Here is a 69,100-nt window from a genome sequence, read left to right as displayed (position 1 = left end):
ACACATATACTAGGAAGTAAGGAGGAAACGCGACAAAACAGAAGAAACTGTGGGAGGACAAGGGTCGAATAGGAAAAGACATAGATGGCCTGCAATCCCAGGAGGTAGCGTAGGTAGAGCGGTGTAGATATGCTAGAACAGCAGTAGGAGAGCGGGGCGAAGGTGGTGTGACAGAGTGGTTAGGGAACCCGTGGCAGGAGTGAAACAAGGCGTGCGAAAAAGGTATGGACGGGGGTGGTGGCTGAGAGTGCGAGGGAGGTGGGGAACGGGGGGGGGGGGGGGACACAACAAGGCAAGCGGACGGTGTGGTTCAGGTCGTGAATCAACGTAAAGATTGAGGTTTATTCTGCCGTTGGGACAACTCATGATACGGGGAAATGTTATTTGATGCAGCCAGTTCTCTTAAAACCATGACTCCCGTCCCCCGATGCCCTGAAAGCGAGACCAGTCTCAGAGGAACTAACCTGCATACAATGAAGCGATGTAGCACTACAAACACTCAGTGGGAATACAGTTGGCGGCAGCGGCGGCTTTTCGAGCTCAGTAATTGGACAGATAGCTCGGAGCCTGTAAAGCTTACTTCACTGCGTTTGTGTTGTGGTTACTAAGCTAATTAACAGTGAACAGCAGCTAACCACCCGATTCTGATTCTCATGTGTTTTGTGGCTTACCAAACAAACTGATTTTCCAACAGTAATCACGCATCGAATACTGTCGAGAGCAAGACTCCCTTCTCGCCTCTTCATTGTAGTGATCTGAGCCCTTAAGTGCTGGTGCGGTCTTGGTTATTGGGAACAGAAATGTTAGGTCAACGGCTGAACAGTGTAGGAGCCTTCCCTTCTGTGGGTCGGCTTTATGTGAAAGGAATCCACCGATGTTAAGACCACTTAGGGTTTCTAATTATCTCTCGCTACAAATGGCTTGAAGTCAGTGCTGTCACACTGAGTGTGATATGAGAGCAGCCTCTCTTTCTCCTGTCACGGTGTTTTGAAAGGATTAACCCTGCCAGTGCCGCAGGTCCTGTGCTAAGAAGTGACGGTTCAAGTACTAATGACCCTAATTAAAAAGGCTGTGAAAATGGCCATCGGAGTATAATTAACTGATCGCTTTCAGCAAAACACACTTCTGGATTATGATTATTCGGGTTTCCTACAAAACTTCATATCAACTTCAAAGGTTCAACCATGCACTGGCCAAGGAGTCATTCACCTGCATACAGAGACACTTCACTTTCACTTCAAGTGAAACTGCAGGACTTTACGCTGACACTTTACTTATTTATCTTATCTACTTACTCCTGAACTGACATTTCAGCTGCTTTCACTTGTACTAAATGACAGTAAAGCTGCGTGTTACACTTAAACTGACACCTCGAATCCTTTCAGGACTTCACTTTTGAACAAGCAAAAAGAACTTGTTGGGTCTTAATCCAAAACTTCTGCTGTTCATATATAATTACATCACTTCAACAACTCCAAAGTCAAATGCAGCCGACACAACTGACACCAGTTTCTTTCCACTTCAAACACTTCCACATCAGTTTATCACTCAGTCATTCAGCTTACTAACAAATCAGTCACTCACTTCAGTCACCACTTCAACCTGAATTTAGTCTTCAAATTCTTAAACTCTACACAGAAAATAATTTATTATGACTACATTTCCTAATCTGAGATTACTACCTAAAAGTTATCAATTAGGTAACAGGTAAGACATGGGCAACAGAAATAATCCTACGTCTGACATCATTGACAAAGACACAGTTCCAGTTTCTGCTCAGTAGGTACAAACGATATTAACACATTAAATCAGCTTGCCTGCATGCTGCTTTATACCTCCATCGCTGCCTTTATTTTCATTGTGTAAAAAGACACTAAATTTAGTTTTTAAAGTGCTACATAAGTCGGATTATAGTATTTTTGCTAGATCCCCCTTCATAAAACCTTGAAAGGAAAGCACAAGGCCCAGTCGGAATCACGGTCACTTCATCTGCCAAGAATAGGAAACACAGCATTGCCTCAGGGGTGAGGTGCAGATATTTTGACAAACCTGCAGTTTCATAGACGACTGACATACGTGAGTACAAGGGAGAAATTCTCTAATAAGGCAGCAAGAGCTACTGCACATGCCTACGGGCAACAATGACTTGGGTCTTGACTTGACATCTTGTAAAGCTCTACCTCAAATAGAAAACATTATGGAAAAACAGCTAAAAATAGCTCCAATTTCCTTCCACAGGAAGTGTTTTATCAAGATGCACAACTGAGATCAGGACACGCAGATGGCTTAATGAACGCCCTCTTATCTTTGACCATGAAGGCCCGGATAGAGAACATTTAGATATATTAAATTAACTGAAAGGTACTGAGAAACCATGAAATCCAGTGATACAACCTTGAAAGCTGCTGGATCTGTACCTGCCCCCTCTCATACAGTTGAGCCCAGTTCCAGAAATATCCAACCCAAGGTAAGCCTGCCCACTCTCCTAGACAAAAAAAAGGATTTTATTTTCCTTGTTTTTCTCCCCCATCAAAATAAACATTTGTATTTCCATCTGCAGAAAGGTCAGGGGATTTATTGTGGTCCCCGTTTGTGTCGGTGGCCTATAATGCTACAGTGCACTCCCCTCAACCTGAAATGAAAGCATGCTCTTTATGTAGCCAGCAATGTTAACTGCCATCACACTGAGAGGAGACCACATTCACGTTTTTGCATAGAGCATCTTTAAAAGGCATTTCCAGATATTAAAAACAGTGATGTTGATAGTGTTACTAAAAATGGGGCTCAGGCCTCACCTGTGTGGCAAAGGGTAGTTCTGGAGTTCTTCGGTGGACAAGTTTGCAAGCTACTATAACTCCTTACAATAGCAGAATAATAAACATTCTTCAGAGTATTTGGTGATACTTAAACACAAAAAGCAAAGACCTCCAGCAGAGTACTCTGAATCCATTTCACCTTTTTCTCTGAGTCTAGAGAATAATCCTTCTGTCAAGTATTTGGCCTCACATTTCCTATTATTCAGCCATCTCACACTCAGGTGTGGTGTTACATCGGAGAAACTTTCAGTGGTAATCTGTGATGAGTTGTAAATCCTGTCAGGTAACAGCAGGATTTCAAAGACCATCAAAACTAAGCTTTTATTGAGGAAACTCAGACCTACAGTTCATCCTGTACTACCTTTGGTTAGGCTAATCGTGGGCCAAGCTCCGGAAAAATTAATCCAGTGGTTCTTAACCTGGGTTCGATCGAACCCTAGGGGTTCGGTGAGTCGGTCTCAGGGGTTCGGTGGAGCCTCCGCCCTGGAATTTTCTAAACCATTGTTACACAATTATCTTTGTGGCAATCGTTGAGGATGCTGGACATAAAACTAAGAAAAGGAACAGACTTTGCTGTGAAAATGACATGAGACTGGCACTTGCCAAGGTGAAGCCACGCATATCGGAACTGGTCTCTCAAAGGCAAAAGCAGAAGTCACACTGAGGTAAGTTTTGTGGAGTTCATGCACTGTGTTGGTTTTGTTATTTGAACAAGGTGATGTATGAACGGTGTTCATTGTGCACCAGTAAAAAAATATACATATTTTATTTTTTACTAAGAAGGGGGGTTCGTGGAATGAGCATATGAAACTGGTGGGGTTCGGTACCTCCAACAAGGTTAAGAACCACTGAATTAATCTGATGAAGAGCACGACTGAGTGGAGAACCTACTCCATCACATCTGTTTCTCCACCTTGAGGACACAAAGGAAAGGGGAAAGATTTCCTGAATGAGATTTGTTAATGTGGCAAATCCATTGTGGACAGCAAAGCACAGCAACTGGTCTGAGCTAAAGACCAGAGCTTTCATTTATTCCGGCAACTCAGAATCCATCAGAACTCTCCAAGCATCCCTACTCCATTTCCTACTCCGCCGAGCTAGAGGCTAACAGTAAGGAACAATCATTTCAGAAAGCAAACAGACTGACAGCGTCCACACCACTCAGATGACTCAACAGCCAGTTTCCATTGCTTCAGGCTCTGCTGAGGCTTGCGCAACCACCAATGTTTCATAGGAACTCTGCAAACACAAGTGATGAATGTTATCAAGTGCACTTAAAGCGGAGAGCGCTCGCCAATCGACGCTGAGCTACTGTGGAACAACAGAGGAAGTCATTACAGAGGCTTTTTAAGAGTAAAGCGTGAAGAATAAATACAAATGACATTTAAAGTAATTACGCCAGCAGACAAGACAACAGGACACTGTCTTCATTTTTACATTCGACGTGCGCTCAACTTGAGCTGAAGTGCGTCACCTCCAACAGTGACTCATAATTTTCACAGGTTTATGAAAAAAAAAAAGCTGGAGTCTATATTCGTATAATTTGAAAAGAAAAGAAAGAAAAGGCTCTGGCTACAACAATGAGTCAGAAACGCTCACATGATGGCTCTTTATTCTCCCAATATCCATCATCCCTTTAGCTTTGGAGTGGACTGTAGGAAAAAAATGTATAGTAATATCAAAACTAGTGAATTTATAGTATTTCGGAAGAAGGGGTTAAACATTACTAAATTCAATCGAGGTTCAAGGCTGAAAGGAAATTAAGGTTAGATCATAAATAGGTAGTCCTCACTGGTTTGAGCCAATAACCTCTGAAAAATATCGAATTAAAAAAGATAAAACATAATTCTATATAGTTTACTTTGAGGTGCAAACATACAAACTATAAATATGTACACTACAATATGTTGAATCCTTTTATCTGTGCCCTACAAAGAGAGAAAGCGGCACAAAAGCAAAGTAGATGAAAGTTTGAAAAACTGCACAGGTTTAAATCCTGTGGCGTCGCGTGACGCAGAAACATTCACCTGAGCTGGATTTAAAAAAATATAAAATAAATAAAATTCATCTTAATTACATAATTCACCAAAATTAGATGCGCGTTTTGCCTGAAATTATTAGTAATTAACTCACAAATTGATATATTTAAACTAAAGCTTGTTGAACTGGCTCAAACCAGATGAGACGTCACAGTGCGTTCACGCCCTCACCTTTAATTAACTTTCTCCGCGTGCTTCTTTCGTCTTTCTGTCGTTGGAAGTTAGAAAATATTTTTCTTTACTGACTTTTGTTAACATTTTAACAATATTCAGAGTTTTAAGTGATGTTTTAAGTGATGTTTTAAGTGATGTTTTAAGTGATGTTTGTCGTGAGTTCGTCGTCGACGCCACTTCGCGGGAAGAAACGTAGACCTGCCGCAGGCCAAACAGGACCCCGCCCACCTGTGCCTATTTATTACCTGAGAGTCTAACGTGACCCGTCACCCTACACGTGACTTCCCCCTAGTGACGTGGCGTACTAACACACCAGCACAAGTTTAGCTTCTGTCTCATTTAGTTATGTGGAATTATGAATTGAATAACAAAGATGCAACTTATAAAAAATATATTTCGATGATAGCTATAGAAAAATAAGTGACGTCGTATGACTTCTAGATGCTATACGCTCACCTGTGACAGCGTCCACTCCCACGTTCAAACACGCAGGTTTTGATGCAGCTAGAGTTTAGCTCAGTTGGTAAAGCATCCGCCCCATGTACGAAGCCAGCAGCGGCTGAGGGTTCGAATCCCACCTGCGGCCCTTTGCTGCACGTCATACCCCATTTCTCTCCCCACATTCATGTAATTCTTCAGCAGTATAAAACCTGCAAAAAGGCCAAAAAAATATATCTTAAAAAACAAGGGTGCTGCAGTGAGTTCAAATCACCACTTATGGTCCTGTATGCGTTTCTGTCTCTATTAACCCAAAAGCCAAATAAATTAATCTAAAAGATGTATTGCACGGATTTAGTGCTTTTGTTTGAGCTGGCCAGTAAATCTTCCATATACTTTCACAAAATTATTTTATATGGTACCAAAAAGATTGTATTCTGGTCCTAACTCAGTTTTTTTTTTTACTGTGTTCATATATATCATATTATTGGAACATATTCAATCATTCTGAACATGTACAAGCCATGTGTCATTGAAATAGGACAGCTCAGTCCTTGCTGCAGGGTTCAAATCCAACCTGTGGCCATTTGCTGCACGTTGTGTCCCCTGATATTTCCCATCCTCCTTCAGCTGTCACTATACAATAAAGTTTCAAGAGCAATCCATGTAGTCTAGCACCGTCAATTCGTAAAAAATAATAAAGTTAATTGATTTATCTCCTTTAGGTGAGTAATATACTATGACATTTTACTTTAAATGAATTTAATATGAAACTGACAACTGTGTGTATTTGATATGATAATAAGCCGTTGTCTCTAGCGTACTTGGCGCCTTTTGTAAACCTGAAGATCTTTAGAAGATATATAGATATAGATACTCCATATGTTGGATCATCTTATGACATTTATTTTAATATACACTACTCTGATGTGTGCTGTTACAGTAGAATTATACTTTTCTGATACTATACTTACTATCATTGAACTTTTAGACTGTAATGCACTATTGGTTTAAGTTTATGTATACTGGCTTCTCTTGAGTATTTTTATTCTTATTAACCATTTATTTCATATTGGGTTCTCATTGTCTGTCCTTGTGCTGCTTGAACACCATTCGCTCCTGAGGTGGTGGGCGTCTATAAAGGCTTAGCTCTGTCTTCTTGGTATAACCCAAGGGTATTGTCAGAAAATTATCAAACGTTGTGTTTATTTATTCACAGCATATCAACAATCGCAGTATTCAAAGTTCTTCATTTACTCCAAACTCATCTCATATCTGCAACTGGAGCCTTGAAGAAACCTTTTAAAGGAGTGAATTTTATGTTTGAGATGTCCACTGAACGCCTTCGCAGCTGTGATTTTCAGGCGGTGGCACTAACTGCACGACCACAAAAGTTCAGTTCACCTGTTGTTGCCTCTCTGATCTGCTTCCACCTGAAAGGACATCTCACAGACGACATCTCCGCGTCGTGCCGGCTCAGTTGTTCCTCACACTTGACAGAAGTGGGCCACCGGCAAAATGTAGATAGGCCTTTCAGTGATTCTGCACTGCAAACGGTTGACCTTACCGACATCGCCGCAGCCATTACACCTCGCTGTCATCAAAGACGAGACAAAGAGCAGACATTTGCACGACCCTCAGCTGAAGCTGATTATTCTCAGCAAAGTTGTTTATGGTGGGTAAACAGCTGACATGACATTATACCTGAGGAGATGTCATGTCATACACAATCTTACATTTGAATACACTGCCTCACTCCTTTTCTCTCTTTTGGGGAGGATACAAACATGAATCAAGCTCAACGAATGAATGCATTCCCTCTCAAAGGCCTCAAGAGTTAGTGCTTTATGCACGAGGCTAAACAAATCTTTCATGCCTCAGGTCCTGAATCCATTCAAAGCTCTACTTGAAGCCATTCCAAATACAGGCTACGCCAAAGACTTTGTTCGAAGTCGGAACCAAATTTATTTCAGCTTTTTTGAGAAAAGTTTGCCGGTCAAAGAATTTCAGGGAGAATGTGGTATCTCTGAGGAGCCATTACTCTGGAGACCAAAACGCCACACAGTTTCTCACCAAGAAAGTTTGAGAGAGCCATTCACAGAGAGGTGAGAAGTGAAAAGCCACTGCGAGGACGAGAGGATGGAGGACAGAATAAAAGCATGTTGTTAAAAGTTGCAATCACGTCTGTTGCTTTCAGGTTATTCTCAGGTTTGTCCCCGGAGTTGTAAATGGTGGCCGATGGAGTTCAGAGGCAGATTCTGTCTCACAAATGACCTCTTGTTTTTCTCCCTCCTATATTTTTTTTAAAGATGCAATATGCCAAGCAAGAGGAGGCTATTTTCTTGCCATGGGGTGACCCACAGATTGGGCAAGCTGAAGGAAAAGTGTTCCTGTTTTCACTGTCGTATCTGGAGAGGTTTCACCTCATTCTTCAGCGAGGATGGAGGAAGTGCTACAGCACATTCATTCGATGAAATGGTGGATATGTTTTGCCGGGAACGGTAGATGCTGGAGGAATTACACAAAGGGACTGTAACTAGAGTGTGCTACTGTACTGTATCTCCTCATTGTCACACACACACACACACATTTCTGTTACTATTATTACGCTGCCCATTACTTATTAAATGTATATCACCGCCGTGGTTTTAATTAAACATGTGGCTGCTTCCCTCCAAGCATATATTCCAGCTTTCAACCTGTGCAAATATATAATTACATAAAGGTTAATCATACAAGATGTGTCTTTTTAACTGCACTGTCCTTCAAAACCCCTCCTCTGTCAACTCACTGTATTCTGATGATTAAGTACGATGTCTATATCTGGGTCCAACTCCAAAAGTCGACTGCTTTTAGAGAACGGTGTGTGCAAGGAAGTCTAAATGAGCACTGTCCTTTCACTGTGTTTTTCTGAAGCACCCTGCTATTAAGTGTACACACTCACTCAGTGAAGGACAAATGTGTAAATCTAATTGTAAAACTCAGAGTCAGAGCTCCCTCTAGAGGTGAGAGCAGAGGCATATTATACTGGACTCCCAGTCGAGTTCACAGCATATCAGCTCTTTTGAAAATTAAATTCTGACCTAAGCAGCTTTCGTTTTTTTACAGCCCTGTAAACGTGGAATTGTAAATGTATCCACTAAATGTACAGCTAATACCAAGTCCCTGGATGGTTACACAGATTACAAGTTAAACACTAAACAATGCAAAGTGTTGACACAGATCAGAATGTCCGACGATGGAAAGCTCTTCTAAAATGATCAACCATTGTCACCAAAGATCAAGTCTGACACCATTGTTTGCAACATTAGTTTTATTTATAATAAATGTGTGTTACTGACTGACGTCACAGTCCCATTTTGCCTCCAAGACATCAGAAACTACAGCGTAAGAATGCAGAATTATCATTTTTTACCGAATGCAGTCAGGAATGTTGTTTCTGTAGCCGTTATGTGTGGATCTGTGTGTGTGGGTGGAGGGATAACGAATATCCAGGCTTTGTAAGTGCACAGGAGGGGAGCTTACTGGTAATTTTGAGTGGGTGGGAGGGGAGGGAGGCTTACCGGTGAGCGAGCGAGAAAGTAACCGGGTTTTTATTTGGCAGAAGTGGAAGGGCAGACAATGTAGAGTAGGACGGGTATGCGGTTTATTTGTAGTCCTGCGATTGTGTTAATGTGAAAAGTGCCTATTTGGAGGGTTTCGTGTGTTTCTGGAAGTGTGTGTGCGTGTGTGTGTGTGGCCTATTCATAGTCTTCTTCTGGTGAGTTGATCTCAGACCTGTAGCTCGCCTCCATCTGAAGCTCCTTCTGCTGCCTGTGACAGAACAATGAAACATTGCGGATGGAAGTAGTGAGGAATTCGGCCTCTGATTAGTAAAGCAGAGCCCTGATTCAGCAAACTCCATCCAAAACCACATTCAAGTTAAGCTCTACTAAGCAATAACGTTGATTTTTTAGTATTTACTAGAGAATTAAAATCATTCTTTACATTTCAGTTTCAAATTAAAAGGCGTGAAAGCATAAAAATGTAATCAAGATGAGATAAAAAGACATTAAAATGCAGAGTCACATCTCCAGAAATTCATAATTTCTTTTGCTCACTGCTGTTTCACATAAAGTAATCTCTGCGGCAACAGACGTCTGTCGCAAAGGGTTAAAAACATTTTTTAAAATATATAATAAAGTCCCACATATACTAAAAATCACAAAGTAGCTGATGCAGTATACAGCAGTGGAACAGCAACATACATGTCCGTGATGAATTATACATATGTGATTAAAAAACATGATAAGAATGCATATTAGCTTACATAAAAGGGGAATAAACTGAGGTCATATACAGTGCATCCTCACTTATGAGTCTCTTATGCGAGGATGAAACCTCGACCGACAGCACATTCCCTGATTCATGTTCAAAAGATAACAATGTTTCATTGCCATGAAAATGAAGCATAATGCAGCGTGTCCCTCCTCCAGGAAGCCTCTGTTGGAAGGAAGTCCAGGTACACCAATTTGCACATAACTTCATGTTTGGTTTATGCTGAGGACTTCCCCTCTTAAAACTAGTAAGTACAACATGTTTATAACCCAGCCTAAGAAGCACTATCTATCATGTGTGTGTATACTTGAACATTCAGCCCATTTATTGCATGGGAAGAGCTTCCTTTGTGTAAATAAGCATCCACTGTGCCTAAAAAACTCCCAAGCATTTCTGCTTTCTTCTGTCATAATAACACACATCATGCCAGTGGCTTTACCTGGCTGTCGCCCCTCTGCTGAGGTTGCTATTGGAGACCAGAGCATCCCCCGACAAGAACTGTGCTCTTATCATCTCTGGTGTCAGCTGGACTCCAGAGCTTTCACACCTGCACACAAACACACACACAGCAGAGCATGAAAGCAACCCATCTTACATGAAAGCCGATAGAAAAAAAAAAGAAGCTTCCAACAAGATAATCAATAAATGTCAATGTTGAATGTGCCTACAGTTTTTCCATTAGTGGTGCCAGATCATCAGGAGGGCCGCCGAGAGGAGGAGGTGCTGTGAGTGGAAGTGTGTCTGTGCTGTAGTCCACGGACCTATAAAAGGACACACACACAAAGACAGTGCTTTTTTCCCCCCGGAGGAGACAGACCACACATTACAGAATCGAGATAATGGTCAGATATCTACTCCATCTTACTTAGATGAAAAGACTGCTTCGGGTTGTTTGGTATCTCAGTTTGAACAGGAATGATAAAAGCACTCCTGAGTGAAAATTGATACCACTTAGGGGGAAGATAAAATTAAAACACTCACAGGACACACGTTTGTTTTTTGGAGGCCCCCCTACTCGAGACTCTAATGGCAGTGGCTTGGTAACCAGCTACGTATACAACAAGGACAAGCAGCCACCACTGTGCAAATGAAGCTGTCATAATCTGGACAGGGTTGCTGTAAATGTAAATTTCATTTATTTCTGCATCTACCTTAGATTTAGTTGCAACAGACCCTTTTTTCACAGCAGCCATTTTGATATGTATGGTGAACACAGGTGTTACCAATGATACTAATTAATGGAACCTTAATTAGTATCACTGGAAGCACCTGAGCTGTGCCAAGGGGAAAATATCGATATAAGCTATCCTAACCGCTAAATGCTATTTAGCTCGTCAAGTAGCTTAACGTTTTTCCACAGTTTTAACATAACTGCTGGTAATTTGAGTCGTATTGTATGAAATTATTTTGAAAAATGGAATTTGAAACATGTTTTTTTTTTTTTTTAAGATTATTTTTTTGGCTTTTTAGGCCTTTATTGATAGGACAGCTGAAGATAGACAGGAAGCAGGAGGCAGAGAGAGGGGGAGTGACACGCAGTAAATTAGCCGTCCGATGCGGGGTTCGAACCGGAGCCAGCTGCAGCGAGGACTATAGCCTCCACACACGGGGCGGCCGCTTAACCCACTACGCTACCAACCACCCCGGAATTTGAAACATTTAAGAACATTTCTGGTCCTTCATGCCACCTATTTCACTCCTCAGTCTTACTGTTAGTATGCTAGCTAGCATTAGATTTATGAGTTAACTAGCTCTGTTAGTTACAAATGTAGGTTTGACTTTGTTTAATTTATATCCGCACAGATAGAAATTCAGGGTTTGTAGTTGCAGTTTAGTATGAGTGGCAAATATCCAATCATCATTCATAACACCTCTTATGTGACCACAATCTAAAATGGAGCAGATATAAGCAAGTTAGCTAACAAACTTTTATCACCTAACTAGCTCTTAGTTACTAAACCTACACCTGGCAGTTACCTGCTGCAATATTTTTTGACCACTTTGGATCAGTGGAAACAAACTGTGTGAACACTACTTTGATATATCATCCCCTTTAAGTTTCTAGTTTTCGCATCCAGCAGTTAAAGAACAGCTTTTTCATCCATTTGTTTCCGACCACCTGGTGAATGCAAGTCTAATAATCACACTTTCAGCCCCTTTTTTTCGGTTTCCACCAAGTTGGAACTATTTGGCTTTTTAATCTGCTCGTGTGAAGCGGCTAAACGGCTGCCTCCTGTTGCTGAAAATGACACCAGGTGCAACAGGAACCTTTTTTTAAATCGTTCGCAAACATATTCTCTCGCTGTCAAGCTCATTCTTATCTTCGACTATGACCACCTGACGTAAATCATATTGATTACATTTGTTAGATAACCAGAGTCATTGTGAATGTAACCGGTGAGGCGGTGAGCAGGGAGGCTGGAGGGGGATCATTTCTTGCATGACAAAATAAGAATATATCTACAGTTCTCCTGCAAATCAGTGCTGACAAGCATAAAGAGAATACTTTGCCGAGCCAGGCATCTGATTATGTAACGGAGGGAAGGTGAGGAGAAACAGGAAGTAGACAGAAAGGTGAGGAGAGAGAGAGAAATATTCAAAACCACGCATTCACAAGTACATCATGTGAACAGTGTTTGCCCAGATTACCGAGGCGTCTTGTCAAATAAGGACTTGAAACTGTTTCAGATCGCTCGGGGAAACGTTGCTTCATTAACTCTTACCTTCACTTTCTATCAGGCAGGACAGATTACAGCGTACACCAGCTTATTCTCTTAAAAGGGTCAGAAAGAGTGTTGTGCACACCTGAGGAGGATCTATTGTGACAGGGTGTATAGAGAAGCATACAGTGCACCGCATGGGGCAGTCCCATGCTGTGTTCTCTAATACACTACATCAAAATATCATAATTTATTCACTGTCCATTTAGGATGAATAAATCATTATTTCACAGTGTCAGTGACGCCTCTTTGCCTCCATGTGACCTAGATTCTGCACACTCAAACTGTTCCACTTGAGATGTACAGTAATACTAAAGGAAATGATGATTTTATGAGAATAAGTGGCCATCTATTCACAAACAAACTAAAGCAGGAGTATCAAAGCATAATACATCGGTCCAAACCTACTGAAATGTGGTCATTTGCACTGCAATCAAGTGTAAATGTGTATTTTTGTCCGTGTTTTGATGAAATCAGACCTGAGGGAGGAAACTAATTTCACCGCTCAGGATTGATTTTAGAAATGCAACATTAGAGACTGTTTGACAAAAGCAGAAGTGATGAACACACACACAGAGCGTGCGGCTCTTAGATCTATCAGATCCTAACAGGAAACAAACGAAAGCAGTTTATTTCACAAGAACTAAATGAAATCAGAACAAATACTCAAAGAAATACTGTAGGGAGAACCAAGTAGATAAACTGACATCCTGCAACCTGGCAGGTACTGGAAGTTGTGTGGACATACACGCACATTTATTTTAGAGAGCCGCGTCGTGTTCCTGTGATTTGAGACGATGTAAGACATCTGAATCCATTAAATATTCACACTGCGTTTGGGCAATCTGACAGCAGTACAGTATAAATATCTCCTCCAAGTGACCAGCTGTTAAACTAGTAACAAGAAGAACCTGTCAGGAAGTGATTATCATTTGTTTATGTGACTCACACTCTTCACTTGTCATTCTGTAGATATTTACTGGCGATGTAGTGTCTGAAAACGCAGCTTCTGGCTGAGACGTTATAATAAAGTGGTTAGGCGTCTTGCCATCGAAGGGTCAAGTTCAAATTCTTCAAATTCACTTCTGACTTACCTGCGCATGGCACAGTCACTGGTAATAGCAGGTTGGCTGGCCCAACACTTGGAGGTAATGAAATTCTTCCATGTCATGACCCCTGTGATCACCTCCTATGGTTGGCAAAGTAAACAGAAGCCACATTTGCATCAGTCCAATCAGATATAAAACAGAAGGGGGGGTGCTCACATTTCAAAAATGCCTCAAACAAATTACCGTGTGGCTGAGGCACTTCTTCTCAGTGTGTGTCGTCGTGGCACACATGCTGCTGTCAGGGATTGTATACCTGCATAGGAGTATATATGAGTATCAGGTATCAGCTGGGCAGTATATTAACAGATATTCATTTACTAATATGTCGTTACCTGGGCAGAGGGCAGAGGTGGAGCTCCAGGTCAGTCTCCAGGTATTTAGGGGTCGGTTTGTAGGCATGCAGGTCAGGAGCTGGGTTCTAAAAATCACATGATGACAAACACAAGTAGAAAAGTACTTTACATATACAGTCATACTGATATGTGTCTGTATTATGCGCAGACAAGCAGCCTTACAAAGATTCTGAGTGGGTTTGCTGGAAAAGGTTTGAGGAGAGCTTCAGGCGCTCTGAAGGTGAGTCTGGCTGCCTCCTCTTCACTTCTGTGCTGCTGTTCCTCCAACGCTTTAAGCTCCACTCTTGTGGGAGAACGGGCTCCGACCTCGCTGGGCACCAGCTCGTCCTGAAGACACAGTGAGAAATATTTACATCGTATATTATAAATGAATAAATAAATGTTTCTCCAACATTTGTATTTCTTAGTCCAGTGGCTGCACAGTTACCGGAGCTCCAGGACGAAGTGGTCTGGCCAAAGTAGGTGGGATATAAGAGTTAGCTGCCTCCCAGGCTGACACAGGCAGGTAACCCATCAGCTTATCGTGCTGAGGAACCTAAAGTGACATAAAATAACAAATAATGTTCCAACAGCAACAGTGAAACAACTTATATACATACAAATTGTAATATCTCTCATAGATCCACATCTACGTGTAACAGGCTGAGGGAAACTCAGTACGAGATACTTCACAGGTTACATATTACCCCTAGGCCTTTCCTCTACGGACTTACTCTCCCTGCATCCCATTTTGACTTCTCAGAAAACTCTTTCCAGTGGATTTTACAAAACTGGATGAAAACTTCTCCACCAAGTGTTCCCCTTTGGTATATTTTTTCATATCCTCCCACATGAAAGGTTATGAGTCGCAGTGAGGGGTAGGCATGAGCTATTTTTGAAGGTTCTGGACCTTTCTGGACTACATACCTGCAAAACCTGAAAAATGTGTTACGAATGTGGAGGCAGCTTTCTGAGTGCAAGAAGACCTGCATTCACTTCATACAGACATTTAGATACAAAGTCATAAGGTTAATGTATGAAATGTATATTCAATAAGCAGAATGTCATATACCGAACACATTTCTATTAATTATGTTCAGTACCAGTGGTGGGTACTGAACATAATGGAGTACTTAGATCATTTACAGAAGTCAAAGTATTATTACAAGTACTGAATTACAAGTAAACGTCTTGAAGAAGCTAAATTACCTGAAATTATTGAAAGTAAAACTATTTTTTGGACCATAAGGACGACTATATCATTACATATGACATTATTAGTGTGTTCATACTGATGCAACAATGTGTAAGCAGCAATATAATACTCTAGTTGATTAAGATTTAACTACTTTAGGTTGTAGACTTCAGTAGTTCATGTTATTCTTCTAATCTTTGATTTTTTTAAATATATTTTACTTATATTTTGAACCTTCTGAAAAGTTCAGAGAGGAAATGTGTCTTCAGTTGGAACTACTAAAAATTTAAAGACTTAAAGAAATGTCACAGCAGGCCAACTTCATACCTCTGTATGGGGTCACAAGGTTTTCAGCCATTAGTTTAAACTTTAAAAACGTATTTATATTTTTGTATATTACAGCTGCAGGTGCTACAGTGAATACATACTTGAAGCTTGAAGGAAGGAATACGTGTTGTCACAGTCACGGTCACCTCATCACAGGAAGCCTAGAAAAATATCAATCATACAGGTGGTATTATTTGTTCAATTGTACAGCCTGGCCTCCTCTCTGCAGGGCATCAGGAAAATGAAAGATTTAATCAAGGTGCAGGAAACGGAGCTTCCTATTTGATTCCGCGGTTAGATCAAAGACATCTTTCAAGGGAAATAATGAATGAAAATTGTTCCATGGGCAGGACAATAGCTGGCACTCGTTTTTCACCGGCTTCTCATCTTCCATGTGTCAGCCTCCATTTAGGTAGTTTTCATTTCAATAGGGTTAAACAAGACAAACTGATTTGAAAAGATGTGGTTCAAGTTGTTGACAAGCTGCTGATTGCGTCAAGTTCAGTAAGGCTGTAATCTTTACACTTAGTTGTTCTTATGTAATGCACTCACCGGCGGGGCCTCTTGATCGCAGGACACGGGGAAAGCAAAAGGAAAGACTCTGTCTGGATGGATCTTCAGATCGCAAGGCGTCTCCTCTTTCGCTGAAAAAAGTGAGAAAATGAATGCATGAAAAAGTTCCTTTTTACACATCATTTATTATGTGTTAGGGTCAGTGAGAAACGTATGACTAAATGCACACAGCACCATAAATAACCCTGTGCCTGAGGTGTACATGTATGTTCTAAGAAGCTCATAATAACCTGCGGGGATTTGATTTAAATTTCCCCCTCAAGGAATGAATTCAATTAAGCACGCTTTACTGACATGGCATAATGAGATTACTTCTGACTGAGGAGATCATAGGAACCATCCGAACCTCTCTTTGCCGAGGGCGGGTTCTTCATACTGTCTGCCAGGTTCTTCAAACAGGTCAGTCTCCGGTTCATGCGACATCGGATCACTACCTGAAGGGGAGAGTACAGAGTGGATTCAGAGATACATATAATTTAAAATCTTGCCTAATCATCAAAACCAAGACAAACTAATACGCAATGAATCTTGTCTCTCTACGTAACCGCAGCCATATCTGTGCTTCCGTCTACTTTTCAGGAGTTTTTCATGCAACATTTGGATTTGGTCGCACTCTAACCTCGCTTCCATACAGGAGGATTGGTACAGATTTATAGGAAGTGGCTCTGGGTATCTGGATGTCTACAGATAATCAGTCTGCAGATTATCACAGAAAAAAATTGCTCTACTTGCTTGATCGACTTGTTTTCTTGTAATTACTTTCTCAAAACAGCCACTATAATTAAATTTCCTGCCTAAATGCTCTTCCTGACGACTTCTTGTTATGACAAAACAAGTTTCCTTTTTCAATCTGTAGAAGAGATTGATCCTGCTAGAGCTGCAACAGTTAGTTCAGACTTCATACTTTGCATAAAAACAAAATTGTAACACGCCATCACCCCACTAAAAACTATGCACAACACAAACTGAGGAAGCACCATCTCCTCATTTTGCAGTGAGGAAAGACAGAAGAAAATAGATTCAAATCATTTAAAAAGACTAAAAACTCCAACTCCAAATTCTGATTTCAGCATCTTAAATGAATATTTTCTGGTTTCTTTCAGCCTCTGTGACTCTAAACTGAAAATCTTGGGCAAAACTAGACATTTGAGGATGCCATCTTGGACTTTGAGGAACAGTGATCAACATTTTATGGACCAAACTACTAATTGATTAATCGAGAAAGTGAAAATCATGGCTTGCAGCCCCATTTCCCACAACAGCAACGAAAAAAAAAAACGAGTTGCTGCCCAGAAAAGTGAAGTTTGCACGTGTGCCTTTAAGTGGTCATGTCAGATTACTCAGCTTTTACTGGAAAGCACTGTACCCAGGAAAACAGACCACACTGTAAAGAATATTATACATTTATTATGAGGATTTTCCACATGGCTGCACTAACAGGACGGGGCCACAGGGACACTAGCTCTCTCCTGAGGGAAGAGGAGACTGTGTGTGATGCATGTATGCATTTGTGCACCTAAGAAAATGCTCATGCATGTGCCCTCGTACCTCTGTGACTTTACAGTACTCAGATGTGTGTACCTTGCGTGCTGCCTGCTGGAACAGTGTGAGGGCTCTTTGTCTCAGCTCCCAATGAAAACTGGAGTGAAACTGGAAGGATGGGGCTTCCTCGCAGGCCTAGATGAGGTTAGAGAGACATTTATAGCCGACTTTCATATGCTCATTTGGCATCGTTACAACGAGTGAATATGAAAAGGACTATAAAGTGAAATTTCATGAGGTCTCAGCTTGGAGGATTTAACTGTAAAAAGATAGGACAGTTAAAGTGAATGTTAGAGTGCATTAAATTGAGGTTATTAGCAACAGATTGATTTAATCTAAGAGCACTTAGAGGCATGTTTTTAGTGGAGCCCCTCATCTACAGTGAATAAAACAAAATGTACCATGCAGATGTGTTATGACTTAGTCATTTACCAAGACTAAATATGGATCTATTAAACATTAACTGGACATCGTGTGCACTGTAGTTTGCATCCAAGGAATAATACGAGGTGGTGAAATATTGAGCGTGACATATAATGAAAGAAGGGTTGATTTAGCAACCACATCACATCAGGACGAATCTGTTCAACTTAAAATCCAATTAAGGCAACGATGAAGAACATTACTCCTCCTTTTGTCAAAAAGCAACTACTACTGTTTGAAACTACTGTAACTTGATCATGTGTAGCAAAGGAGGATCGGTTGGAGCGGGTTGCCCACTAATTGGTGGCAAGATACTGAACCCCAAACTGCTCGCGAAAGCTGTGCCATCAGTGTGTGAATGTGACTTTATGATGAGCAGCTGGCACCTTGCATTGCAATGGGTGAATGAGATATGAGCTGTAAAATCATCTTGAGTGGTTGGAATACTAGAAAAGGGTAGATTTGGGGGGGGGGGTTAGTTTTATCAGAAAATGTCACGGTTCTGAGTCCAACTGGGACACGAGTAAACACACCACAGTCGGGGATTTACCTGTCCTGCTTCACAAAGCATTCGTCTGGAGGAAAGTTTGGGTTGTCCAGCAGCAAAGTCTTGATGCTGCCTTACATCTCCCCATTTTACCTACAACAAAAATGAGTTAGCAATGCTGATTAATGTCTACAAAGCACACAGAGCAATCACCTGTAGAAGAGACTGATTAACAGTCTACAGCCATGCTAGGAGCTCTGTGAGGCTACACTAAATGCTAATATCAGCATGCTAACATGCCTTAGCATGTTCACCATCTTAATTAATGTGTTGCATGCTAACACTTACTAGTTAGCATTTTTTATTCGGTCATTGGTATTTGATGTATGGAGATATTTTACTCAAGACCAAAGTGGTGGACGGACTAACCAGCATTGACATTGGAAGCATGGCTACAGATTCTTTTAAAAAAAAATCTGTCACATGAAAAGAAGAAGTAACACCTTATCATATAAGAGGTACCCTTGCCATTACAGCCCTATTGTCACGTTGCTTCCTTTTCATCATATAGGCTGTTTTGAATTTACATTTCTTCCGCAAGCGCAGCATTTTACAGTGTGTGCCATTGTTAGAATTGGCAAGGAAGCTGCTAAAAAATGCCAGAGCAGAGAGGGAGATTGGTATATGGCATAAAAGCAAAAGCAGATGCTGTTCTTTCTATTTCTGCTAAACCCTTCAGAGTTCTGGCAAATGACAGATGGTGCAAGTCCAATGGAAAAAAAATATTCCAACGTGTTTATCCTCTATAGTAAGGACGCTTTGAAATCCTTTGGCTGAGGAGACAACTTTCTCTTTGTCACAGGAAGAAATAAGCTGATGGGGTCTTAGTTTAGTGAAACAATAGCAAGCGTGACTACTAATCCTGTCGTGCAAGGTCTCATTTGTTTATAGGAATGATATTTCAAGGTACCACTAAATAATTTCACAATGACATTATTGTTTTAACAAATAAAGTCCCAATTCTTTTCCCAGCAGCTGTATCATGTTTGACCAACAGTCTGGGTGACGAAAAGACGTCACAAAGCTGTAAACCATCACTGTGAAGATTCATCTGTTGAGGCTCTGGCCTACAATAAAGATTTTAAAGAGGATCTATAGAATAAGATATCATAAAAACATAAAATAACAAAGTGTGGACATATGAGGCTGTAAACCAAGAGTGTGTGAAGGAGGAGGATTTGTGTGTGTGTCTTATAAACAGTGCAGGTGAGAGGAGATGGGGAGGAAGCGCTGTTAAGTGTCTGTGAGAGTTCTCAAGTGTTCAAATAACTTTTCCTCACACACACACCAAAGGTGATGCTACTTTGCCTGAGTTTGCACATTTCCACGGTGAGTCTCAATAAAATCAATCACACAGGCAGCAAAAAAAGGATAAAAATCACAGAGTGGATTTAACAACGCTACAGCTGAATCAGGTTATCACATTGGTATGCATAGCTTGTCGAGCAGAAGGGATTAGCTACCAACACATTCAGTAAATGCCATGTTGAATGAATGAAAACAAACTCAAGGGCACATATGAAAACATCTGTTCTACTATACGAAATAGTTAGGATAGAGTATTTGTTGTGGTTGTGGCTCTTCAGGGTCAATGTCCTTGTTGCAGAACAGGAGTCAATCACAGGGGAACAGTTAGTTATGTAAGGCAGTGGCAAATTCATACTTTAGATCAGGTTCTCTGTGTGAACTTCCTGATTTGGCCCACTCACCGACGCGGTCAGCGGTTAGAGCTGCAGCACAGGCTGTGACACATAGCTCATGAAAGCAATTAGGGCACTTAAAAACCCTCAGCGCCCGATTGCCGCAATTTGCATCGATAATGACACTCATTCTGAGTCATAGCTCAGGCAAATCCGAACACACGGACATGATATGCATATTTTTAGATTCGATTAGATTAACTGATGTCCGTCGCTAATTAATGGCCGTAAACCCAAATCAGACAAAAACGTGCTCCCTGTGACTCAAGAACCTGCCTGGAAATTATTATGTTTTTAAGGTTTCTTCACAATCAAAATAATGATGGGGCTTTGAAAATCACTGCTCTGCATTAAACCGATCTGTAAAACAACTCTACAAGAATATCAATTCTTACCGTGTATTCATGTAGTGCAATCTCCCTCTCCTCTGCTACCTGCCTCCTGGTGCGCTCTGACACGGGGTCCTTACCCAGATGAACTTGCCTGTATGAAATTCTTTGTTTTGATTAAGTTGTTATGATAAAACACACAATATAGTAAAAAAGACAACATATGAGACAAGAAAAGAAATGCAAGCTCAAAGATGATGTTTTATGAAGACATACATAATAAACACAACCTCTCATGTATCTGTATGTTCCCTCTGCACTGAGAAGTCATTTGCTCCATCCTATTTTACTTTCCAGTGCACTGATTTATTTTCAGAGCAGAAAACGTCTTTCTACCAAGTCATACAACCTCCAAGAATATATCAAATTCACATCCTCGCCAATATTGTGCCACTGCTAAAACATATTTTGCTCGTTTGACTGGTGTTGTGACAGCAAATCTGGATTTTACATGTGAATTCTTTCCAGAAACTGGATGTAGTAACCAAATCTTCCCATGTTATTACTTTGTGCATCATCTTGTCCCCGTTCTTTCATTTTTAATTTGACATTTAACATTAGTTTGTGAAAATTCAATATTCACTGAGATTTACCACTTGACGTGGTTGCCTTGCTCCTCCTTGACATTTTGTTGAACCTTTTTCATGAAGAGGGCCTCCTTCATCTGCCTGTTTCGCAGACCAACCATGCTGCCACATGACAATGCTAAAGTGAAGAGGATAACGAGACAAGTTAACGTCATGGCAACAAGTTGGAAAAGAAAGTATGCATAGTTCATTTATAAAATACAGCAACAGGTTTGATGAGGTCACTGGGATCTACCTTCCCTCAGGTCTTTAGAGCACAGTTTATTGGCGTCTTTCATCAACAACTTGGCCACCCCTGCTGGGGTACAGACATCTACAGGAGGCTTCAGTCCAGACTGAACAGCAGCCTGATCTCTCAATGTCTGGGGGACAGGTGAAGAAATACAGAAATGAAGGAGAACACATACACTGCAAGAACTTATCAGCGTTACAAATTAAAGCTCTAAAAGTACAGATATGTACTGTAGAGAACGGATGATTCAGACATGAGTTGTTAAAAGAAAATGAGGTTCTTTCTTTTGCCTCCTTAATGAAAAAGTGAATTAATTGAGGTAACAGACTAATAAGCACCTCTAACAGTGGACTTGTACATTTTTCATGAAGCAGCGAGAGAGCTTCTCCAGACTATTTTCAGCATCAGAATGAATTCATTAACCCCTTTATGAAGCATCATTTCAATTTACATACAAGTACATATGAGAATAATCTAAAGCACATGCACCACCTTGGATTTGTCAGCCTCCTTGGTTGACCTGTATTTGGCCTTGCTTCGCGGAGGCGTGTGGGTTGCAGGTGAAGGTTTTCTTTGTGCTGTAGGCGCTGCTTCTCCATGACCCGGCTTTCCTCCAGGCTGACTACCATGCAGAAAATTAAGTACATAAATACATAAAAGCGCCCCGAGAAAAACTGGTTTTAAATTACTGAGCTCTGCATTGGTAAGGGCCAAAATAGATTCATTAGTTTAACCCTTAAGAGTCATTCTTAGAAATGTACATATAAAATATTTATTCTATTTTTGGGGGGGGTTAACCCTTTAAAGGCCAGTATGTTTACATAAGTTGTTTTTTTAATAGAAAAAAAAAACTAAAATAATGTCCTTAAAATACATTTCTACACATTATCAGGGCCTGAGATGAATCAATGATGTTTACATAGCTCCACTGTTTTTTCACTGTCTTTTATTATTAAAAAAAAGATAAATAAATAATTTCCATAAGACACATTTCAAGGAGTATTTGACACACACACTTTGTTTTCATTTGGACATTTGTCGTTGTTAGGAACAAATATGTTAACAGCCAAAATGGCTTGAAAATGAAAAAACAAAAACAACTTAATTGGAACAAAATGTCCCTAGGATCTCAAAGGGTTAACATTTTAAATTTTTCCAGCTAATAGGACGTTGCAAAGTCGTGACTAGTAGAAAGAGCAATGCTCACAATTAAATGACTCAAAACCTTTCTGACACCGTGTCAACAAGACCTTCGCATTGCGAGCGTCACAGAGATTTACAAGATGTATTTAAGGATTTATTAAAAGGCCTGTCCTACGAGATCGCATAAGATTGATGGAAAATGCAACACAGATATGAAGATATAAAAATGACCATCATCTGACAGCAACAGGTTGGTGTTAGCTGGCATTAGTTCAAGCTGGGAAAACATTGGTTCAAGCATATAGTTCTTAATCTTTCAGTTGCACATATCTCATCTTTTATTTGGTTCCACTGTGGGGAACAACAAACAGAGGGAGAATGTTTTATATGCTAAACATCCATCGAGAGGCATATCCATCTTGATATCACTGCACCAGCTACCAAGCTATTTTCATGAATTATTAACTTTTGGCCGAGATAACACCGAGACAGTGCGGTGGATGGAGCTACTGCTGTGTGATGGATGGCACCCTCTTTCTCATGGGAACAGAATTAAACATTAGGTTTCAGACTGGCTGAAGAAAAAAAAAATCAAAACAAATGGGAACTTCTAATCAGCACACAAGGCCATTTTCTCCTAATCCAGTTCGGTGCGTGTTTTCACCCTTAAATGCACAGCCAGGTTTGGTTAGTCATGATTACAGGACAGCGAGAAGATGCGGTGTAACTTTGTACTGTGAAACAGGCTCATGCCATTCTCCTTTAGCTGAACATTTCTTACAGGATGGCAATAACACGCACAGAATGTTTAATGCCAGCGGTGACTTGAGGAAGAAGACCTAAAACATGTGATATTTCACAGGTGTTTAGTGTTGAATGGTAGCTTTTTCAACTCAAACAATCAGCTGCTCTAATTACCCGAGGGTTAGGTGAGGGGCGGAGCTCCCGGTGATGGTACAGAGGTACGGCCTGGTGTTAAACTGCGAGATGATCAGCTGGATGGTGACCTGAGAAGTCTCATATTGGAAAGGAGTAAAGGTCACGGTGATCTTCACTTCACCATTGGCTGGTATAACACCTGGAAGAGCAAGAAAGAAAAAACAAACAGGGATGTCGGATGTTGTCTAGAGTAGTGATTTTCCCAACCTGGCGTTCTAGGGCACAACTCTTGCAGTAAGATACAAGCTACGACCTTAACACCACGTGTGCCTGTGCACAAAAACAACTCAGCAAGACATGCAGAAGTCGCAATAGCGTCAGACAAAAAAGGTTGGGAACAACCATGTGTACGTTATCCAGTCAACTCTGATGGTAAATCTCTGATTATTGACTTTACATACACTCTAATATAATGCTGAATTACCGCCATTGACTGCTGTTTGACTGAACGGCCTTGTAACATGGCCATGCTTTATCGTGTGTGTAGATAAAGGAATACAACTCTCTTGCATCTCGTCTTCTCATTCCTGGTTTTGTACTCAGTTTAAAGTGCAGCTCTAATTCATTTGTCAAGTGCCGGTTCCGCCATGTGTTATGATGCTTCCCAGACCATGAATACCGCGCTCAGTGTCAGTGAGTGGAAACTTGAGGCGTGCTTCAAGTGCTGTTGTGACTTGTTTAATACACATCACATAGCAGTCCGAGCATTTGAGGGAACACAGCTCCCCTGATGGGTTATGTTCTTAAAATCGAGCAGGCTAAATGAGAAATATTAATGGAAAAAAACAATCATCCATTTTACCTAAAATGCAGAATGCCAAAATGTTAGCCTCAAAGAGCTAAAGATAGAACTAGTGTGCACTGCGATGAAAAGGCTGCATTCCTAATTTCTGATGTGAAATGCCATGCTTTTACGCATCGTTACCTGTGAGAGGATGGATGGAAAAGGCCTCATGGGGCTGAATGACGTACACCTGGAACTCAAAGTCGATGGGGCAGCTGCATCTCAGAGGAATAGCATGGCAAACGCTAGAGACAGGTGGGTGAAAGAGGTGAGATTATTCCCTTTATGCTTTGACACCGGCAGCGGGTGGAAAAGGAAGCATGGCTGGTTGTACGGAAAAGAACACAAAGAGACAGGCGAGCCTCCAGGCAGACGGGAGGTCAAAGAACAGTCCATTGAAGAGCCCACCACACACATTCAGTACGGTACACACACACCTTTGTCCAAGTGGTACGGCCGATAGGTCGATACGAGGAGGGATGTGCAGGTCATCGGTGACAGGGTAAGCATGAACTGGAATTAACAGGTTCTCTTCCCCCTTAGAAAGTGTGGAGTTTGGTCGAATGAACAAGATAGAGAAAACAAGAGAGGAGCTATAAAGAGGGTGAAAGAATAACCGGAGACGTCTCTTATCTCTGAGTAAACATAGCTATCATCAGTTGTTCCTGACTGTTTTGCTGGACTGTTTTAGTGGGTTGTTGCGTCTTTCCAGTAATTATTAACAATTAAAACTTTTACATCTCGCCTAAAGACGGTCCTAGTTCACAGCTTGATACTAACCTGGCAGTGAACCCGAACGCAGTCATAGAAGTAACGCCACTCGTCGGGACAGAACTTGACCTTCAGTGTGTAGGCGAGGCCCGGGATGAGTCGATACTAGAGAGAAAACAGATGGGGACAAGCTTGACTCATCAGAAAGACAGATCGCACTAATAAACACGCGGCGTCATCGCGTTAGATCCAGGTCAGCGGTTTGTGATGAAGAAAAATAAATACCTTTTTTGTATAAGATGTCTGGAAGTGCTTGGTCTGGGTGGGGATGATATGAATATTCATGACTTCAGATGAGACGTTGATTAGTTTCTAAGGGAGAGGGAAGGAGGAGAGAAAAAGGAGAATGTGTTTCCATCCAATCATGCGCACTTGAGAGAAGCATTTCCATATTTCCGATGCTTACATCCAGTCTACAGCTTCATCACGCAAATAAGGGTATAAAAATCAGTGCCCATTCAATTGAGTCAAGTTTAAACCAAACGAGAGGGATTTATGACGGGAGAGGAGTTTTACAATTAGTTTAATACTTTACTGCAATGTTTTTTAAACACAAAATGATTTTTCTAGAGTGTGCTGAGGGTCTGGCTATCTGAGATTGTGTATTCATGTATGAAAAATATCACCACTTCACCTAACATTGACCGTATAAGCTGCTATTGCTGCCACACAACCCAAACAGAGGCTTTGGCCAAACACCAAGCTCTACATTCAGCTCTTGTGACAAAGAAGTTTGGAAAAACCTTACCATAAAGAGACCTCAGGCTGTCTCTACAACTAGAACTGCATGACACTTAAATCAGTCTTCAACATTGGCTCTTAAACGGAGGTACTAGAGCCACTGCAAGAGGGGGCATGGAACAGCATCAGGGGAAAACTGAGTTGAATAAATCTAACTTATTCCTGGCCTTTAATCCACTAAAATTCAACTTATTAGCTGCTTCTTCATCATTAATGAAGGGTCTACAAATGCCTATGTTGTGGCAGGCCTGTCAGATACCTTGAAAGTGTCTGTGGATGCTGCCCCCCCAACCTACTGGATGCACTAAACTCAACTTCTCCCTGGCAATTGTCATCACACATATTATGCACATAAATTCCCGCCACAGTCGGTGTGGTAACCTGCTAATGACGATGATAAATCAGCCTGTACACGGACAACCATCTCTAGATAAATGAGATTTGTCTTCAAAGGATACGAGTGACCCACATCTCCCCGCGACCGAGCAGAAGGTGAATCAGCGTGCAGCCCGCCAAGAGTCACACCAAGCACCCGTGGCCAGAAAGCAATATAACAGAAAACACTCGCTACTATAATAATGTGAGGAATTAAATGAAATATTAAAACTTCAGCAGTGTTTTCCCCTCACCAGGATCCTTATGTAATCTTTCTCCAGCTCAAACCCACTGAAGTGAAGCTCTGGGGGCTCTGCTTGGATCAGGCGGTTGCAGTTTAGTTTGACGTAGATTTCTATAAAGAGGAAAATACTATTAAGCATGCAAGATAAAAATGTATAAACACAAAAACTAAAACATTCAAATATGTGGCAACGGATAACTACACCCTAATCCCACACTGGCAGTATGAAAACAGTATTATCAGATGGTTTCAGAGGTCATGTGTAATATGTACTCGACTCCAGCAGATGATTGGGAATGTTGCCTCTGCTCCTGCTCTCCTCCACCAGCTGGTTCAGAGGCAGAGGAGTCCGCCTCCGGAGAGGCTCGGAGTGGATCGGAGACGCAGACAGGGCCACCTCCATCCTGGAAAGGGAAAAAAGAAAAAGAAAAGAAAAGGTCAGCTCTGCCTCCTCATGAGAGAGATGACAGACGGCTGGAAGACAGTCAAGGAGAGAGAGAGACACATTGGGAAATATGCTGGTGAAGCTGTGAAATTCAAATTTTAAGTATGAGACAGCAGGTTGTTTTCATGTGTTCATGATTTTTGTGGTTTATTCAATAAATTCACATGAGTAGCAAAATAAATGTATGTTTTTTTATGCATTTACTGATACATATTTAAAATATAGGCAGCCTTATTTATACTATATAAAAGATACAGCCAACTTATGTTAAAAGGGACGAGCTGCATCTTCTGATAATACTAATTAACACAAACGTCAGCAAGGTGTTGGCCGCTAGCTTCATGTTTTACTAACGTTAACTTAAACAGAAGCTTCATAACTAGTTTGTTTTATCAACTTCTCATGTAAAAACTTTTCAACAATGTAACTTCAGCACTTACTTAACTCACAGAGAATGTCTCGCATGTGTTTGCTCAGATAAAACAGCCGCGGTGTCTTCGTGTCTGAAGCATTTCTCGTCGTTTGGCGAGGGACCCCCAAACTATCAAACATTGTCGTTGCCATAGTGACAAGAGTGCGCCTGAGGAGGAGGGGGGCGGGACCAACGTGTCTGTGGGCGAATCTGATTGGTTGGCTGTTAAACTCAGTCAAATCACCTAAAGTGAGAGTGTTGGCTAACCATTTTATTTTCAAAATAAAAGCGCGCACCACAAACATGCTGTTGTGTATTGCTTTTTTTATCATTTGTTTTAATTGATATACAAAGAAAATACATCCTATGAGGTGATGCTAAATATAACATGAGTATGCTTTGCGTTTGCACCCTGCCGTGCTATATTTACGCATGCCCGTGACTTTATTTTGAAAGCCACCACAGGGCGTTTCAATTTTATTATAGCCACATTGATAAGCGCTTATCAGAGTGTCCTTTGAGAATAGGGTGCATAATTATCGACACTGTTGAGTGGGCCTATGTTTGATTTTCAGAGCTCATATATCTGCTGCATGGCAGGATGCTTGCTTTTCATTCTAATTAGAAATGTGACATGAAGTCTGGACAGAGACGCTCATCTTGATGGGAGAGGGGGGGGAACCCGACTGACAAAATGAAAAAAGTTGGACTTATTGGAGTGCTACTGTTACCACAGGTGAGAAAATATTTAAAATGCATGTTTAATTTGATTTGATTTAATTTAATTTTTCTTATTTACAGGCTAAATCGTTGTTAGATTGTCTTTCACACGTGAAAGAGGAGGAACAGTGCAAGAAAAACCTGCTAGTGTTGAATTCACGCAAAGCAACAGGTGAGTCAAGTTACTAAAATTGTTTATTTTAGACTTATTCTGCTATCTAATGCTTAGAAAAATATATATAAATAAATCAAAAGTGATGCACGGTAAATATTTACATTAAATGTGTTGATCTCTGAAATATTTGAATTAAGCCTCTTTATCCTGTAAGGATGTGATGCAATGTTCCAGTGACACCAGGTGGCCACGTTATACACTGCACCCCTGAACTCAATATTTGACAAAATGTATTTTATATTAAGGGCAAGATTCAAGATTAGTATGACAATGTTAACCCTGAAACTAAAACATATTAGAGCCATCCTTTTTACTTTAAGTCACTGACTTTTAAGAATTTAATATATTTGTATCAAGAAACAGCAAATCAAAGTAAAACATGGCATTTCTGTCCCGTCCTAAGAAAACATCAGTGTACACTGTAAGGGAATGTGGGACAACCTGAACTGCTGGCCACCTGCTTCTCTCGGGGAAACTGTCTCTCAGCCGTGTCCGAGCCACGAGATTCTCTATTCAGGAGGTGAGATACGACACACGCTCTCAGACACATTTCCAAACAGACACCCATTATCCATAGCACATTACACTGGTGAATTATTGACCAGAAAACTCATTTGTTTTCATAAGGAACTGAGACAGCTTCTCCCTCTCTCTATCCAAACATTCAGCCATAAAATACTTGCGTACATAGAGAACCAGCTGGTAAACCCGTTTGAGTACAGCTCTGTTTATGTTGGGTTCATAAAAGCACCAGAAGAGCAATAACAATGCTTTTGCATCTTTAGTGTCCAATAAATCAACACAGATTGACGTGCTTTACACACACCTGACCAGCAGGTAAAACGTCATCAGGACATGACTTTCCAGGAAAAAAATGTATTGTTCTACATGGTTTAGAGATAAGTAACTGGATATTGTTGCTATTTTGCAGATAAGGTGCATCGCAACTGCACTGCTGATGGCTGGTCAGACCCGCTCGTCCCACATGAAGTTGCATGCAGCTACACTTTCAATGAGACGCTACACTTTTTTGGAGAGGTTGGTTTATCCAGTAAACAGTCAATGTTGCACTCAACACAAAATACTGTTCTACTTCCGAGGTGGTTGAGAAGCTTAACAGCTGAAACTATTCTTTATGACTGTAACTATGCATGTTGGAAGGAATGGCAGTGGGAACAACTAGTTTGCATATCAGCACCCTCCAAAGCTACAAGTCGTTATTGTTGTTTAATCCGTACAGACTAATATATAAAAACTACAAGTTGTGGTTCACTGGGAGTTACATGATGGAACTACCCGTGACCATAAAACTACAACTTCCTGTTTTTAAACAAACATGTTAATAAACTGGTTGGACAGCACACATTTTGACTCATCACCGCAGGACAAAAAACACAGGTGGACTTTGTTGTCTTTGTTGTTGTGTCCTAGTGTACAATAGTGGGACCTCCCCAAAGTTGAATGCAGCCATCATTGGTATCAATACACCTGTGAGTTTTCTTTCTGTGGCATGTCAAACTGTCTGCCGCGTAACCGGTCCATTAGTCACCTTGAAAAGTGCTGGATTTTCTTTTGTCTTCAAGCAAACTGTCTGCTGTGTAACCGGTCTATGAGTCACCTTAAAAGTGCTGGATTTTCTTTTGTCTTTTAAGTTTTGTATGTCAGCCTTCGTGCTAAGGTAATGAACCAAGAGGGCCCAACTACAGACCACATGTCTGGAGACACGAGGTCTGTGAGCCAATGGAAAGAGAATAGGATCCCCCCAAAACAAGGGGTGCAACACTTTCACTACTGCTAGTTATCTCTAATTTACAGTACAGACATGTAAGTGGTGTGTATGTAAGCTTGTGTAACTCACTCATTTCCCAATCTTTGGAGGAACATTTAAAATGCTGGGAATTACCCCAAACTCTTTTGGTGTTATCACCTAAAACAAATTTGACACCTGAACCCGGCAGGATCGATCTCCGTGCCCTGTGGACTACACTCATTTCAGGCTGAATTAAGCGCTTGAGTCTGAGCCAGATCCTTGTCTGAAATACAATATATAGCGAGAAAATACCGTCCGCGACTTGGCATTCGACTAAATTGTGCCTACGCTGCAGGTCACTACGAGCAACAAACTTCCCGCACGGTGGCTGTTTTTAATGATGTTCAGTGTGAGATAGAATGTGAAATCATGCTGTCTGGGAGGTGATTAAGTGAAGTTCTCTTTGCCTTGTTCAGTCCTCAGATTCCCATTTGTATTTCTCCTACGTGAAGACCATGTACACAGCCGGATACACACTCTCACTTATCACTCTTACCATCGCCATCACCATTTTCTGTCTGTTCAGGTGAGAAACGCATCTGCTTTTTTCCCCCCTTTAACTTGTTTTTTTTTCATATAAGAGATGTGCATCAAATCACAGCTGAACCTACCCTGAACTGACTGAAATATGCAATAACCTGCGAGTGTCGATATTCCTTCAGAAAGCTGCACTGTACCAGGAACTACATCCACATCCAGATGTTTATCTCCTTCATCCTGAGAGCCATCTTCATCTTCATTAGAGACTCTCTGCTGTTCACTAATGAAGAGCGCTACCACTGTGACTACTACCCGGTATGGATGGATGGACACTTTGTCATACCCTTGCTGTTATCTTTTCGTCAAGGGCATGAGTGCGATGAACTCACCTTCTCTCCCTGTGCCCAGGTGGCATGTAAGGTGGTGCTGATGCTTACCAACTACTCCATCCTCGCGAACTACAGCTGGCTGCTGGCGGAGGGTCACTTCCTCTTCACGTTGGTGAGCCGCTCGTTCTTCTCCCTGAAGAAACACCTCGCCTGGTACATCGTCCTAAGCTGGGGTAAGGAGCCTGGTTGACAAGAATCAAGTGCGGCTTAAAATCTTAAACATTAAATCTGCCTTTTAATTTCATCACACAGGGATGCCATTGATTGTAATCGTCACCTGGGGGTGTGCAAAGTATTTTTATGAAGATGAAGGGTAAGTGGGGGTAAAAATCGGTTTCTCTCAATCATTTGCACCTATGAGATTATTGAAATGACTGACTTTAAAATGATTCCTTACGTCATTGTCAAAGCTGCTGGGAAACCAGGACAATTGTATGGATTTGGTGGATACTCCGAGTGCCAGTTCTTCTGACTATATTTGTAAGACCTTTTTTTTTTTTTTGACATTTTGGGTAACACTTATGCATCTTCTTGCCAAGAGTTAGATGAGATGATCAATACCACACGCCTCCATTAAATATGAAGCTGGCTATATCCAAAAGTTATAAAAAAACAAAACAAATCCACTTTCCAGTAACGGGGCAGCAACAACAACTGGTTTTCCATGTGGGGACAAGATTGCAGACAAGTCACTGCATCCGGACAAGAAATAGTTCTCTATGTTACCCCTTGTTAAACCACAACATATCGTTCCTAAACATCGCGTTTGTTTGAATTAAACATTTGTGAGCTTTAGAGCTGCTGGTAGGAGGATTTCTTTAGCATTGGACAGAGTCGGGGTAGCGGTTTTCAGTCTTTATTACTAAGTCAAACTACTTAGCTGCAGGTACATATTGGGCACTCAAACTCAAAATGTCAAATTGTTATTACATTGCATTAATCCATTCAATTCATTTCAGATAAATCTCGTCTTCTTCTTGGGCATTTTGAGGATACTGGTGGGCAAACTCAAAATGTCGGATGCACACAGGAATGAATTCAGCCAGTACAAGTGAGTAGTGATCACAGTGGGTCATTCTATGTGTCAGATGTTAAGTTGAGCCCAGTGTTGGTTTCTATGTGATAAAGCAGTGTGTTTGAGGCATGGGCGATGGACTTTGCCTAGAATAGAAGTCACACAAGAATTTTAGTACAGGGACATGTGTATACCAATGGCATTGTAGAATAAGATGAGTGACTTTATTATTAATGAAGAAAAACTGTTCTTTCACCAGGCGGCTGATCAAATCCACCTTTTTCCTCGTGGCTTTGTTTGGTCTGCACTGCATCCTGTATGTGTTCTTACCTGATAAAGTCGGCAGCTTAGTGTTTAAGATATGGAACACTACAGAGCTGGCGCTGTCATCCACACAGGTAAATATGATGCATGAAAGAGACAATAACTCAGAATTATGACAAAACAATACTCACCGGACTTTGTGTCTTTGCATTTCTAAAAGGGGTTTGTCGTTGCTGTGCTCTACTGCTTCATGAACACAGAGGTAAGAACCGCTTGGCCGATTAGAGCCTTTTTGATTTTTGCAAGTGCGGAGCAGTTTGAGGATCTGCGGCGTGTACGTTTTTTCCAGGTGCAACACGAGTTTCAGAGGAGGTGGAGGAGATGGAGGCTGACTCAGCACCTCCCCAGTCGGCGCAGGCAGAACCACGGCTCCATCAGCCACAGCGGGTCTCCTCACACACAGGTCTCCCTGCTGCCTTGCTCCCCAGGCAGCCCAACAACCGGCGGACTCCCGATGGATACCGTGGAGATGTGATGGGCTTGTTCTTCGCTTAGTGCTGACAGCCAATTAGTCCACAACTGCAGCTTGAGTGTTTTAATACAGCGGTATTGTCAAATGGATATTTTTCTAATCCGAGTGTTTTTATTTGATGACATAATGATGTAAAATGCACTGCGGTTAGAAAGCTGCCAGAATAGTTTGTAGTTATACGGATGTCGCAAATGTGTCAAAACAATTTTGAATTGATGTCCAGATATTTTGTTTCTGGTTGGAAGCAATCCAGCGAGATCCATCCACTTCCCAGAGTTATGGAGATATTTAAACTACTTAAAGGGCGTAGTGTTTTGGGGAATAATTAATGGTCATAATTTAGACGGCAGAGGCCGAGATGTCCTAACTTTTGTCGATCTTTTCACCGACCTTGATAAATCTCTTTAAACTCAATGACCCCAATTCACAATCAGCAGGAAAGTAGCCACGTTTCATTTATTAGGTCCACCTAACTTAATCCAACGCAGTCTAATGCGACTGTTTTAGTTGGAACTATTTAAGAGAGCTCTAGATTCAAAAAGGCAGCCCTAAGATCATTTTGGAGACACTATTAAACTGTATTGCATTAAACTGATTATTATTTAGAACTTGGATATTTTGTTTCTTAGAGAAGGAGAGAAACAAGTGATGTCTGAGGTTTTTATTTTTGATAGACAGTCCTTTATACAGATGCTCTGTGTTCAAACTTTTTTGTATCAAAATGTACATTGTATTTGCACTTCATGTATAGTTTAGACATTTATTTGCTTTCTTACCGCGAGGTAAATAAGAAAATATAGAACTCATGTCTGGAGCCAGTAGGCTATTAGCTTAGCATGCATTACCTTTTTTTTTTTTTAATGCTAAGCTAAGCTAGCGTGCTGGCTCCAGCTTCATATTTACCGCACGGACATTAAGATGCTTTTAGCAATTGCATGTGATCTACACAAACAGACTCAAACTAGATTCCCAATTTTTTCTTCAGCATTTCCACCAAATCAATATAGGCGATCATCGCCTCATCTTTGGATATACCTGCAGGTTTAGAAATGAAACAAACAGTTGTTGTTTTTTTGTGTGTAAAAGGAAAAAAGGTTACCTAAAACTACATTTTAAACATCTGTTGTACACAGTCTTTCATGCAACTGTTCTTCGTTGCTCGCTTATTTTTTTTTCTACAAATTTCTCACCTTTCTTTTCAACCCATGCATCCCATTTTGCTCGTCCTGCGAAGTCAAGAAACCCTGGACGCTCTGTGGATTAGAAGCAACAATCAGTAACTGGGCTTGCAATGCATTTTAAAGTAGTCAGCCACAGAACGACTGCCTTAACATACAGACATGCAAGTAGTAAATAGACACCTTTAATTTGAATAAAGGTGCATTTACTTCTTGCATGTCTGTAGATGTACAGCTCTAGGAAGTATCCCAATCCTTTACCGAAGTACACCGAATGCTCTGGTGTAGAAACACTCCTTTACAAGTAAAAACCCTACACTGAAAATGTTAAGTATTTATGCAGTTTTATCTTCAAAGATGTATATCACATGCCTGACACGCCCTACTCTGCCTCTGATTGGCTAGCAGGTAAGCCAATCAAAGACAGAGCAGGTCGGGTCATAAATTTACCCTCCCAGGTAAGAAAAATGTTACCTGTGGCTGAATAAGGGCAGCCATGCGTTGCCTTGACATTGTTGCCGAGTGTGTGAAGCAGCATGAAACATGAAAAACAAGCTTTAAAATCCTTATTCTGAATATCCATGTGAGTAATGTTGTTGCTTTTTGTCACATGTACTCAAGTCAAATCATGTTTTCCACTTCTGTTTAGCAGAAAATAAACTGCTCTGTGTAAACATAATCAGTTTAGACATCATGACAACCTGTTTAACTTCATTTTTTTCTCTCAACTCCACCCTGTTGTGGGTCCAGTTAACACATTCAAAGTTCCCGTATGAGTTTTACAGTTAAAACCCTTTTTAAAAAAGCAGTGACTTACCTATGTTAACATCACCAACTGTAGCTTGCTTATATAAACCATATAGTTCACCCAGTTCTCCGTTGTTTGGTCTTTGTTTCAGCACCTTCACCTCCTCTACCGCTCTCTCGAAGGATTCCTGGTAGGAGAACAGAACGGAGACACTGATACAGAAGTCAAATTAAGAATTGGAAACTTAACTAGAAGTTGCAAAACGCAGTTCGATGTAAATCTTTTGAACACTGAAGGAAAGGCTGACAAAGAGGAGACTGTACTTACATTCATGACGGCAGCGAGACACAGACACACCTTACTGCTGCTGAACCGTTTTCCTCAATCGTCGCTTGTCCAACTCGTCCTGCAATGATCTGGTTTGTCATTGTTTGAACATGCTAAAGTGGGAGGTAGTTTCAGCACCAGTCAGCGGTGACAGATTCTTAAGAGAGATTAGCCCCATTTAGTTTTACTAGAATGAAAACAGTAAAGAAACCTTGAGCTCGAAACATTTCATACAAAGTGTTCCACAACAGTCCCTCGTCATTGATTGTGGTTCAAATAAGACTTCACACACACAGACAAAGGACAAAGGATAACAGGATTTGAAGTGGACAGGTTGTACTTCAGCAAAACACTTTAAATTTAAAGCCCATCCTGACAGAAGAGGGCAGTCTGTGACCTGCTGAATCCTTTTCATGAAATCCACCTGTTGTCTTACATTATTTAAGTGCACATTCACGTCAACATGTTGCTTTCCACCACAAGATGGCAGCATCTACTTGTTTTATGATCCAGTGGCTGCACACATGACCTTTTATTTAATTTTAATCTAAAAGGATAGTTAAGTTACGTTTCAGTATTAGACAAAAACAAAACACATTTAGATAATCCACATCTACAAACAAATCCATTTCTCGTGATGAAAACATGAAAAAAAGGGAACTGTAGAAAAAGAAAATGCTTTATTCTATGTTCTAGAAATTTTCATCTGAAATCAATACATGTTTTCGTGATTGGAGACATTTAAATTCAGATTTATCAACATCTCGATCACGCAACTGAGAATTGTCTTTGGCATACATCTGAGAAAATACAAACTCAACAAAAATCGCAACACAAACTGTTAAAATCACAAAAAGTTCTCCAACAGCCAGTCAATGTGTATATCGATGGGTGCTCATCAGCAGATCAAGTTTAGTAGAACAGTAAAAAAAAAAAAAAAAAGTCATATATAGTAACTATACTCGACAATGCAAACCAACACAGAGCAGCCAAGGTGGCAGCTGCTGCAGCAGCACGGTTCAACTTTATAAAAACGCCACCAGGGTAAGGGACTGAACGAAAATGATCAGAGGGCAGGGGGTAATGTGATTTTTAGTGTGTATATTACAAATATTATAGTTTCTGTATATTAAAACATTTGCTCAACAATGTTACAGAAACAGGATTGTTCCTTCACAAAATAGTCATCTTTTTGTATGAGGAATTTGAGAAAACTAAACAGACGTCGATATTTTGAATACAACAGCTACCTAATAGTCAAAAGTTCACACACCCCCCTTCCTGCACCTAGAATTTTCATATAGTCCCCAACAGTTTGAATATGACAGCATATTGAATTTCTAATCCAAACATAAAACAAACTAAATGAAACAGTGACGTCAAAGTCAGTGAAAAATCTTGTAACAAACACTGATAAAATGAAACCACGTCATGTGTTTAAGTCTTTAAGTGCGAGCAAGCAAAATAGAAAAAACATGAGTGCCTTTCACTGACAGGAATGCACACGCAAGAGAGGAAGTCCACTCCTGATTGTCAAGGCTCGATTGTGAACTTCTGTTGCACTACTTCAGTTATCGTCTGTCTTCAGTAGCTTCATTGGAAGTGTAACAGTGACTGTTTTGTAGAAAACTAAACCAGAACCCAACAATGTTCAGGCGTGGGTTGAATCTTCAGATCGAGTAACACATAATAAATTAAAGTAAAAAGGCAAAACTACATGTTCATTATGGACAATGCATAGTGCAACAAGCTTGACAGCTCTACTGGCCAAATATCTCTAACTGACAGCTAATTTGTTAAAGATTCTGCCATCTCTCAAACGTCTTCGAGATGAGCCATCAGTACATTCCAACAGTGTATAAATCATTCATCTTCTGTGAATGTGGTTGATATTCATGAGCGCATACATAAAAAGAGCTCTAATTTTGCAACTCATTGTCCAGATCTCACACGCGACTGACGTCCTCCAGCCCGTTGCGGCAGCCGTCGTCCGGCAGGGTGAAGCGGATGTGTCGGCTCTTCTCCCAGCCGCGGCGGATCTGTTTGAGCCGCCTGGCCACGCAGGGGACGAAGAGAGCCAGGCGGCCCAGCAGGACGACGAGGGGAAGGATCAGGACCAGTATGAAGGTGGGAGGCAGGTGGAAGCGGTACTGGGCTGGATCGAAAGCTCGGTCCCAGCCGAAGAGAAGCGTGTGGACTGTGGCCATGGACAAGGCGCTGTAACCTAGTGTGGACTGCAGGAGGTGAAAGAAGGGTGTCAATACAATCATGTCCTCTAAATATATGGTCCATATGATATGATTCAAAGGATTCTGCAAAAGAAAATGTGAATCCGTGCTTGTTTTCATCTACTACAGGTATGTGAATATTAGTTGTTTCATGAAATAGGCACTAGATGGCGCCAATACACCAGTTGTAAAGATCATGGATGGCATATAGAGCCACAAGAGACAGTCAGAGCACCAACAGATGATCAGTCAGCAGTCCACTACATTAGCTCACCATGTCACAGGCTACTGCAAACCCTGAGGAAACACACTGACTCATGACCTGAATGAACCCCAGTGTGTACACACATATCCTGAACCTACAGGGCCACTAATTACAAAAACTTCCCAAGGTTGACTGTTTGTGGCCAGGGGTTAAACACAGCTTTATTTTTTCCTCGTTCGTACAAAGTGGATCCTAATTATTTACACAAGAGTGATGACTTCGTTATTACAGTGCTGTCAAATAACTGAAGGGGGCAGCAGCAATTGTTATTATTGTCACTATGCTTATTATAGCGAATACTAAAGCATTGGAGTATCTAGAGAACTGCAGTAGAAGTTTACTCGAAAGATATTGACTGCACACAGGCGGGGCTACCAACCTACTAATAGAGATGGCTCGTGTCCCAGGATGCCTCGTCAGTGAGTCAGCATGGATAAGTGATTTCATATAAATGAAGGCAGCAATCATCGCGGTTATCCTGCTTTGACACTTTGAAAAATGCTGGGGGAAAAAAGCCTCGTGGTGTTTACAGTGGGGTTTCTCTGCGAGCCTGTATTAATCGGCGGATCTGATCGAGCCGAAAAAGCAGCTCATTCCGTCACCGGACGATCGATTGGTGCGTCTCTAACAAATGCTCGGGCGATGGTACGACATCCAGTCTCAAAGAAGTGCTGAAATACAGACAAACTCAACACACCTCTGCTTTGTGGGGGAGGAGGAGGATGTAAGCAATGCTAAGATCCATCATGAACAACTCCTCTCACCTCCTGCATGAGACTATGGAGGTCCTAAACAGCTCCTTCAGTGACAGACTGCTACTCCCACCATGTAAGAAGGAGCGCTGCCACAGGTCCTTCATTCCGACAGCTGTCAGACTAACGGGCATGACTTTCTTCAGTGTGACTACATCAATTATCATCCTGAGATTCCTAAATCGTGCATTAACACACTGCCCCACAGCTGCAGGCAGCAGGTCCACATGCACTGAGCAGTGAAGTCGCCTTCCGTGGCGCCGGCTCTCGGCACATGACTAATCTGACGGCCACCGGATTAGTTTAGTGAAAAGATGAAAGGGGGGGATGGAGGCCACGCTGGGGGAAGTCAAAGAGGAGAGAGGAGGAAGTGGACTTAGTCACAGCACTCCTGACCATGCGAGTATGTCAGAGACATAGTGTGCTGTCTACATGTCAGCGTGACGCCTGCCTGTTCATGTGTCACATCTGTCTGTGGATCTTTAGCCATCATCCTGCATGTGCGCGTGTTGCGTAGTGTTACCTGGATGAAGGTGAACTCCCTCCAGTTGACGGCGTTGGCCACTGAGGGCAGCGAGGTGACGGCCAGCAGGGAGAGCAACCCGAGGGCCATGATGCCCGCCGAGAGGTACAGCTCCATCCTCCACACCTCCTCGTCCACCCACGACTCCTCGGTCCCCGCCTTGACCTGGACGATGGACAACAAAGATCAGAACAAACACGCCCGGGGGGGAAACTGTCACATTTAAAAACACTTAATCTTTCAAGAAATTAAGCCATCCTTGAGATAATATCTTATACCCTTCCATGACTTGGTTTTCGTGTGAGTTTGACGTCACCGCGACGTGCAACTGCCATAAAAATATGCAGGCATGGTTAAAAGTAAGCGATGAGCCAAAGCAGGCAACCGATTTCTGATGAATCCGGTCCTTGAGTTCTGTTGCTTTAATTTCAGCTCTTTGTGCTGCTGTTCATTTCTGTCTGGCAAACAGCCAGGCAGAAATCATTTTCCAATTAACAGGACTGTCACACACCACACCAACCTGTTGCTGATGTGACAGCATTTGTCTCGAGGGGGATGAGGACAGTGTCAGGAAGCTTGATGCTTCTGGACCTCTAAATACATAGAACTCAAGAAGTTTTAACCAGGACCGAGTGCCTCACCTGTTTAAAAGCCATGTTGAGCAGTTTGTAGCGGGCAGACTTCCTCATGGGAAGGCACAGACTGTAGATGGCGTGTAGAACCGCGCACAGGAAGCTGCACAGCCCAAACTGCTTCCTCCTGTTGAGCCACCGGTCCAACCAGTTCGGGAAGCGATTGTACTTGGTGCCCCACCGCAGCTGGAGGAAAGCGGCGCACAAACCGGGCAGGTACACCAGCGAAATCATCACCAAGGCCACGGACGGAAGAGTGACGTTGACGGTCTCGATGGGCATTTTGTAGAAGGCGCTCTTCCCCGTCGTGACAAAGGGCTGCAGGACGTCGCGGAGGAAGTTGTACAGGTAGAAGAAGATGAACAGGCACAGCGTGCACAGGATTGGGAGGCGCCAGGAGGGAAACAGATAGAGGGGGAGGTTTTCTAGGTCCAAAGAAGAGGAGAGGAGGCCCATGTCAACGGGGATGAAGCCCAACCTACGACACAGCTGCATCACTGAGCTCTTTGCCTTGCTGCTGTCACTGCACAGATAAACCTGGAGATGACAAAGACAGAGCTCTTTCTCTAAATCTGAACTCAAACATGTTTAATTTGAAGTCAGAAGTATCACTAAACCATGTGAAACTGGTGTACCCTACCTGCCTGCTTCCATCCCGAGGTCCCATCTGCAGCGACCAGGCCGATATGGTGTTAAACCCTTTGACTACAAAACTCTCTGGAAACAGGTCGGCCAGCCGTTCGGCATTCGAAGGCCCGTCTAGGTTGATCCTCAGACCGTTGCTAACATCCACCAGGGTCTTCCCGGCCAGCGCCGGCTTCAGCTCCACCAGCGTGGAGTGGTGCTCCGGGAACACGGCGACAAAGACCAGGTCTGCCTGGCTGGCTGCCTCCATCTGGGACGTCACCTGGAGGACAAAGAATATTAGAACGATGACAGACTACAAAGATTAAGCAAATTATTGGCCAAATCATCACTAAGCCACTAATTTTTCAAAGCATGTGTCAGACTCTTATTATTCTACCAAAGCATACGTTTGTATTCTCACTGGAACATTTACCTGCACTCCAATTCATCAGCTTAAAAAGGAACAGTTTGACATTTTAGGAAATGGCCAGTCGCTTTCATCCCAAGATTAGATTGATGTCATAGTTTAAGCTCAGTGGTCTCAAGCACATACACACATAAGAGTGGCATCAATCTTCTCCAACTTTTGGCAGGAAAATGTCTGACAAATCTATGAATTTAATTTATAAAAAAATGTATTTTAGAAAATAGTATTCATCCCATTAATCAGTTATGACTTTGTCATCATAAAACCACCTTAAAAAAGAGTTTTAGTGCATTTATTCCAAAGATAAATGGTGATAAACAGTTTTTGCAGACGTAGGCTTGTGGATTCCTTCCTGACAGTCCGATGACAAAGTGAAAAATGTCTGTCTGCTTTATTCTGTTCTCATACCACAACTCTCATCTTCAGCAGAGTATCTTTCAGGCATCCACAACAACAACAGTTATCATGCCCAGCGGATAAAGACAGTAAATATATAATCATCACCAGAAAGGGGTTGAAACAAAAACACCAATTACATAGTGAGTGTGAACGTGGGTGTGTTTGTGCGTCACCTCAGCCTCTTCAGGGAACAGAGCCACGGAGCGTTTAGGGGTTCGACTCCCGACCACCACTTGGTAGCCGGAGGCCACCAGCCGTCTGGCCAGCGAGCGAGAGAAGTCGCCCGTGCCCAGGATGCCAACAAGTGGAGTGCCGGGGTCAGACATGGAGGCTTCAAGGCGTCTGGATGCTCCTCCTTCAGGTCTGCCTCGGATTAAAGGCCTCGACATCTCATCGAGCATGATGCACTAACAGATCTAGACAGAAGGGGAATGCAAAAACTGATTGAATTGAATATAAAAACATATAAAACATGCAGTTTTAGGACACAGAGGTTTGTCTTTTTTAGAGCACAGAACTAGGATCCCCTTATTATCATCATCTTTGTGTCTCAGTTGACATGTCCTAGATCTGTAACAGTGCACTGTCAAAGCAGGGTGGCCCTCCAATAATAACACAAGCCTGACTACTCATCATATCCAGCTGGCTCAGAGAAGCAGATATCATTTTCAGGCGTATTTAACAAAACAAGTTTCACCCTGACCTCATCACACACCACAGACCAGCATGTGGTTACACACACATGAGCAATCAAACAACAGAAATGACATTATCTAGTGATAAAACCTTAAAATAATGATTAATCCTTTAAAATGGTTGAAGCTTGACGCTTCTTGTCCTTGACTGAACTCGTGGAAACTTTAAAGTCACACAGGCGGAGACATGAGCGAGCACACACACACATTTTAGATCAAGTTATGAAAGCAGCAGCTCACATTATGAAATCAAAGCTTATGTTCGCATGTTTAAAGCGTGATCCTGGACTTGTTTGTGGTCACGTACTCACCTCGCGGCTCCGCTTTCTCCTCAACTGGTCCGTTTCCTGATAAAAAATGTGACGCAACAGCCAAAAGCCCCGCCCCGGCCACGCCTCCACGTGTGTGCAGGAGATAAAACACACACACACACACACACACACACAAATTAACTTTTGATAAGTTTCTAAAGTTACCACTCTGCATTATGTACTTTTGGTGTTGATATAAGAAGAATGAGGCACAAATGAACATAGCAAATCTTTTATTGAATGTGTGTGTATTGTGCAGGTCTTGTGTTGCCTCAGCAGGGACATGAGTGGAGCTCAGGCCTGCAAAAGAAACATTTAGTTAGTTAGTGGTGACCTGGAAGTACGGAAGCCCTAAAAGGCCATACATACATACATTTTATTCCACCCATTTCCCATGATAATGAGATAATTAATTCAAGATCTCCAGAAAACAAAAAGATGACGACGTCTAGTGTATTAAATTCTGTTCTTAAATTATGCTTTATACCCTATAGGTCTTAATTTACTTCTTATGTGTTTTGTTGTTGTAGTTTTATGCTTTTTACTTTCTTCTAATCTAATCTCTAGTTTTTCATGCAACTGCTCTGTTGCCTTAAGAACTGTTAGTTGTTGTCTATTTCTGTTTCTACTCTGCTCTGTGAAGCACTTTGGGCTACAATTCAGTATGAAAGGTGCTATATAAATAAATAAAGTTGAGTTGTTGCTGCTGCTCCACTGTGTGCCAGTCCACAGCTGGTGTCCATGATTGAGTCTGTATGTTTATTTAAATGTCTGTGAAGCCCTTGTACTGCATGTGTGTGTGTGTGTCTAGGGTTAAAATGCATGTAAAATAAAATAGAGTGGATAAAATATTTTCCCTATCGAGGGATCTTCTTCTTCTTCAAACACCTGCTTGGTTCAACCCAACTCCTGTCTCAAGCCTCCTACCTTGCCAGTCCAGCCACTACATGGCCATCCTAACACAGCCAATCAAAATGTCCACTATAGCCACATTTTTTCCCATCCAAAAAAGACCTTTGATCATTTGATTAACTAAAGCTTTAAATTAATCTTACGATGAAGTCGGGAATGTATATCCAATTCAAATAATTACAATAAAATGAAACGTAAGTACACACCTTATAACTCTTTATTGCAAGGACCAAATTCACTGTACGTGCATCTGGCAAACACAGAGAATGTTATGCATGAAGGCAATTTGTTACAGTTAGTTTTATATATGCTGCATTATTGTATTCATAATTACTCTTAAAAGTACAAGTTATCCAAAAAGTCACTTAAGTGAATGTAACTCGTGATTACCCACCTCTGATAGCACTTACTGATTTCTCTCTAACATGACGTTAAAACTTCCTACATTCTTTCCTGCATTTATTTCCTAATCTTCATAAAATCATTGAAACTGAGGTATTGAAATATAACTTTATTAATAGATCAAAGCGGTGTGAAATCACATTACAACAACAACAATAAAAGTGGCAAGGTAAAAAAATCTACCCTCATCAATTGTTGACAACTAGCCCACATTATGGAAACATCAGGTTTTCATTTTCATATTGTCTCACTGTGAATATTTTTCTCTCTTTACTCCACGTGCTGCTGTTGAACTGGTGTATTTGATACACCGGCCTTGGGGGATTAAGAATAAATAAAAATAAAAAAAAGCAAAAGCAAAATCGTGTTAAAAAGATGTCTGACTGCAGGCCACGCACTGTCAACACGACTTCATCATCATCGTCTGCCTTTGCCACTTGCAAAAGGTTGAATCCCGCTGCCCCGCAGCACTGCATCAGTGTCACCACACACACACACACACACACACACACACACACACACACATAGAGGGCATGCATGCCCACCCTCTCTTTCACTCTCTTCTAGGCCATGGCCTCCTGTTTGTTTACAACACTTCAGGTCACAGTCCTCGACACACATATCTGATTTTGAGATTTTTCATTCATGGGTATCGATTACCGGTGTCTCCCGGTGTGGTAACCCATTAATCTTACAAGTCAAATCAATTGAAGTTACCCTGATCCGGAGGGGACACATTTCATCTTACTACTCTGCCTAAAACAAGCCTGGTGATCTCGTTTTCAGGTTCATTACCTCAGAAATTAGAGAGCTTTCATGTTCATTTTCACATATTTTATTTCACATATTATATTTTTCATGATTGTCAAATGAGATACACAAAGAAGTCTGAAGTCACCATTTAAATGGGTTGGATGGGAAATTCTGTGGCAGAGAAGTGAAGGCATGGTCACAAACCATTAGCCTGAAGTAGACAGGTACATCTATGTGAACGTCTGACAGGACTTCACTGTCAAACTACTCTATGGAGAGAGACGCTTGTTACTGCGCTTTCAAGGTGTCTTCAGTGGCCTTCATTGGGGATTAGGGTCACATGTTGAGACAGGAGCTGATGTTGCAGGATTCAACGCTGTATTGTTGTGGCTCAGTGAAGATTTACAGTAATACCCTCTGACATTTTACGGTATGTTTTGCTGATCTGAACTTAATGTAATTACAGTGTTTGACTTATAATTCTCCTGTAAAAAAAAAACTCTAATCTTTTCTCCAGTGAGTTTATGAGATTCATATTAGAGGGTGGAGGGTTGTCAACTCAACAAGATACAACTAAAGAAAGCAACTTAAGGGACAGAAATATTGAACAGAAGAAAACAAGTTTCCACACCAAGACATGTTTTTAACACACATTTTCATAGTTGGATATTAAAATTCTCAACAGTACATGAAGTAGTTAAACTGACCTCGCTCTCGACAAGCTACAACATTAAAATTGGAATGTTCCTTACACGTTCATGCATCAATATTAACGGTAATCATAATAACAGGAGGAAGATTCTGCATCATGCAGACTTTTACTCTTTCCTCTGAATCCCTCATGTTTAGCTAGGAAATCTGAATCCAGTGCGGGAATGGCGGACTCCGCCACTACCAATAGAGAGATATATATATTTATTTATTTTTTTATTTTTTTATTTTTTTAAAAAGAGAAAATTGAAAGACATTTTGCTGTTGTATATGTATAGAAATATATATATATATATATATATATATTATTATTAAAGAGAAAATGGAAAGACATTTTGCTGTTGTATATGTATACTTTCAATCAAACATTTTGAATAGACTGTGACATGTAACAGTAGTCTAACATTGTGTATTACTACTTTTACTACTACTTTAACATATTGATCCATTTTGCCCGTTTATACTTTGCATACTTATCATATGCATGTCTTTCCTGACAGTAAATGGCAGCACGTTGACCTCTCAGGGGCCACCATACTTCCACGATGTTATTAAACTAAAAGTCTCTCCATGTTTCCATGTTTTTAAGCTAATGGATGGACTTATTCGTCTTTGTTTGTATGACACAGCAGTTCACTAACATGCAGAAGCGTGGCAGCGCTGCAAGGGCAGGATAATCTCAGCCACTGCGGTGCATAATGTGGACAGTGTGTCGTGCATGGCTCACCATAGCCTAAAGACACAGTTCACTGTACTGATCCTGAGTAAAGGTCATTTCTGCAGTCACGTAGCAGAGTCGGGGAGCATAATGTTCTCTGTTTGCCTCTCTGCGTGCTTATTTTTAGGGTTTGGATGATTCTTGAATTGTCATTTAAAAGCGAGCGGACGTTTAAAACATTTCCAGCTTTGCCATGACTGTCTTCAAATTTCAACCTCCAGTTCCATTCCTGACCCATGACTTGTCATGCTCTGTCTCACCTTCAGACATGAGCAGCTCAGCCCGGGGCCATGTTCTGGGGAGTTAAAGCTGAGCTGAGCACAAGTTGAAATTGCTTAAGGGGGTGGGGTGGGGGGTTGTGGTGGCATAGGGCTTGTGCAGTGTTGACCGCAGGGGCTTCGGCTAAGCCTCGTCTCCGGCCTCTGAAGATTTCTCCACGTCGCCTTGAGCTCTAAAGCCTCTGTTGTGGATGTGGGGCCTGTGCTCCAATTCCAGGTGCTTAGTTCCCAACCTGCACTTTAAGTATTTCAGCTCCTTTTTGTGGATTTTTTTTAAAGCTGGAGGACAAAATCAATAGCTGCTTTTATTTTCAATAAGCAAAGGCTCTCTTTATTGAGTGTCTCGGTAGCTTGCACTCTCTGGAAATAACCAATGAAAGGCATTAATAACAGTCTCATTCAGCTGATGCTCTCAAAAACCACACATAAGATCAAGTGACCTCGCTGGGATAAAAAATACACATTAGGCTAAGGATGCATTTAGGACACATCTGTATGCAACAGAGTAATGATGGCCCCGTGCTTAACAAGAATTTTAATTTGTTGGACAATCAGAATGCAAGGCTCGTGGCTCTCCAACTCCGTGAAACAAGACATCAAATATGTCCCTGCAGCTGGGGAGCTTGGAGCTGAAGGGGTCGACAGCAGTCAGACATCTCTGCTCCGTTCCCTGCATATATTATCTGCTGTTATTGCTCCCCCTCTGTCTATGTATGTGTGTGTGTGTGTGTGTGTGTGTGTGTGTGTGTGTGGGTGTGAAGTGACCGAGGCAGTTGGTCATTTGATGTCACCAACCTGCCCTCAGCCAATCGGTCCTGACTTTGAAAAGACCCCTCACGATCTGACTAATATTTGATCCTTTAGCTGCACTGTCGAGATGTGAATGTATTATTATTATTATTATTATTATTATTATTATTATTATTATTATATATAAATATCTTTTAGTGTCTGCAAGAGAGAGGATCTAGTGTGACTGCAAATATCTTTAACGTTGACGCATCATAATATGTTAGATGGGTTAGACATGAATCCAACATCTCAACAATAAATAGATGTTTAGAGTTTCCAAAGAGGATGAATAAATTGTGGCTTGTATAAATGGCTCCAGTTGAGATTTATGAAACCATTTTAAGGGGCTGTCTACATATGCATATTTAATATTCATATTCATAGCGCTCTTTGCTGAGTCATTGAATATTTAGTGGCATTTTGAATAACGCACACTTCAACTTTACGCGCAGGCTGCTCCTCTTGTCAAGTCGAAATGAATGACTTCCGGTTACACATAAAAAATAAATAAAAATAAAAGCCTGTTTTTATATCTTCATGTTCTTGCCCAAATGAATGACACTGGACTATGCAGACTGTCTTAACCCCTGTCTGTGCCAGAATATTGGATGATTAGATTAAAGATGCATACTGTTATTTGGCAAACTGATCGAATGTGGGGTTTTTAATATAATATTATATAATAAAATATTTTTTGAGATTTATTTGACAGATGCAGCTGAAGAGTGACGGGAAAATGGGGAGATGTTTTGCATGTACGGGTACAATTGCCTCCAAATCTTACTTGAGTAAATGTTTTCCTTAAAGTATCTCACAGACATGAGAAATCTGATCCAGACAGCCTCAGATCTTCATGCTTATTAAAAATGAACTGCAGTTTAGACTCATTAAAACACACAGTGTGTCATCATGTCCATATTTTACATATCTTCTATATTTTTCTTTAACCTACTGTTTTAATTTGAAGGCCGGATCCCCTCTTTTCCGGTCTCACCCTCGCTAACTTTGACAGCTGGCTGCAGCTGTCCGCGCGCACCTATCCATCCAGGCAGGACGCGCACCCGCTCCCCGGTCACAGCTGCCCACCAGCGGCTTGAAGCCACCAATAGGCGCGCAGGACGAAGGGATGCTGCTTCATTAACTTCACCTCTTTCCTTTTACTCGTCCTCAAAGCCCCTCTGTCCTCTGTCACCACCACAAAGCGGCTCCACGGATCTCCTGTCGTCCTTTGGTCCCCAAAACGCGCAGGAAGTGGTCGGTGGTCTTTGCGGTGACCGCGGTCACGATGGTTCTGCTGGTTCTGGCCGTTGCTGTCCCGTTACTGCTGCTCCGCTCCTCGGACACCTCCGCTCATTACTATGAGATGATGGGCACCTGTCGGATGGTTTGCGACCCGTACACCCCTAAACCGGGAGGCGCCACCGCCATGGAGGTGATCCAGAACGTTAACGGTGTCGCTCCGCAGCCGGCTATGGCGCAAGGGAGCCGTGGGGAGCCCGGGCGACCGGGTAAACCAGGATCTAGGGGCCCGCCGGGAGAACCAGGACCACCGGGTCCAAGAGGGCCACCGGGAGAGCGCGGGGACGGTAAAGTCACATTCCCCGAGTTGACCGGAGCTGCGGGGGGCGAGAAGGGCGAAACAGAAGGCATGAACTCCACGGGCAACAGCTTCAGGATCGCTTTTTACGTCGGTCTGAAAAATCCACATGAGGGATACGAGGTGTTAAAGTTTGACGACGTGATTACAAACTTGGGGAACCACTACGACGCGAGCACCGGGAAGTTCACCTGCCATGTGTCCGGGATCTATTTCTTCACCTACCATGTGTTGATGCGGGGAGGAGATGGGACCAGCATGTGGGCCGACCTGTGCAAGAACGGACAGGTGCGCTGCTTTATCTCAGTGTTATTTTACGCGCAAAAAGGCGCACAGCATCACGGTCTTTTATCCTCTTTAACACGAGTTACTGAACTACATATTCAAAATATTTATATTTGATGGTTTCAGGGTAACGTCAGTGAGGTTTTAGGTCAAATCCAGTGATGTGTGCGCCCTGACGCTCATGCGTAAAGGCTTTTTGGATCAGCTCCAGCTGGATGAGGGGACAGATTTGTGTCTTAACGTCAATGCTCATTATACATGCTGCAAAATTCAAACTTGGATGAGCGTCTGGGTCCATTTTTAGTATTCTATAATGATCAGTAGAGGTTTTATTCTCTAAATTACCCTTGAGTGTCCAACACAGGAGGTACTTTTGGCATCACTGTTGTTTCACTTTGCCTCTCAGGCACACGTGAACTGTTCTACTAATTTTCTATCTGTATCTCTCATAATCAGGAAGTCTTGTCTCCTTTTTTTCCTCCACCAGGTGAGGGCCAGTGCCATAGCTCAGGACGCAGACCAGAACTACGACTACGCCAGCAACAGCGCCGTGCTGCACTTGGACTCTGGGGACGAGATCTACGTCAAACTGGACGGCGGCAAAGCTCATGGAGGCAACAACAACAAGTACAGCACCTTCTCCGGCTTCATCTTATACCCCGACTAAACACACAGGTCCACGGACAGTAACCATCACTGCAAACTGTTTCCATTCAAGTATGTGGTCCAGTGTGTTTCTCCTCTTTTGAAGATAGCTGTCACGACGCACAGGCTTACCTGTTCATTTAGTGAAAGATCTTTTTGTACATGTGTTTGATTTAGGTTCGACTGCTTTACTGACTCTGATGTTCCAAGTGCTGAGCACCCAGACACCCCGTAAATGCTGTAAAGGCTGAGAAAGCATAATGTGTTTCTAAAAAGGCTTCTGGGGAAATGAGATGGCACAGGTCTGACTGACTGGCTGCCTCCAGGCTTACATGTTCTCCTGAAGCACTGCCAAAAGAATTCACGTCAAAAGGAGTAAAATGAATGTCATGATCTGTTTTTGAGTGTACACCTTAGGCCTGGTCACACCAGCATTTAAAAGGTCCAGTGTTGTAGGATTTATTAGCATCCAGCAGTGAGATAACCAACTGAATACCCCTCTCCTCACCCTCCTTTGTGGGGATAATGGTGGCCGTAAAACTACAAAAAAAAATTCCATTTGTGCTACTGTACAAACATGGCGGTTCAACATTGCAGACTCCATGGAAAAGGACCCGCTCTCTCTGAAGATACAAAAGGGAACGAAAACACCTCTTATTTTCAACAATTCTTATTTTCAGGTTAAATAAATACATACTTTAGGGTGATCTGCCAATAGATCCCCATCATTTTAACATACTGGATGGAAATAAATCATTTAAATTCCCTCATGGGGGAAGTATGCGCACATTTTTGACTTTGATGCACAGATTTGGCCAAAAGTAAACCTTTAAAGAGAGAGAGAGAGTCCAAAACTGAGGAAGCTATCATAGCTAGATGCCACTTTCTGGTGCGACCAGGCCTTTACTGTGATTACTAAGTAACTTTAATTCTCCTATCATGCACCTTAATTGGATAATAAAAAGGTTTTAGTAGATATGATAGGTAGACATGACGAGGTCAGTGAAAAGTGCCAAAGATTGACAGACCTCACATTCTAACCCTAGCACAGGCCATGTTGATCGCTATAGCAGTGTTTAGTGTTTCACAGATAACCACACATGACAGATAGAAATGGATGTCTCGCATCAGTATTGAATAAGTTAGATTTTGTTCTCATATATACAAATAAATATTGTTTGACAAAAAAAAAAGAAAAAAAGTTTGCTTTGTGTGAAGTTTCAGTTTTTCTGCGGCCAATTTGTCCGTTCATATTTGGTTCCACAGGCTGCCTTGTCTGAATTAATAAGAGTTCTGCACAAATACTACAGCTGCATTTATTCAACAAGGTTACACTGAGGTCCTTCACATGGTGTTTGTTTGTCATGTAGCATAAATTAAGCTGCTGTATAAGTCAAAATTTTGACATGCATCTTTCAGCTATAACCAGCTTGTATTCTGATGGATGAGGAAATGGCTTCGGGGCAATTGAGAGCAGACCATTAGCTTGTATGAGGTATGGTGAGGAAACATAAATAACATGCCGCGTGTGTCTCTTCAGACAGTCTCAGATATAAAACTGGGTCGAAGCTAGTAGCTGCCAGCTCCTGTGTTTAACTTTTAATTAACTTGTATTGAGATTTGCAAACGCTTTACCAGACTCAATCATCGCTGTAAGCCTTCATTAAGTTGATGGCTGGTTTTGTGCGTTTGACTTTTTATTTATTTATTTGTATCCCCTTCCCTGAGGAACACACACAAAACAGCTGTTTACACACCGCTCCTGTTAATTTAAATGGAAATCATGGGAAACAAATATTAGCACGTCTGGTTCGTTAAACCTCTATTAAAGGTGTTTGGCTTTTTTTTTCTACACTCGACAAACTCAGATGGGTTTGTGTTATTGTTGAGCTCCTTGAAAATAAACCCCCCCAAATAGAAAATGTGGTTATTCTATTTATGTAAATACATGAACCTTCAAAAAAGGTGGTAGCGGTGTAGAAGTGAGTGAAATCATTTCCAATAACCATGACAGCACAAGTAACTGACATGAAAATCTCAGAATAAATATACAGTATTTATCCTAATATATAAAGGAGATTAGTGAACAATGCATGATGACAAGAGCGCAACAAATGGAAAGACGCTTCATCGTGTCATCTAAGTGGTGCAGAGAGACATGAAGACACTACACTGCAAGTCATACGGTGAGCTTTACGTTGCACAATGACGAATGAAAAATCTGTTTTTAAATTCTGTGCAATTTTGAGATTTCTTTCTAAATACATTAAATATGTTGGGAAATAGTTGCTGAAAACACGTGAAAAGACTTTGAATGATATATTACTGAATGTGGAGTTAGGGGTTCAAACTGTTTTTCACCAGTTTTCAGTCCAGGATTTTGTGGGCGGTGCTTAAAGGGTGGCTCGATGACACGCTGAGGCCACCCTGAGCATACCCCTGCACTCCTAGCAGAGAGATAGAGATGAATTCATCTCGCTCAGAGTGTTTTCAAGTTAGTCATGTCACTTTCTGAACTCATCTGACACGTTCCAGTCGCTTTAAAACAGGCATGTCCAAACTGTTCCACAAAGGGCCGATGTGGCTGCAGGTTTTTGTTCCAACCAACCAAGAGCACACAGTTTGACCAATCAACTCTCTGAAGACTGAGACCAGTTGAGTCAAGTCTGGTGTGCTGCTGTTTGGTTGGAAGGAAAACCTGCAGCCACACCGGCCCTTTGTGGAACAGTTTGGACACCCCTGCTTTAAAATGTCTGCTTGACTGCTCCCACGGGTGGGCGTGGCTTCAGCACATTCAGAGGACACGCCCCCACAGACCCGGAGCTGAGAATACTGCTCGTTTTTTACCCAATTTCATAAACTTGTTGATATTTTTAATCATTCAAATTTGGCTGATTAGTTAATAACACTTGCTTCTTTGGTCTGACAAACTCGGAACATATTTATTCCTACTTTACACAGGCTAAGTTCAGTTTTAAGTCCTTCTCACACTATGATTGAGACAGGCACTACATGTCTGAACAAAGAAATGTTGGAACTACTCAACTACTGCAACTAATTAACTAACAGGAAACTTGAATCATAAAAGCAGAACATGGTATAAGGTGTGCTCATCACAACATAAAGCCTCACAAGTGATCCACTCAAAGTGATGTTGAAGGTCTGGTGGACATCCTTCAAACATGATAAGTGCTCTTACATGATAACCAGGATTAGTTGGGACACTCATTGTTCGCGCAGGTTCAGAAATGCGAAGTGATGATGTGAGCAGCAAAGGCCTTTTCTAAGCTTTTAAAGCTCAAAGCGTGATGGCCTTGCGAAGGCGTTCAGCCCCCACTGCAGACACATTTAGGATGAAAAGTGGAGCCGCTGACACCAACTGAGACATCAACAGTGGTACGTGTCATTGGCTGCCAGAGGGATGCTCACACACACACACATATATAACAACACAATAGATGATCAGGCTGCTCCGTCCCCCCTAGTCTGGGTGACAATGAGGGATTTCTGAGTGACAGACGAAGCAGTGAAATTCTCTGATCGATGAGCTAAGTGGGACGAGGCCTCGCACACAAACACTGCTTTCAAGGGTATGCAGCTTCACGGGAAGCCGAGCAACAGGCAGTTGCTGCACATGCCACCGTCATGATCGTAAACTGTGATTTTCTGATTACACTCTGTGAATTAAGAGTTTAATGTAATCATATAGTTTACAGTGCCAAAAAATGCTCCGGCCTGCTGCCTCGGGTTGATTTCCATAAGTATCTGATTGCAGAATCGGACATGAAAAATAGCAGCTGACAAGCTCTCCGCGCAGCCAGCCAATCATCGAGACATTTTTAAAAACCTCTCCTCATTCTTCCACTCTGCTGATTTTCTCCCTGCGATGATTGATCCATGTTCATGTCTGAGATGCAAATGGCAGCCTGGCATGAGAAAAATAGAAAGAGGGTGGAAGCCCAATCTGGGAACGTTAAACTGATAACTGACACATGAAAAACCTACTTTTCTTTTGTTATGTTTGAGTCTTATTGAAGTTGGTGCCGACAAACCAAACAGTCGGGAGAGAAGAAAGTTTTCATGGGAGGTTAAACTGAAGAGTCGGTGTATTAAAGATGGAACTGTGTCTCTGTCTGCCTGGTAGATCTGCCTTTATTTGATCCTTTGTTTAAGGACTATGTTGAGTACTTAGGGAATGGTTGAAAATGATTAGGCAGTGTGTGGGGTGACGAAAAAGGGGAGGGCACACAAGGTTATAGAAAACATGTCCTCCATGTGCACCATCAGAAAGACGCTCTTCCATAGCCATCATAGAAAGGTTGCCAGGCAACCAGGAGGAGATATGTGCAAGAAATATTTCTCAATTAACACAAAAGCACAACATGCTTTTTTGTACAAATGAAACCAACGCAACAAAACCTAACCAATTAGTGAGCTTTAGCTGTACTGACGTGAATTCATGCTTTGCAGGTAGGAAGTCACTGTTGTCGGGTGACTGTGGCACTAAAGATCATTTGTTCAAGCACAGTGTTATTTTTTTTTTATATCTTAAGAAATGTTAAACCTTTGGAGCTACTGCTGATTTTCTTTTCATCATGACTAGGTCCAAACAATCAGGTCAGTCTCCAAAGTGAGCCAAACAACACGGACAAAACCCAAAACGCTGATACAAATTTAGCTTCAGTGGAATTACGATTCAACCAAATGCTGACTCACTTCATCTGTCAGTCTGCACTTTGAAAATGACATCTCTTTTGTGGTTTAATCGGCCAAACGAGGGAAAGAGGCGGAACAAGGGCATGGAGCAGAAGAGAGGAACACAGAACAAATGATTTTCAGTGAATAAACACAAAAAAAGAGGAACACAGTCCTTGGGGGTTTCAACTCAGTCTATTTGCAAATAACGTAATGTTCTAAGCTCCCAGGTTCATGAACACACCTTCTGTCCAATGCTGCATGTGACATTTCCACGTGTTTATCCACAGTGACAGTCTTATTGTAACAGTCTGTCAGCGCTTGAGATTGTATCACTGTCTTCAGAGTCATTAAAATGCACCGGATTGTCACTCTTGGACATCTATAGTGCCACAGCTTATTGTTACTCAAACACTTGAAAGGACAAACCTTACAGACTTCAGGGGGCGGTCAAAAAAAGGTGGTCATCGTTGATTTAAGGCTGCTCTATGAATCATTGTGACAGCGATACGACTATTTTATTATTGGACCAAACTAAATCAAGAAAATGATCCGATTAATGATCAGCTGAAGTAATAATATTCCTGCCCTTGCCACAATAAGAAAGTGTCCCATATTAAATTTGCCAAACAGCACCTCTAATGCTCACTAGTTAAGATGTTAGTTCTTGTTTGATCTGTACTCAAACAGAAAAGGAAAAACTAAAAGTATTCCTTTAACCCTAAACCAAACTTAAGCCCGATCCTAACTCTAATCTTAAGACGACTTCAGATCAAATGTTTTACTTTACACAACATATCTTCGATCAGTGTATGTTTGATGTTGACTCTCGTCCTTTGTGAGGACATTTGATCTTACAGCGGCTCAGAATTTGAGACCTTACACGCATTCACGCAGATGATTTGCAGGCAGGCAGGAAAATGGCATAACTGTCAGAAAGACATCTCTGTCTTGTTCTCGGGGCCGGGGCGATAATGAAAGGCTAAAGAGAGACTACGCAGAGATCAATCACACACACACACACACACACACACACACACTTTCCTGATATCTTGTCAACCATCATCCACCTCTCCCTCCTCCTGCCTTCTCCTCCATCTCTCACACATTCATATTGCCATTATTTATGTCCTGCCTTCTCCCTCAGCTTGTCCTGACAGACTTTAAAAATGTGCCATTTGAACTTATTCACAGAGTACTTTTGGTGTCTTTTGCGTGCTGCTGGGATGAACGTGTACTTTATTTCTGTTTAATAAAGATTACAGAGGCAAATTTCTATTTTCATTCGTGTATAAAATCGACAAGTTATGATTATATGTAAGCTTAGAATGAGCCTTTTATATCTACAGACGCCGCAGGTCTTCTTCCATGGACTCCTGGTAACTGCCATGTTTCTACAGTAGCCTATTAAGGACACTAAACAACCACCATAGTTTATTCTTCAGGCACAGATGGACAAGGTAAGATGTAATGCAGCAACTACACCACTAGATGCCACTAAATCCCTAGACATTTATAACCAAAAGACTGCAAAACTATATATATATATATCATTTAGCAGGTTTGTGTTGAGTTTCAGGATATTATTGCATAATAATATAAAAAATATTATAATAAATAAACGTGCAGGGCTCTAACTTGAAATCAGTCAGTATTACACATCTTTCACAGGCAGTTCATTCATATTAAGTATCAGTTTAATATAATTTCCCTTCGATTACTCAAACAGTGTAAAATGGATGCCATCTGCCCACTTTCAAATCTGATAATGACTTATCCGAGATATCACTAATTTATCACAGTGTCACTTAGGAGGTCTTTGTAATCCCATCATGCAATCTGTCATTTCTGAATATATGGGGGACTAAAGGTTAAGGAAATAAGTCATTGGAGCAGGCGGCTTTTATTGTAACAAAGCCATTGAGGACTATATCTTTCATCTGTCCTCTGGCTGATGACAGTGACGGGCCGAGGATGCCAGATGAGAGAGACGATCCTCCGAGAGTCGACTGAAAGGTTAGAGTGGCCCCAAGCAGCATGGCTGATGAGGACACACACACGCTGAGACCCCTTCAGTCACGCTTACATAGGATGCTGCATTCTCTTTCATGTGTCCCATTAAAAACATGCATGGACATTATGATGGGAAATAACATAATAATCATGTATTCATGACATCGAAAGACACAAGCATTGGCTCTACGATGACACCCATAGGTGGAAGACGTCAAATCTCCCATCTGCACACTTTCGCAGGACCTCAATAGTGAAACAAGACAAAAGCTGCATTCAGAATGACTTTAGCTCTGCATGAAGAAATGCAGCTTCTCCATGGGCGGGCACTGGCAAAAAAACACAGGGTTGTCCGACAAAAGTTTTGGGTTTTAATCATTAAAATGATAATAACATTTGCTAATTAGTGCTAAAAACAGTGTACAGCCGAGGTTGCTACTGTTACAATTCATCCTGTGGTGGCCATGAATGTCAGTACTTATTTTCATCCAATGGTTTTTAAGGATTGGGCCATATTGGAAATGTCACCAATCACCAAGAACAGTGGGCTTCATTGTCCAAAGTCTATTAATGACCAAGAGCCTGAAAAAAGTCCCAGTGGACCAAAAACCAATTGTCCAACAGCCCGTTATCCTGAAAACAAATGACCATTTCTCTAAAATACCAACCCGACATCATGCCAAATCACCAAAAACAGTGGGCTGCATTGTCCAAGGTTCATTAATGACATGAAGATTTCATGTTAAACCATCCAGTAGTTTGACATATTTGAGTCCTGACCAATGTGGTGGACTGACTGTACATCTTCATTAACATTAAGAGTTGACAATCCGGGACTACTCATTGTTCTGAAATACCGACAGTCTGAGAAGGCATAACATAACGTGGCACAGTTTCCTCTAATGCGGTCCAGTTAGAAATAACAAATGTGCAACGTCCTTTTAGAGGTGAATGTCTGTACCAAATTTCATGGCAATCCATCCAGAAGTTATTTGAAGAAAAACATGTCAACTTCATGGCGGAATTAATTATTTGGTTAGGGGATCACCGAAATGAGTAGGCTTCATCCTCTGGGGACCACAAATGTCTACAGGAATTGTTTTTTGCTATCCATACAATGGTTCACGTCACATCTACATCTACATTTCTGCTTTATAGCAACAGAATGAAGCTGGACAGGCAATTTTGTTAACACAAGCCCAGCAAAGTGTCTGCATCGATTCAATTTGCCAGTTAGTAGATGGGGCCCATTTATCACCACTTTCAGCTTCCACAAACTTCTCAGCAAGACGTAATAAGACGAAGGAGCAATCTGTCCCCTTCTCCTCATTAGGACTCTAAAGAGATCCCTCGAAGCTTAATTATTTATCTGCATTAATATCTCTTCAATTATTAATGATAGGTGAGTGGGTGTGTATGTGTGAGAAGGCCAAAGATCAGCCCTGCTTTACCTCAGACTCTCTCCTGATTAATGGATGAGGGAGAGGAGCCCTTCATGTATTATTACTGCAGAGAGCCTGGACCTCGAAGAGAGAGCGAGAGAGAGAGAGAGAGAGGAGCAGACAGAAAGATAGAGGGATCGCGAGCGGAAACTTAAAGTGAATGACAATCATCGTTTAGTATGCAAACATGTCCTCTGTACATGCAGGTATCTCAGTATCTGAAGGGGCTTGTATGGTGGAAAGTGATGGGGTTGAGTCTTTACATTGAGAATTCATCCATGTTTGTGATGTCTCTAAACATTTTCCAACACAAATCTGCTTAAATTTAACACCTGTGGCACAAAGCTGGGAAATGTCACGCAGTGGAAAATCTCATGATTCTGTCTTGGGCTGCTGTTTATTGCCGACACATTTTACAGCCTCACTGCTGCAGTTCTGATTTTAGACCAGTTGTAATATTTGACATTGCACTTGACATTTTTTAGACCTTCGTAAGTTATTCTTCAGACATTTTAAAATTATGTAAAATGTTGTTGGTTTTATTGGCTTTTATGGAGGAAGAGAAATATTGTATAGTCAGAACATTCATGTCACTATCTCCACTGATTTGTGTCTTTTTCTGCCTCTCAACCTGTCGTTGTCTCTGAAATGGTTTAAAACAGTTCATTAAGTCACCTCAGTGTCTTTCACTTACTTTACTCTGACATCTTGTGGACAATAACAGTATTGTCAGGATTTGCTTTAAAGAGTTAACATACATGAAAGTAAGCTTTAAAACAAAAAGACAAAGACATTGCTGTAATTGTCAAAAAACATATCACATAATGTATCATTACAATGTTTGTATGAAGAGCAGCATAGAGAAACGTACATGACATGTGTGATTGCATCTTATCCAAAGTAAAAGACTATCTTTATATCTACTGAGTTGAAATTATAGTTTGATATTAAATGTACCAGTTATTTGACCTTTTGGCCTTCAGTGTTGCTGTTAATAAACAGTCTAGAGAACCAAAGCACATTTCTTATCAGCCTGGACAATACAGACTCTTAGATCTCAGGTGCAACTAAATCTATAGAAGTGCTACCACGTTATCTTACACATAAAATCAATGTTCAAGCAGTACTTCAGAATAAACATATCTTGGAATATCAAATAAAACAAATCTATACTCACTGGACATACTCCTTGAATTTGGGCAACTCATTAAACACTGCTCGATAACTATATTTCTACTGTCTGCTATGTTTTCAAACTTATTCAAAATGTTGTTTTTAAATGATCTAATGCATGTCTTCAGTTTATGTAAAGCACATTGAATAGCTTGAAACTAAATGTATTAATTTTGTTCTGTTTCTTCGTGTAGATATAACAGTTCGCTGCAGGTAATACAAATAGAAGGTAAAGGTGAAACCTCTTTAATTAAACAGACCTAATATTAATCTAGAAAAAGCAGACTGGTTGGTTTTTTACTCTGCGTGATGTGTTGATGATGTTGCACTTACGCATCAGCGTCACTAGATGTCGCCAAAGACCTATACTTGTTATTGACTTTCTGGCTCTCCAGATGTGGATTCTTCAGCACAGAGATTCACACACTTTCATATCAAGAACACCCCATTCAAATATTTCATATTATTAGACCGATTTAAAAAAATAAATAAAACATCCTTGTCTTCATACTGAGGACGGATGAGAATCAAACCTCTGCCCAGAAAACTTCTCTACATCTTTATCTTTTTCAACGAGCTATTTAAACATCCGAAGACAAATACACTTTGTGTGCTGTAACACCAAAAACTGACAGGTAAGAGCTGATGAGAGCCCGTTTCTGCTGAATGAGGATGAATGAATGCACCATCTCCCTCCAGCAGGTGACAGCACATGCATGCAGCTGCAGCCCTTTGAGCCTGAATCCGCTCAAAGCTGCACAACTTCCCTCTGAGTATCACACGATTTCATCATCTGGACCCCTGATACACTCTGAATCCATGCGATGTGAAGAGGGGATGAATTTATTTTAATATATCCAAGCACAAATGGAGCTCAGTCACCTGAACGCAACACAGAAGAGGCATCATCAGAGTGGACACGAGCTGATAGGTGAATCAGGTTTTGTGGTCATTAAAAAAAAAGTTGATATTTGTTGTGGAGCAGCTGAATTGTTGGTTATAAATGCAGCATTTATGGTGTTGTGGGAACATCTCTCCTCTTATATTTGAAGGCCAAAGATTTGAATACTTTCATTTAAAGTGTGCTAATGAATCTGTTTTAGTTTAACAAGGCTTACACTAAAATTAACTATTTTGGATTTTTTTTTAATAATATTTTTTTAGTCTGATTGTTGAAGCGGTTTGATTTGAGCATGAGATGGATTCATCTATCACAGTAAAGCTCACACACACCTCTGTGTGTTCTCATTTGGACCCCTGCTTTGCTTTTAGAAGAGGCCTTAGTATGTTTTATTTTTTAATATCTAACTACAATTTTTCCTTATGAAAAAAACAGTGACTTTAAAATAAATGTTTTTTTGTTTTTTTTAGAAATACAAAAATACACTTTAGGCATCTGCACTGAAGGGGAAACAAAATACAGTGAGGTAATTAGATTAATTCAAGATAATTGTAAGAAAATAGTTTACACTGTGGCTGTTTTGAACACTTCAAATACATGCAGGCCTGTAATTTGGACAGAATGAAGGCAAAAACAAGAAAGCAGATGATCAATCAAATGTAGAATATAGTGCAGTTGTTTGCAAAGATAGTTTCCTTTCATTTAGGGTGACTTTGTCTCATGTAACCCTGCACGCAGGAAGGAAATAATCAAGCGAACCGCCCCTAAAAACATGATTTTTTATTTTATTTTTCTCTATTACAGCAGCAGCTCTGCACACACTGTCATGCCTTTACCCCAGACAGCTTTTCAACAAGAGTCTCATCATAAAATGTGTGTGTGTATGTGTGTTGGTACCTGCCGCTGAAGCACCTCCAGTATATAGGCTACTCAATAAAACCGGGGCTGCGATCCGTCAGTGCATTTATCATCCTATTACGGCGACAAATCCGGCTCCCAATACATGAAAGGTAAAATGAATTACCAACGTTAAGCCGTCAATAAAGTCATTTCTGTAAATGGTGTCTCCGAGGGCCCCCGCTATTATTCAACAAGCTTTATCAGCACCTTGGAAATTACGTGGCTTGTAGCGCGGCCCCTGCTTCACTTTGATTAAGGGCCCTGCCAGAGACCGGTGACAGCGCTTTTGACTCGGGTTTTTATTCAGCCCCGCTCCCCGTGATGAACACCGGGCTGATCGGGCAGAATGAAGACTAATTAAAAGCTATAAATTATCTTTTGCAGCCTCTCTCAAGGAGGCTCTGTTTGCGGCGCCAGATAAGAGCAGACTGAGTGCTCATTTACCCACAATGGCTCTGCGGCTAAACAGCATATTGATACTGTCCTAATTGGAATTTAATTAAGTAGCCATGGCTTCCCACTCCGGCCTGTGGGATAAAGATTTCACTGCGGCGGTGTTAAACATCAACACGTCCCCACTCTCATGCTGTTGCTATTATGATTATTAATATTATTATTTCAAATCGCCAATTAGAGCGTGATGGCAATTTTTTATTCTCATTCTGGAGATTTTTTTTTTTTTTACAAAACCACTATCGGGACACATTCCTGCTTTATGGGCCCTTATTGTGTCTCTTATAAACTTAATTTCTCAAACTCTTATGAGGACACGAACAGTAAACGTAAAAGTGTTGTTTTTTGTCCTGCTGCCATATAGCGGGCTTGTCCAAAATTTGGATGTTTAAATCATTAATGTGGCTTCAAAATGCGTCACACAAGCGCGGGAAGGAAGACAATGGCGAAGAAAAACGCAGATTTGTGAGCGTGTTTCAGGTTCTTTCTTTAAGAAATAGCTACGTTTATCCTTCATTTTGGACATATTTGGACTAATTAAATGTCTTTTCTGTGAAATGGAATAAGTCTGTGAAAGGTGTGGGGGTAAACACCTGCCCAGGAAGGAGCTTGTACAATTAAAATGACCTTAAAGTGGTTTAATTAGGCATTATTCTTATAATTTAATCTCCCTTTAGTTGTACTGTAAGTAAATAATATCGTACCCATGGTTCAGAGTGTGTATTTTTAATGAAATAGCCGTCACTCCTCTAACAGTAGCTCCTTGTTGTTGTTTTGCTTCGTGCGTGCGTACGCACGTGCGCCTCCTCGCCAGAAATGTAAACGAACTACGCGCGGGCTTTTACGCGCGTGCTCGTCTCCCTCTCCCTCTCTCTCTCTCTCTTTTTTTAATTGGCTGTCGTCGCCTGTGACAGGGACGAGCTCCTCTCCTGATTGGTCCGCTGCACGTGTGTACGCGCACACGTGCTTCCGGCACAGAGAGAGAGAGAGAGAAAGGAGGAAAAAAAAAAAAAAAAAACACACACACACACACACACACACACACACACACACGCGGGGGGAGATAACGGTTTTAGGAGAGTTTAGCACGAGCGAATACACAGATATTATGCTGCACCGAGGAGAGGCAGGGACTCTAACGTGGAGCTGCTCGCCATGCCAGCTTTCGGACTGCTATTAGGAGACGACATGTCGCGGCGTTAAGTGATATTTTAAAAAATAACACCGGCGTTTATTCGTTTACTCGTTTTTTGTTTTTGTTTTTTTTTTACATGCTGACCGTCTAAATTGGATACCGAAGGGGGGCGGGAGAGCGAGCAACAAGTGGAGTTTGGCGTTGGAGAGGCCGAAATTTCACCGCCGTCACCAGCTATGGAAGAGCAAAAGGAGCCCAACAGCAGCCGGGACTCGACCGAGGAGGAGAGCATGTCCCTGTCACCGAACCTCCCATCCCCTCCTATGATTTTACCCCACCAGGCCGCCCAGCAGGCCCACAGAACCACGAACTTTTTCATAGACAACATCCTCCGGCCGGACTTCGGTTGCAGGAAAGAGCCGAGCTACCGCGACCGGAGCCAGACGCCGGGCAGAGAAAACGTCAACCCGCTTGGAGCGAGGCCGCCGCCGCCGCACACCGGCAGCCTCTGCCTGGACTCCAACTGCAGCAGCGACAGCACCTCGTCGTCTCCGTCCTCCTCCTCTTCCTCGTCGTCGTCCACGTCCTCGTCGCCGTCGTCCAAGCAGAGCTCGACGAAACAGGGAGAACCGGCGGGCAACGGGACCGGTAGATACGCCGACAGCCCTTCGTCAATAATGGTTATGAGTGGCAGCAATGGAGGCTCTCCGCCCACGAAAGAAAGCCAGCCGCTGTTGTGGCCCGCTTGGGTTTACTGTACGCGTTACTCGGACCGGCCCTCATCTGGTAAGGCGCTAGTAGTCCCCGAAATAAACCGCCTGGGGTGATAGAGTGCTGGGGAAGTTTGCTGGGGTTACCCTAAAAAATCAAATGATTCACATAAACTTATGAATATTTAATTTATCTGTAAATGCTTCCACTCCAACCAATCGAAACAGGAGGATTTGTTTTTAAAAAAACAAAAAGTCAGTTTGAAATATATTAAAAAAAGACATTACCAAAATAAAACACACATATAATTACATTCTCTCTCATACACACACAGATAATTACATTAAAGCGCTTTATGGGATGTAGTATCTCCAATTTATGAGTGTGTTGTCATAATTTTCAATATCACAACTATAATAAAAGTAACATCCATGAACAAAAATACTTTTTTGACCTCCCTCCCTTCACTGGCAAAGAAATATGTTAAAACCTAATATTTAAAAATGGAAATTATGTAAAAATATCCTCTGCAGAATTTGCAGGTGTGACTGCAACTCAAACGCCACAGTTGTTGTTGTTGTGTCATATTTTAATAGACACACATCGCGACAGAAACAGCAGCCATGTCGCGGTGTGTTAAAGTGTAATTCGATTACACGAATGTGGCATTTAAAAAAAAAAACTTTTATAAGCCCTGTAAAATCACACACACACCAGCCTACAACGCGCCAGTCTTTTCAAAATAAAAGAGACGGCGGAATATAGTATTTTTGCTTTTTCGTGTTTGACCCACATAAAAGAGGCAGGACAGATACTGACTTCAGTGTGTTCTGAATCTCCTCCACTTTTGTGCTTTATTAAAAAAAACATAAAAACAATTTGGATCATATTCGATGACGCATTCTTTTATTTTACCCCCTCTCATTTAACCTGAACGCTTTGTGTGTCTGCAGGTCTTTAAATGATGCTTTTATACACCTGAAAGAGGATGTAAAAAAACTACAGAAAACTACAAAATGAAGTCAGACCTCGAGCCTTCTTCCTCTTTAGTGTAATTGAACATAATATTTAATCCAGTAAAGTCTCGATTTATGAAGATTAATTAATATAGGTTGTTTTTGGTGATGATGTTTTTTAATCTACTTCCTTTATGTTATGTTTATTATCAGTCATCTTCTGCCAGTGCAGCCTCTTCAAATCACACACACACACACACACACAGTGTGTATGGCTCTGATGCATGGGTAACTCACCGCTGCATTCTTACAAGCCATGTTTATATGATGAAGTAATCACAGCTCTGGACGGATTCCATTAATGAGGCAACAGAAATCTGAGAGTTTATATGCAAAAAAAAAAAAAAGTAAATATGCAGCGATGATGATGATGATGAACCGTGAGGTCTGCCTGCAGTCAAACAAAAGCAGCTTATTGCAGATGAACCGTGGCAGCGGGGGCCTGCTGCTTGTTCTGGCGAGGAAACAAGTCCGATGTCATGGGTTCGTGTGTTCGTCTTCACGCAAGGAGGCCTGCCTGGATCTGTTCGAGCAAAAACACACTGACTGTGCGAGCAAAGCAAAAATAAGTTGAGCACACATCTGTGATATAAGGATCAGTTTGATTTTTAATTCATAATCAAGCGTTTGCAACCAGAATAAGACCCCAAAGAAAGAAAACGCGCACTTATGTCTGCAGCTCTCTGCAGGAGCGCCTTTTTATTATTTAGTTGTGTTGTAAATTCAGTTGAACAGCTTCAGGTTTTCATGCTTTAACGCTGATTAGCACCAAATCCTTGAAGGACCACGATCTGCGGCTTTCACGGACCTCAGTGAGCCCACACAGAGTCAAGCTCAATTATTGTTTACGCGCAGAGCAGTTTTTTTTTTTTTTTTTTTGGGGTGACCTACATTTTGATCCCATCGCGCAGATAATGCGGCGCAATCATCACTCATCAATAAAGACGTTTAGTCGATGCAAACAGGAGCTTTGATGAGGAGGAGGTGGAGGAGGGGTGGGGGAATATTGTGCGGTAGAATAAATATTTTATTCCCACTGTTGTTTCCACACCAGGCCCAAGGACACGGAAACTGAAAAAGAAGAAGAGCACCAAGGAGGACAAGCGGCCCAGGACTGCGTTCACGGCCGAGCAGCTGCAGAGACTGAAAAACGAGTTCCAGGCCAACCGGTACATAACGGAGCAGCGGAGACAGTCTCTTGCCCAGGAACTCAACCTGAACGAGTCCCAAATAAAAATCTGGTTCCAGAATAAGAGGGCCAAGATTAAAAAAGCCACCGGCTACAAGAACGGCTTGGCCCTGCAGCTCATGGCTCAAGGACTGTACAACCACTCAACGACCACCGTGCAGGAGGACAAGGAGGACAGCGAATGAGAGAGAGAGGGGCCCCGGACACTTTCCCCTGCTGAGGGGCCGCTCACCTTTTGACTTTTGGAGATAATGAAAAAAAAAAGAAAAAAGAAAAAAAAAAGTGGAAGTGGGGAAACGCTATTTAAAAAACACAGATTTCTGTTTATGGTAACAGTATATGGACATAATTATATAAACGAACGATCGTTATTAAAGTTTATATAGCCACACAGTTATCATGTTGTATACAGTATATTTCATTTCAGGCTCATCCCTCATCCGGATCCTTTCAGTCTGTTCTCGTTGTTTTTTAGATGTCCAATTGGCTCTTTAGGTTTTTTGTGGTCCCCCCCCTCCTCCTCTTCCTCTTCCTCCACCTCTTCCTCCACCTCCCCCATAGTTGCGCCACATTTTTCCTCCCAACACATCAGACTCAAACAAGCCAAAGATTTTAATATGTTCACATGTAGTCTGAAATAAAGAGAGAGAGAGAGCGAGAACGGGAGATGGATGGACTACATTTCTCTGTCATTCATTCGTTTCCACAAATAATGCAACAGAAAATATTCAATGCACAAACCTGTAGGAACATTATTATTATTAATATAATTATATGACTTCCCAGCATCCTCATAAATCCCATCTGGACATAAAAACAGAAAATAAAAGAAGTGGGGACATAAAATGATATAATATATAAATTTAAAGGTGACAGCTGTAAATTAATAACAGGCTTTGAAATGATTTCTGATTATTAATATGGATTCAGTCATTGTTTTATTACTTTGATATTTAAGAGAGGTGATGGGGCACAAAATAAAACACTATCACACACACACTCTATAATCAGACACAGTGGATAATATTTATTCATTAGAGAGAAAACAGTTATTTGTCTTCTCACTCTTCTTCTTCTGGCCTTGTGTGACCTCAAGTTCAGGTTTGATGGAGCCTCCATGTGAACTCTGTGACATGGGTGTGTGTGTGTGTGTGTGTGTGTGTGTGTGTGAGAGAGAGAGAGAGAGACTCAAGGTCAGCCAGGCAGACAAAGTTCAGGGTGTATTTTGTGAAAGTTGTTGGCTCTGTAGCTGGTTTGGATTATTTCAACATTTTGTGTGTGTGTGTGTGTGTGTGTGTTATTTTTTTAAGTGGACAGGAGGGTGGGGGAAAAAAACACAAAATTCAGACACAAATATGACGTAATTTAAATTTTAGGGGTGTAAAAAATTGTCCCATTTAATCCTAATAAACTCAAAGAAGATATACATATTTATATTATAGTGTAAATTAGATTAGGGTGAGTATTTCTTCTATTTGCTCTCATTAAAATATAATTAATTCGTTATATAGCAACACACACGCATGTTTAGGCTCCTTTATTCTTCCTTTCTGTTTCTCTTTATAGTTTCAATCTGCCCTCATGGTCACAGTTAAGCTCCAAGCAGTTAACATTAAATCTGTGATCAGTGTTCACACCGTGGTCCAAAAAAAAAAGATGCTTAAACTGTATTTAAAAATGACCCCTGAGGTCAAGGTGAAAAATCCAAAGCTTCCAGTGTTTGTGCCATGATAATATAATCCAGATTATTTTCTAACACATAGAAATACAGAGAGATCTCAGCTTTGAAACAGTGATCGAGCTATAAGGAGCTACGTTTCAAGCGTGAACCCCGCACACTCCACCTCCACGCACGGCTGTGCTCCGCGGGGGGGGTGCACGATGATTTATATTATTCCTGTTTTGTTCCGTCGCTTCGACACAACTGATCGCGGCATCGGATTATTTAATTAAGAGCTAACAAGCCTGCAGAGGTCTGCAGCGGAGGAGTTCACGGCCTCCGCGTTTCAAGGCTTTTTAATTATTTCAAGTGTGTTCAGCTCTGCCTATAGAGCGCAGATTTAATAAGCGCACAGCATAGGCGTGTTAATAATTGATTTCAATAAAGTCGAGCGCGGGACTCGCTGCTGGTTTATATTCAGGTTTTATCTTTTAAAATTAAAAATCACCTTATTTATTAATGTAGCATTTATGAAGATGAGGACGCAACACCGCAACTCTTAATGTGAAACATTCAATTGCAAAGTCGAGAAAAAAAAGGTTGATTTTTGCACAAAAATCTGCAAAATTGGCATAAAATCTGTACCATATTACCCCTAATATAGCGCATTGTTATTATTATTATTATTATTATAATTTTTTAAAACACCCCTCATGTTTGGATTCTTGCTCCTCCATCCAGGCCTCCCCTGCAGCATCTCTGCAGCAGTGCAAACCTCCAGGGGTCCTTGAAGGGGATTTCCTGGAGGGGGTCTACAGCAATATTAGGAATAATTTAATGTCACTATTCGCTGAAATTTATGAATGAATATTCATAGGGGTTTTTACACAACGTCTGATTTAATCCAAACATGATCTCTGTGGGTGTGGGTTCAGTTCTGTCAAACACAGGAAGAGTTTTAACAATCCCATCGTATACTTTAAAGTGAATCAAATCCACTGTCTTGTCCCGAGGAATTAAAAAAATCAGGTTGTGATTATGTTTAGAAAAACACACACAGGCCCTAATGTGTTTCCAAAGCCAGTGTCTTTGCCATCTGGCCTGCATGTGTGAGCAGAGGTGAAGAGGCTCTTCACGGTCAGCTAAACCCTACAGCTCTAATATTCTAATGATAGTTTCATTCCCTGCTGTGAATGCGGAAGAGGATCCTGTGACAATGTATTTAAAATTCATACAATTATGAAACAGCGAGAGGATTTCTCTCTCTCTCTTCATCCTCCCTCCCCTCCCTTTCCCACCTTGTCATTTAGGAAGCCGAGGGTTTATCTGTAAAACAAAGAAAAGCCAGGGATCGTTTGCATAGTTAGCATAGTCTGCCTCGCAGGCACAATATGGATTTAATTTATATGCAAATGAAAGCAATAAAAAGGAGAATACACACTGGAAATCTCCGGCGTTTAAAAAAAAAAAAAAAAAGGAGGAGAGAGTTGGATTCAGAGCAGGTATAGCTGCACACCAAAAAAAAAAAAAAAAAAAAAGGGGGGGGGAGTGGGATTCAGAGCAGGTAAAGTTCCAAACAAAAAAAAAAAAAAAAAAAAAAAAAAAAAAAAAAAAACAAATGAAGCATTATCAGCATCAGCGGTGTTATATAACAACCATGGAGCTGCTGCAGAGATTGAACTGCTGTGTGTGTGATCCAAGCCCCTAAAGTTAGCTCTCGCGTTAAATAAGATTTTTATTATGAGGAAAGGCACCAAACAAGATCTCTCTCTCACACACACACACACACACACACACACACACACACACACACACACACACACACACACACACACACCACTACAGCTTATAAAACATGATGCATTGCAATAGATCAAATACCAAATGATTCTCATGACATCAGAAATATTAGATATTACATTTGCATTCCTGTGAAATAAATCTAATAACACTCAGTTATATCAGAAGTAAATGATAATCATACAACACTTAATTATGTTTGCATTCATTTCAAGCATATACAAGTCATCTCTGTTGTGTATATTGATGTCAAAAGTTAAATTAAATGCATAAAATGCAAAAAAAAAGAGCATCTATTTGCAGGGCAAACCAGTGATCTGCAGCTACAAATATGCACAATGAACTTGAACATCACATGCTTTTTATTCCCAGCACACTACTACTACACAAACTGGGGAAACATGCAAGCTAACCACCTGTCATTCAAACAAAGAGGGAGAGAGGGGTGTGTATTGGGAAGGGGGTGGTGGGTGGTGGGGGGGTGACCTCAGCAGTCCATGCAAATTAAGTGTTAAGAGTGTTGTTTATTTTGTGTGATACACGCTGCTGGAAAATACATGTCAACACGGAAGGAGAGAAGCTTCTGTCGGATACATAATGGTAGCTACAGAGACAAAGACACACACACACACACACACACACACACACACACACACACTGAAATGAACTCATGCGGAGACATACAAGCATGTGCAAAAAGGCAGGAAAAGAGACCCTGGGCTTACACACAGACCCATTTAAAAGAGCTTCTTAGATCACTACTCTGTGACCGTGCTGGTGGTGCTAAATAGAAGAAGTTTGAGTAATTCCCTCCCAGCTGCTGCCTCCATCATGAGAGGAGGAGAGAGAGACAAAGAGAGAAGAGGTCCTTCATGTCTTTTAAACTTTTTTTTTCTCCCCCCTCCCTAAATTGCTGAGGATGCCCACATCAGATTGCCCTTTGGACTTTGGCATATAAAATTGCACAATTTGCCACACTGTGCACAAAGTAAACACGCTGCAGGAAGATTAGCTATTCTTATTTTTTTATTTTTTCCCCCCTCCTCCTGGAGTAGCATCTAGAAAATGATGTGGGTGACATTATGCAGCTCATTCAGCTGTGGGACAC

The 69,100-nt window shown here is 41.4% G+C and overlaps 6 protein-coding genes and 1 long non-coding RNA gene across 14 annotated transcripts in view; 3 read left to right on the top strand and 4 right to left on the bottom strand.

Moving 5' to 3' along the window:
* LOC113748289 (uncharacterized) overlaps nt 1-5,110 on the bottom strand; it is a 39,489-nt gene extending 34,379 nt beyond the window's left edge. Inside the window, exon 1 of the long non-coding RNA XR_003464228.1 lies at nt 5,027-5,110. This is a non-coding gene — a long non-coding RNA (uncharacterized LOC113748289). The remainder of the gene's footprint in view (nt 1-5,026) is intronic.
* Nucleotides 5,111-8,765: 3,655 nt separating this feature from the next.
* Nucleotides 8,766-27,481, bottom strand: cfap221 (cilia and flagella associated protein 221). 6 transcript variants are annotated; one of them, XM_027291361.1, is made up of 25 exons: nt 27,352-27,481; nt 26,731-26,861; nt 26,468-26,568; nt 25,323-25,409; nt 25,107-25,202; nt 24,764-24,864; nt 24,468-24,571; nt 23,522-23,681; nt 21,950-22,082; nt 21,464-21,590; nt 21,235-21,346; nt 20,648-20,735; nt 18,556-18,645; nt 17,622-17,717; nt 16,387-16,474; nt 16,020-16,111; nt 15,569-15,628; nt 14,394-14,501; nt 14,129-14,293; nt 13,946-14,031; nt 13,797-13,866; nt 13,599-13,693; nt 10,453-10,545; nt 10,224-10,331; nt 8,766-9,280 (listed from the first exon to the last, which is right to left on the bottom strand). In XM_027291361.1, the coding sequence occupies exons 2-25, from the start codon at nt 26,858-26,860 to the stop codon at nt 9,208-9,210; spliced, it is 2,463 nt and encodes an 820-aa protein (XP_027147162.1). In that variant the 5' UTR covers nt 26,861; nt 27,352-27,481; the 3' UTR covers nt 8,766-9,207. The 6 variants fall into 6 exon arrangements, with proteins under 6 accessions (XP_027147162.1, XP_027147161.1, XP_027147163.1 ...); XM_027291360.1 differs by having other exon boundaries at nt 27,343-27,474; XM_027291362.1 differs by having other exon boundaries at nt 16,020-16,105; nt 27,343-27,474.
* A 339-nt stretch (nt 27,482-27,820) lies between these two features.
* sctr (secretin receptor) lies at nt 27,821-33,222 on the top strand. Its single transcript, XM_019255475.2, has 13 exons — nt 27,821-28,050; nt 28,116-28,206; nt 28,613-28,729; nt 29,141-29,247; nt 30,436-30,545; nt 30,682-30,814; nt 30,908-31,061; nt 31,141-31,201; nt 31,299-31,368; nt 31,848-31,939; nt 32,163-32,301; nt 32,388-32,429; nt 32,517-33,222. The coding sequence occupies exons 1-13, from the start codon at nt 28,009-28,011 to the stop codon at nt 32,700-32,702; spliced, it is 1,344 nt and encodes a 447-aa protein (XP_019111020.2). The 5' UTR covers nt 27,821-28,008; the 3' UTR covers nt 32,703-33,222.
* Nucleotides 33,223-33,345: 123 nt separating this feature from the next.
* Nucleotides 33,346-35,432, bottom strand: LOC109137411 (acyl-CoA-binding protein). Its single transcript, XM_019255505.2, has 4 exons — nt 34,953-35,432; nt 34,695-34,812; nt 33,890-33,952; nt 33,346-33,734 (listed from the first exon to the last, which is right to left on the bottom strand). The coding sequence occupies exons 1-4, from the start codon at nt 34,956-34,958 to the stop codon at nt 33,661-33,663; spliced, it is 261 nt and encodes an 86-aa protein (XP_019111050.1). The 5' UTR covers nt 34,959-35,432; the 3' UTR covers nt 33,346-33,660.
* A 181-nt stretch (nt 35,433-35,613) lies between these two features.
* On the bottom strand, nt 35,614-41,890 carry LOC104925349 (metalloreductase STEAP3). 2 transcript variants are annotated; one of them, XM_019255477.2, is made up of 6 exons: nt 41,812-41,890; nt 40,979-41,221; nt 39,993-40,259; nt 39,362-39,889; nt 38,721-38,885; nt 35,614-37,186 (listed from the first exon to the last, which is right to left on the bottom strand). In XM_019255477.2, exons 2-6 carry the CDS (start codon nt 41,204-41,206, stop codon nt 36,899-36,901), a joined length of 1,476 nt encoding a protein of 491 aa, XP_019111022.2. In that variant the 5' UTR covers nt 41,207-41,221; nt 41,812-41,890; the 3' UTR covers nt 35,614-36,898. The 2 variants fall into 2 exon arrangements, with proteins under 2 accessions (XP_019111022.2, XP_019111023.2); XM_019255478.2 differs by having other exon boundaries at nt 41,741-41,828.
* A 5,524-nt stretch (nt 41,891-47,414) lies between these two features.
* On the top strand, nt 47,415-49,996 carry LOC109137412 (complement C1q-like protein 2). Its single transcript, XM_019255515.2, has 2 exons — nt 47,415-48,262; nt 48,747-49,996. Exons 1-2 carry the CDS (start codon nt 47,663-47,665, stop codon nt 48,924-48,926), a joined length of 780 nt encoding a protein of 259 aa, XP_019111060.1. The 5' UTR covers nt 47,415-47,662; the 3' UTR covers nt 48,927-49,996.
* An 11,493-nt stretch (nt 49,997-61,489) lies between these two features.
* On the top strand, nt 61,490-65,198 carry LOC104925347 (homeobox protein engrailed-1-B). 2 transcript variants are annotated; one of them, XM_010738950.3, is made up of 2 exons: nt 61,490-62,402; nt 64,398-65,198. In XM_010738950.3, exons 1-2 carry the CDS (start codon nt 61,853-61,855, stop codon nt 64,715-64,717), a joined length of 870 nt encoding a protein of 289 aa, XP_010737252.3. In that variant the 5' UTR covers nt 61,490-61,852; the 3' UTR covers nt 64,718-65,198. The 2 variants fall into 2 exon arrangements, with proteins under 2 accessions (XP_010737252.3, XP_019111032.2); XM_019255487.2 differs by having other exon boundaries at nt 61,491-62,402; nt 64,386-65,198.
* Nucleotides 65,199-69,100: the final 3,902 nt, after the last annotated feature.

This window comes from Larimichthys crocea, chromosome XIX (genome assembly GCF_000972845.2).
Source record: "Larimichthys crocea isolate SSNF chromosome XIX, L_crocea_2.0, whole genome shotgun sequence".
NCBI lineage: Eukaryota > Metazoa > Chordata > Actinopteri > Sciaenidae > Larimichthys > Larimichthys crocea.
This window is presented reverse-complemented; position numbering and strand designations above follow the sequence as displayed.

What these genes read in the sequence shown, in the direction of transcription:
- cfap221 (XM_027291361.1), bottom strand. Translation starts at nt 26,860, where the DNA reads ATGGAGGTGGCCCTGTCTGCGTCTCCGATCCACTCCGAGCCTCTCCGG. An exon ending in GCGTTCGGGTTCACTGCCAG is followed by an intron (nt 24,865 to 25,106) that starts GTTAGTATCAAG and finishes ACACTTTCTAAG; the next exon opens with GGGGAAGAGAACCTGTTAAT. An exon ending in CTCTAAAGACCTGAGGGAAG is followed by an intron (nt 21,347 to 21,463) that starts GTAGATCCCAGT and finishes TCTTCACTTTAG; the next exon opens with CATTGTCATGTGGCAGCATG.
- LOC104925347 (XM_019255487.2), top strand. Translation starts at nt 61,853, where the DNA reads ATGGAAGAGCAAAAGGAGCCCAACAGCAGCCGGGACTCGACCGAGGAG. An exon ending in CTCGGACCGGCCCTCATCTG is followed by an intron (nt 62,403 to 64,385) that starts GTAAGGCGCTAG and finishes TTCCCACTGTTG; the next exon opens with TTTCCACACCAGGCCCAAGG.
- LOC104925349 (XM_019255477.2), bottom strand. Translation starts at nt 41,206, where the DNA reads ATGCTCGATGAGATGTCGAGGCCTTTAATCCGAGGCAGACCTGAAGGA. An exon ending in TGTTCCCTGAAGAGGCTGAG is followed by an intron (nt 40,260 to 40,978) that starts GTGACGCACAAA and finishes TTTGTCCTCCAG; the next exon opens with GTGACGTCCCAGATGGAGGC. An exon ending in TCAACATGGCTTTTAAACAG is followed by an intron (nt 38,886 to 39,361) that starts GTGAGGCACTCG and finishes TCCATCGTCCAG; the next exon opens with GTCAAGGCGGGGACCGAGGA.
- sctr (XM_019255475.2), top strand. Translation starts at nt 28,009, where the DNA reads ATGAAAAAAGTTGGACTTATTGGAGTGCTACTGTTACCACAG. An exon ending in GAATTCACGCAAAGCAACAG is followed by an intron (nt 28,207 to 28,612) that starts GTGAGTCAAGTT and finishes TCCCGTCCTAAG; the next exon opens with AAAACATCAGTGTACACTGT. An exon ending in ACCACTGTGACTACTACCCG is followed by an intron (nt 30,815 to 30,907) that starts GTATGGATGGAT and finishes CCCTGTGCCCAG; the next exon opens with GTGGCATGTAAGGTGGTGCT.
- LOC109137412 (XM_019255515.2), top strand. Translation starts at nt 47,663, where the DNA reads ATGGTTCTGCTGGTTCTGGCCGTTGCTGTCCCGTTACTGCTGCTCCGC. An exon ending in ACCTGTGCAAGAACGGACAG is followed by an intron (nt 48,263 to 48,746) that starts GTGCGCTGCTTT and finishes TTCCTCCACCAG; the next exon opens with GTGAGGGCCAGTGCCATAGC.
- LOC109137411 (XM_019255505.2), bottom strand. An exon ending in AGTTGGTGATGTTAACATAG is followed by an intron (nt 33,953 to 34,694) that starts GTAAGTCACTGC and finishes TCTAATCCACAG; the next exon opens with AGCGTCCAGGGTTTCTTGAC. An exon ending in TGCATGGGTTGAAAAGAAAG is followed by an intron (nt 33,735 to 33,889) that starts GTGAGAAATTTG and finishes CTAAACCTGCAG; the next exon opens with GTATATCCAAAGATGAGGCG.